Source organism: Thamnophis elegans, chromosome 8 (assembly GCF_009769535.1).
Source record: "Thamnophis elegans isolate rThaEle1 chromosome 8, rThaEle1.pri, whole genome shotgun sequence".
NCBI classification, from domain to species: domain Eukaryota; kingdom Metazoa; phylum Chordata; class Lepidosauria; order Squamata; family Colubridae; genus Thamnophis; species Thamnophis elegans.
In genome coordinates this window covers 6804753-6876841 of record NC_045548.1, presented here as the reverse complement: position 1 = coordinate 6876841, position 72089 = coordinate 6804753, and the positions used below count along the sequence as shown (strand labels likewise).

At 39.9% G+C, this 72089-nt stretch overlaps 1 protein-coding gene across 2 annotated transcripts; it reads left to right on the top strand.

Annotated features, from left to right (window-relative positions):
* Positions 1 to 21631: 21631 nt before the first annotated feature.
* Positions 21632 to 49690, top strand: SLC35B3 (solute carrier family 35 member B3). Of its 2 annotated transcripts, XM_032222924.1 has the most exons (10): positions 21632 to 21795; positions 29753 to 30003; positions 34012 to 34133; positions 35829 to 35983; positions 38301 to 38408; positions 39718 to 39815; positions 43291 to 43383; positions 43871 to 43982; positions 45572 to 45641; positions 48632 to 49690. In XM_032222924.1, exons 2-10 carry the CDS (start codon positions 29803 to 29805, stop codon positions 48780 to 48782), a joined length of 1110 nt encoding a protein of 369 aa, XP_032078815.1. In that variant the 5' UTR covers positions 21632 to 21795; positions 29753 to 29802; the 3' UTR covers positions 48783 to 49690. The 2 variants fall into 2 exon arrangements, with proteins under 2 accessions (XP_032078815.1, XP_032078817.1); XM_032222926.1 differs by lacking the exons at positions 45572 to 45641; positions 48632 to 49690 and adding an exon at positions 45494 to 45567.
* The last annotated feature ends 22399 nt before the right edge of the window (positions 49691 to 72089 follow it).

Genomic DNA, 72089 nt, shown 5'->3' with positions numbered 1-72089 from the left:
AGACTCATAGGAGATAATCAGTCCCAGGTGGTTGTGGTTTGGCTCCTCCCAAGAGAGTATATAAGAAGAGACTTTGGGAGGAGACCTTTTGCAGGACACAACCGTTTATGCCAAGCTGGAGAAGCTCTTGTGTGTATTGTATCGCTTATATGTGGAAGTCTGGGTTGTTGCCGACGTCTTGTCTGTGAGTAATTACTGTGAATAAAGCGTGGCTAACAGTAAGCTTGTGTCGGTGTTACTCACCGGACAGAAGGGGTGGGGGGTCAGAACAGATATGCATACTTTATACCAACGAAACACAGCTTAGAACAGTTTATTTATTTAGTGACTGTTCATTTACACAGTTACATCCATAAGGGAAAAAAATCAAACTGAAATCTCTTTCGTAATTGTTCCCCCTTGAGAAGGGTTACCTTAGTAGAAAATCAGAAGTCAATCAATTCCATCAGAATACAGTTGGAAGGGACCTTGGAGGTCTTCTAGTCCAACCCCCTGCTCAAGCAGGAGACCCTCTTCCATGAGTCTTTTCTTAAAAACCTCCAGTGATGAAGCACCTACAACCTCTGAAGGCAAGCTGTTCTACTGGTTAATTGTCCTCACTGTTAATTTCTCCCTAATTCCAGGCTGCTTCTCTCCTTGAATAGTTTCCATACGTTGTTCCTTGTCCTGCCCTCTGTGTGTTTTGGAAAATAAGTTCACCCGTCTCTTCTTTGTGGCAGCCCCTCAAATACTGCTATCATGTCATCCTTAGTCCTTCTTCTCTCTAGCCTGGCCATACCCAATTCCTGCAGTGGTTCTTCACATGTTTTTGTCTTCAAGCCCTTAATCATCTTAGTTGATCTTCTCTGCACTTTTTCCAAAAGTCTCAACATCTCTGCAAACATCTTCGCAAAGTCTGTGAGGTAACTTACCCCTAGGTGAGTTGTGAATGTACAAAGAAGTTAATAGTGAGCCACCTCCCCACTCACTGAATTGAAAGCTAGTGGAAAGATCTTAGGATCTTAGGCAGAGGTGGGTTCCTACCAGTTCGCACCTATTCGGTAGAACCAGTTCGTCAAATCTACCAAACTGGTTAGAAGAGGTTCCACCAGTGGACCCAGAATGCAGGCCACACCTACAGAAGAGGTTCTAAAAAATTTTGAAACCCACCACTGGTCCTTGGATATGATTATTCTACACTATCATGCTCCTATTTATAAAACTCAGTGGCTCTGTGAAAGGTAAGGATGACTACTGCGTTTGTGGTGCAATCAGGACATTGCGTGTGTTGAAGTTGTTTTAACGCAAACCAAAGATGCCTTTTAAAAAACAAGTTTACATCATATTCTCATGCATGCCAGTGCTGTGTGTGACGTAATTTAAGGTGGTTCTGACAAGGGTCGTCGGCATCTTCATATCCGGTCACATGGGCGGCAAGCCACTCCCATCCGGTCACATGGGTGGCAAGCCACTCCCACAAAGGAGGCCACACCCACAGAGTAGGTTCGAACAATTTTTGAAACCCACCACTGATCTTAGGTATGTTCTTAGAGAGAAAGTTGAATAAAGAACTAATGAAAAGCTGAACCACGTAGCCCTTTCTCCTTCATTTTCTCTTAGTTTTTGGTAAAACAATGTGGTCGACTCTGACAAGCAACTTCCAATTAATTAAGATTTGGACATTATTGCAGTTTAGTTTCATGGTTGGAAGGGAGATGCTAAAACAATTTTTTTCCCCCTGTTCTCAAGAACGTTGTTTTCAGATACTAGTCTGCTACAACTTCATCCATCAGAATAATCAGTTCGGTAATCAGTCACTGAATTTGTTTTCTCATTTCTCAGGTTCTTTCAGTCATTCTGTGCCAATCTTTGATACAATAATGTAAGTGTGGAATGGAATGCCTTTCTGTTCATTCTGGCATAACTTCTTTCATTAGTGTTGTGTGCAAATGAATGGATCATTTTAGCATGAGTTGGCATGGGTCATTAAGCTGACCATTACTCATTTAGTAGATAATCATTGAGTACATTCATAAAGGTTACATTTTGCTCAGACACAAATGGTCTTATGTTTGGTCACAGATCTTCCTTCAAAAAATGAGAGTTGGGGATCCCACAGAATACCTGCCATTCCCACCAAAGCAGTGGTGGGTTTCAAAAAAAATTTCGAACCTACTCTGTGGGTGTGGCCTCCTTTGTGGGAGTGGCTTGCCGGCCATGTGACCTGCTGGGAGTGGCTTGCTGGCCATGTGTTTTCTTTCTTTCTTTCTTTCTTTCTTTCTTTCTTTCTCTCTCTCTCTCTCTCTCTCTCTCTCTCTCTCTTTCCTTCCTTTTGTCTCTCTGTCTCTTTTTCTTTTTTTCTTTCATCTCTCTCTCACTTTTTCTTTCTTTTTTTATTTATTTCTTTTCTCCTTTCTTTCTCTTTCTCTTTTTCTCTCTGTGTGAGTCTCTGTGTGTGTGTGTGTATCAATGGTGGGTTTCAAAAATTTTTGGAACCTCTTCTGTAGGTGTGGCCTGCTTTCCGGGTCCACTGGTGGAACCTCTTCTAACCGGTTCGGTAGATTTGACGAACCGGTTCTACCGAACAGGTGCGAACTGGTAGGAACCCACCTCTGCACCAAAGTATTTAAAAGGCTGCCTCTTCTTAGCTAGAAGTAGGGTCTTTTAAGTGCCAGCACTCCAATTTCCCCTTGTGCACATACAATTAGTATGGATATCAGTAGAAAAAATGCTCCTTCCCTCAGGAGTTTCCAGTGTAAAAATGTGTAAAAAAACCCCTACCTGTCCAGAAACTTGATTATAAATAGGGTTTGGAAAAAGTGAATGTGAATTTTGCTACCTGAGGCAAACAATGAAATGGCATTTACTATATATCACACCTGTAGAAGCCAACTGTCCGGCAAGTACATTTTGATTTCAACTCTGAGGATGGGACAGTATGTCTCATTCAGGGGTGGGTTTCTCACCCCGTTCCAACCGGTTCAGCGGCGCAGTGCACGCATGCGTACTAGCGTCTGTGCGATGCTCCAGCTGCTCCTGGAGGATCGCGCAGGCGCTGTATGCGTCCTGCGCATGCGTGGAAGCGCAGAACTCATCAAAACCGGGTAAGAACCGCGGGCGGGCGGGTGGGCCCTTCGCCGTTCCCGGAAGTTACTTACTTCCGGGTTCGCCGACCAAGCAGTTCGCAGGGACCGCCGCGAACCGGTTGAAACCCACCCCTGGTCTCATTACACCTGATTGCATTCTAGTTTAGAGGTGCAGCAGTAAAAACCTCATTGTCCTATTTCCACACAGCCAAGGATCTCAGAATAATATTTTAGGACAATATTTTCTTCTTTTCCAGCTGAAATTTACTGGGGGGGTGGTGATTGCCTCACTAACAGCAAACACTTGTTTACAAAAATCAGAATGTATATTTGCAAGACGTTTGTCTTCCACAAGTAACAGAAAAAATTCCCAACTCTCTTATCCACTCAGCAGCCCTCCCAAAATGAGAGGGAGGTAAACCCCTGAAGATAAATCTTCCCATTTCCTTCTGGAAATATTGCAATTATCTGAGTTTATGGACCTTTGCTCTCCACAAAGAACATCAGAAGTTCATTGACTTCTTTTGTTTAAGGAAATGTACTATAAATCATAATGTTTCTGCTTTGAATAAAGCCTGATTCCAAATTTGAAGGTCCCTTGACTCTGGCAGCAGTTAAGACAAATGTCCCTAACAGGAGTGGTTGCTGACTCACCATTTTAATTTCCCACAATGTCCCCAACATAGCAGTGTGAAGAATTAAAAATGCAAGAGACTGCCTAATGCTGATCAAAGCATGGAGCTCCAGATGGGAAACCTGTTTCAAGAACAGCTAAGAACAGGTCTCAGGGTGGATCCCGCTGGGCCTCAGCAGCTTCCCTGTGGATGAATGTTAAATTTGCTAGCAATACTCTGCTGCCATGAATACAAAAATTTGACCTAGATCAATCATTGCTTCTCAACCATTCCCAATATATTCTTGTGACTATATTAATGAGTTATTAGACTGATATTTGTAAGGATTGCATGCACTCACACAAAATGTGTGTACACATACCCATGCTGTATATATGCATAACTCATTGGCTTGAGACTATGAAGATACAAGAAAGCACACAAACACATACGCTGCTTTCAACTCTGAGAAGGTAAGTGTTCTGACCCCCCTCGTCCCACACCAACACACACTCCGAGCCAAAGATAAGTTACGGCATTTAATTAACAGACAGGTCCTTGGCAGAAAACCGGCACAGACAAGCTTGGGCAGCAATCCAGCACAGATAAGGCTTGGCAGCAATCCAGCCTGCCAAGCTCATAGTAACGTTCTCCGACATTAATTCCTGCATTGACTTCTGCAAGAGGGGCGTGTGCACAAGCAGTCTTTTTATAGTCTGGAGAGGAACCTAATAACCACCAGCTGAGTGCAATTATCTCCTGTAACTGCGCAACTGTTTCTGATGCCTATTAGCTCTTCGGTGCCGGGCATCCAGGAACAACTCACTGCTGGTGTCCGGCTCACTCTCTCTTGTCTCCTCCCCACTGGTCCAAGGCTCCTGGTGGCCAACAAGCCTCTCTGCGCCCTGCTCGGAGTTGGAACCCTGTCCAGAGTCCTCCACCTCCTCCAGAGCCGACTCATAGGGCCCCTCACTGTCGGAGTCTGGTGGCAGCTCCAATGGCTCCTGCTGGGCCACAACAGTAAGCTATTGCTATAAAATAAATAAATAAAATATTTGTAATAAACCCAAAGTTTGCTCTTATACAGACTGATCTGGAAGTATTCCTTGCACAACGTAGTGTTATGCAAGGCTAAGGGTATCACACTCAAGGCCCGTGGGCCGGATCCGGCCCCAGGGTGCTTAGATGTGGCCCATGGGTCTGCCCTGGAAACAGTGAAGGACCGGCCTACAGTGTCTCTGCCAGCGAAAACGGACTACCAATCCCCATTTTTGGCTGGGACGGCCTCTCACAACCCTCTTCCAGTGAAAACAGAGCTCAGGAGGGCCGCATGCTCCATTTTCCCAGCTCCATTTTCGCTGGCAGAGGGTTGCAGGAAGCCATCCCCGCTGACAACAGACATTGGGAGCCCTTTTTCACTGGCAAAGAAACTCAGGCCACCACAGGCACCACTGACATAGCAATAGCAGTTAGACTTATATACCGCTTCATAGGGCTTTCAGCCCTCTCTAAGCGGTTTACAGAGTCAGCATATCACCCCCACAGTCTGGGTCCTCATTTCACCCACCTCGGAAGGATGGAAGGCTGAGTCAACCTTGAGCCGGTGAGATTTGAACTGCTGAACTGCAGATAACAGTCAGCTGAAGTGGCCTGCAGTACTGCACCACCTCGGCTCTCTTTTGATCCTGTGGCAATGGGGATGTTGCAATGGTCATAAGTATCAATATACCGCTTCATAGGGCGTTCAGCGCTCTCTAAGCGGTTTACAAAGTCAGTATATTGCCCCCAACAATCTGGGTCCTCATTTTACCCACCTCGGAAGGATGGAAGGCTGAGTCAACCCTGAGCCGGTGAGATTTGAACAGCCGAACTGCAGAACTGCAGTCAGCTGAAGTAGCCTGCAGTGCTGCATTTAACCACTGCGCCACCTCGGCTCTTGAATGACGTCAAGCTGGCCACGCCCACCCTCACACTCACCCCGGGCCCCCAAGATTTTTTTTAAAAAAAAACTGATCCGGCCATCACTGAAATTGAGTTTGACGCTCCTGTGCTAAGCTAACTGTAACAATGTAATTTGATGGATGACTTCGACTTTACCTTGGAGTTTGGAGTTTAGAGTTTGGAGTTTATTCAATTTGTAGGCTGCCCTATTCCCCGAAGGGACTCAGGGTGGCTGAATAAAGCCAAGGGAGGGGAAATTACAAAAAGTAAGACAAAAACAATCAGACAATACGAACAATTTAAAAGCACAACAGACACAGCAAATTCGAGTGGGGGGGGGGGACTCAACCCCAGGCTTGCCTTAGATGCTTTAGTAAATTCTACTAAATTCTGGGAATTCCCACTTGCTTCTGCAGTATAGAAATGTAACAAAAAATAAATAAATCTCACCCCAAAATCTAAGTTAGACAACTTCATGAATGATATAACTTCCTATCGCATTTGTTCTGGTTATTTCTACCACTACAAAAGTGTTTGTTGAACATATCCAGAGAATGAAGAAAAGTTATATTAGCCCCTTGAGGTAGTCCAGACAGGTTTCTCCATTCATGTATGCTAGCCGTTTCCAGGTCTAAGGGCTGTGCTCAACTCCGTTTCTAAGCTGAAGAGCCAGCGCTGTCCTAAGACATCTCCGTGGTCATGTGGCTGGCATGACTAAATGCCGAAGGCGCATGGAATGCTGTTACCTTCCCCCCGAAGGTGGTTCCTATTTTTCTACTTGCATTTTTACGTGCTTTCAAACTGCTAGGTTGGCAGAAGCTGGGACAAGTAATGGGAGCTCACTCTGTTACACGGCGCTAGGGATTCGAACTGCTGAACTGCCGACCTTCCGATCAACAAACTCAGTGTCTTAGCCACTGAGCTACCACGTTCCTCATTCTATTCTAGTGCATTCTAGTCCAGACAAGAAGCATGACAAAGGACGCTAACTCTGTCATAATTCTAAGTTACCTTAACAGAATCTTTCAAGACTGAAAGCATTTTTCCTTTCTTTCTTTTTCTCTCCAGAAAACTAGAGTCTCTTCAGAAATGTTTCTCGAGACATCTTTTAAATGCCGTTTATTCCATCTACTGTGAGAACTGTCTCCTATGGTCATTACCACACCAGGTAGTCCTCAACTTACAACCAGCAATCATTCAAAATTACAATGGGTACTTATTACCTGATTCCAAAGTTTTGACAGCTAAAGCCCAATGACTTCATTTTGGGCGCTTGGCAACCAGCCAACATTTATAGCCATTTACAGCATCTGACAGCCACCTGACCACCACTAATGACATTTTTTCCCCTGAAATCCAGAAACTGATTTTCAGCAAAAAAAAATGCACCAGAGTGAACAATTGGTTTGTTTAACAAGGGGTATTTGCTTAACAACTGCAGATTCACTCTTGTGATTTGTTTAGAATAGAATAGAATTTTATTATTTGTATGCCGCCCTTCTCCAGGAGGACTCAGGGCGGCGAACAATTCAAAAGGGGAAAAGGGGAACATAAAAAACGAAATACAAATAATAAAAAATAAGCAACAGACGCACAACCATACATGTCGAGCAGGGAGGGAACTCATCACCCCCAGGCCTGCCGGCAAAGCCAGGTTTTGACGGCTTTTCGGAAGGCCTGGAGAGAGGTGAGGGTCCGAATCTCTGCGGGGAGTTCGTTCCAGAGGGCCGGAGCTGCCACAGAGAAGGCCCTCCCCCGGGTAGTAGCCAGGTGGCATTGGCTGGTAGATGGCACCCGGAGGAGGCCAACCCTGTGAGATCTAATGGGTCTGTGGGAGGTAATTGGCAGCAGGCGGTCTCTCAAGTACAGTTTAGTGACTGCTGCCAAAAAAAAAGGCTGTAAACTCAAATTGTTCACATGTCTGTCATCACTTACGATGTAACGGGCGTGCCCCATTATGGCTATTAGTCAAGGACTACCAGTACCATTACAGATGGTGGGCAGTCAAAGGAACTGCAATCTGAACAGTTCAACAACACTTTTTAAAAAAAAAATTGGTGCATGCAGCTCTTTGGAATGAATGCGAAGTAAGGTGCATAAAATCACATGGTACCTAAAGATAATGCAGATCCTTGTGGGGATTATACTTTTAAACCCAGTGTTATATCTAATCACATTACAATTCCCGTTCCCTTTTTTTTAAGTTCCTATGTCTTCAACTGAAGTGTGCACACAGGTGTTTGCAGCTGTGAAACTATAAAGATACAGTGAAGATGCTTCCCTCTTCTGGACAAAACTAAGAAAGACTTAAGGCGAAAGAGAAATTAAAAAACCAAGCATAAATCCAGTAGGTTTACTTTTCAGTACGGAAATGATCACAAATTCGCAGAGGTTAAGTGGGAACTCATAGCAGTTGTACATTGTCAAAGAGAAAAGTGCTATAACAAAAAAGTGAAAGAATGATACACAAATATATGCCATGTCATTATAACAATAAAGTTACACTTCTATATATACTGGTCAAGTGCAAGTATTATTCAAGATAATCCAAACATCAGACTTAAAAATATGCTTTTAGATCAGATTTACGCTTTAGTTGGCATTAATGGTGCTATAGATTTAGTCATTTTTTTTCTGTTATGATTTATTACCATTGTTTGTTTCATAAAAGAATCACCTGGAAGAAATTGTTAGAAATTGTTTAAAATAATCTGAGCAGCATTAGAACAATATCTGTAAAAACATTAAAGGTGGAAACAGACCTGACCAAAAAAAAAAAAAGTCTTCTAAAATATCTTTGTACTCAGGAGGTATTCCTGCCACAAATTCCAGATGTGCCACAGGATGTCAATGAACAGCTAGTGATTGATTCGAAGAAAATCAAACAGACAGAAGCAGTATTCTGAAATGGTGCAAAGATGTCAACATTCAAGATTCCTTGGAATCTTTGTGCCATGTGTGTGACTATACAGTATGTCCTTTTTCACAGTGGACCATTGTCAATTGAATATTTACTTATTTAAATTATTTTCCCAAGGATACTCATTGATGTCCTAAACTTAAAGGAAAGTTTAGTGCAAATCTAATTTAAAGATCAAGAAATCCCAAAGGTGATCAGTGCCCTTCGTGTAGCCAATCAAGAGATAGCAAGCTAGTAAGCTTATAGGAAAGCCATAAATCATAGCCTGGAAGCAGGGGTGGGTTCCTGCCAGTTCTATAGAAGAGGTTCCACAAATCTACAGTGCCGTTTAGAACCAGTTCCAGCTCCCTCCCCACACCCATCCGCACATCATCAAGATGAAGAGCGAGAGGAGGAATTCTGGGAGTTGAAGTCCACAAGTCTTAAAGCTCTCAAGTTTGAACACCCCTGGGTTTTTTTTTTAAAGGGTTAGGGGTGCAAGAATCTTGTAACTTGACAGCTTTAAGACTTGCGTGCTTCAAATGCCAGAGTTTCTGAACCAACATTTTGGTTGTTAAGCAAGAACGTTGTTAAGTGAGTTTCACCACATTTTACAAGTTGGCCACACCCACCCAGTCACATGGCTGGCAAGCCACTCCCCCCTGGCCACATGGCTGGCAAGCCACACCCACCCAGTCACATGGCTGGCAAGCCACTCCCACAAAGCAGGCCACACTTACAGAAGCGGTTCTAAAAAAATTTGAAACCCACCACTGCCTGGAAGTCATGGGCAACTGTTCTTTTCTTGTTGGTTTGAAATGTTTTGCTGCTTATCCAAGTAGCTTCTTCCAGTTGCTATGACTCAACTTCCAGACAACTTTACCTGAGTGACTGACAATCTTCACTGACACATAAATCATAGTCCCCATACAGCAATATGGTGTACATTTCTATCTATATATTTTAACAAGGGTATATCATCTTATTTTATGGTGCTTCTGCCTTTCTTTAGGAGACAACTAAGCACACATAGAAACTGACATGTTTTAAGAAACGTGAAAATAGCCTATGGAGTTTTGAAGTGCATCTTACAAATAAAAAAAAAGTCTGGTTTCTCAGCTTCTGAATCAGGAAAAAGCTAATTAAAACAGAATAGAATAGAATAGAATAGAATAGAATAGAATAGAATAGAATAGAATAGAATAGAATAGAATAGAATAGAATAGAATAGAATAGAATAGAATAAGTTTATTTATAGGCCGCCCTTTTCCCTGAGGGGACTCAGGGCGGCTTACAACTTATGTAGGAAGGGGAAACATACAATGACATATAGGACAATACATAATTAAAAGAATAGAGCAACATTCATCATTCGGGCGGGGATGGATTATAATCTTTAACCCCAGGCCTGACGGGCTAGCCAGGTCTTGAGGGCTGTGCGGAAGATCTGGAGCATTCTCCATATCCTCCGGAATCATTCTATTATCGTATTTCCTAGAAAATTCTACTCCATCCACTTTTTAAACTTTATCAGATGTTAGAAGATATGTGTAGAGCAGTGTTGTGTCTGTGTGTGTGTGTGTGAGTGAGTTTGTGTGTGTGTGTGTGTCAGTGGTGGGTTTCAAAAATTGTTCGAACCTACTCTGTGGGTGTGGCCTCCTTTGTGGGAGTGGCTTGCCGCCCATGTGACTGGATATGAAATTATGAATTAGTACTTAGGTCGGTCCAAGTAGCTATTCAGAAACTCTGGCATTGAAGCGTGCAAGTTTTAAAGCTGTCAAGTTACAAGACCCTTGCACCCCTAACCCTTTAGAAAAAAAATTAGGGGTCTTCAAACCTGACAGCTTTAAGACTTGTGGACTTCAACTCCCAGAATTCCTCCTCCAGTCACGTTGGCTCAGGAACTCTGGCATTGAAGCATGCAAGTCTTAAAGCTGTCAAGTTACAAGATCCTTGCACCTCTAACCCTTTAGCGGTGGTGTGTTTCAAAAAATTTTGGAACCTCTTCTGTAGGTGTGGCTTGCTTTCCGGGTCCACTGGTGGAACCTCTTCTAACCGGTCCGGTAGATTTGACGAACCGGTTCTACCGAATAGGTGCGAACTGGTAGGAAGCCACCTCTGGTGTGTGTGTGTGTGTGTGTGTGTGTGTGTGTGTGTGTGTGTGTGAGAGAGAGAGAGAGAGAGAGAGAGAGAGAGAGAGAGAGAGAGAGAGAGAGAGATTTATCCAGATCAGAGGCACTTACAGAAAACTGCACTGTACTTTTATGAACCTTCAAAATCAATTGTATCAATGACTTGTGTATCCACAAAATTACAACTCATGAAAAATGATGTAAGATATAAATAGTTATAGACAACTCAGGTGACTGCTTGAAGAGAGGAGATCTCATAAGAGAATGTTATGCACCCCAAAAGATTGATAGTCTGGTTGGGTATTTTTAAATATCCTAAGATTTTGTTAGTTAAACTGTGTACATAATTAACTTATTTCCTTGCACATATTTTTTGTGGCAGTGAAGCTGAATTCAAACATTGCTCTGAAGACTTATTTTAGTTTGGATCACTAAGCATAATGGAGCTTGTAATCTTAAGGACTCTACAAACCCATCATTTCTTCATCTGCATAATACTGAGATTAGTGAACTGTAAAAATTGCAGAAATATGGTCACAATCCGATTTGGTCATAAGCCGAACCTTTGGAAATTTGGTATTTACAAAAAAAAATGGCATTTTTGGTCCTGGTCAGAAGTGTTCGTGACCAGAGGTTCTACTGTATTATGCTCTTCTTTACATATGGACTTGCTGAGAGCTTCTTGGCATCAGAAATTTTTTTAATAGTTGAGTCATATCAAATTGACGTGTTGATATTCAGGTTCCTACTTCCCACTGGTGCTCTTATTGAATGCTGATCTTCAACAGGTTTAAATGTTGCTCAAGATAGTTTTGAAAGATAATTTTCAAATGTTGCCTTTTTCTTGCATTATTGGTTTTTGCTTTTTAATCGTGCATTGTTTTTAATGGGTAACAGCTATAAGCAATTAGTTTAGATACGATTATAATTGATTGTGAAAGGCATTAATACACTAAGAAAATCTGAATGAGAAACCACCAATGGGTCAAAGCACATTGCACCACCGTACTTATGAGTTGCAGCAAAGAATGTCATCATTTCTTCCAAGTAATTCCAGGCTGAATGACAGCTCTACCTGTTGCTGGAAAAGAGTTTGGGGTAAAAAATTGAGGAAGATGGATCGCTTGCCTTCCCAAAAGGAGAAAAATATGCTAATTTTTTATAGACACCTGTTGTGGCCCAGCAGGAGCCATTGGAGCTGCCACCAGACTCCGACAGCGAGGGGCCCTATGAGTCGGCTCTGGAGGATGTGGAGGACCCTGGACAGGGTTCCAACTCCGAGCAGGGCGCAGAGAGGCTGGTTGGCCACCAGGAGGCACCTGAGCCTTGGACCAGTGGGGAGGAGACAAGGGAGTGTGAGCCTGAGGTCAGCAGTGAGTTGTTCCTGGATGCCCGGCATCGAAGAGCTAATAGACGTCAGGAGCAGTTGCGCAAGTACAGGAGGTAATTGCACTCAGCTGGTGGCCATTAGGCTCCTCTCCAGACTATAAAAGGACTGCTTGTGCACACGCCCCTCTTGCAGAATTCAACGCAGGAATTAATGTTGGAGAACATTATTGTGAGCTTGGCAGGCTGGATTGCTGCCATGGCTTATCTGTGCCGGTTTGCTGCCAAGGACCTGTCTGTCTGTTAATTAAATGACGTAACTTATCTTTGGCTCGGAATGTGTGTTGGTGTGGGACGAGTGGGGTCGGAACAGATACCCAACTGAGCATGTGAAGGCAGAAGACATGAAATGAAAATTATGAAAAGATGGATTCCAAAATAGCATAATCTCCAAGAATTCCAGTAAACCCAGTGTATTTACAATGTTTGAAGGGAACACCACATAGTAGCAGCTCCTGAATTGAATTCTACTTTTCTGATTTTGAAGAGTAGATCGATGACTGGCCAACTATATTATTTAACTGTATTGCCAACATTCCACTTCAAGTGAGGGTTGCACGGCTGCTGATAAAAGTTTATTTGCATCACTCTATCCAGAACTATCTCCAAAACACTTCCATGACTGAGAACAATAACCGGAACATCCTGTGAAATACTCTTTTACTCTCTTAAGTATCACATTGCTCCCTTCTCCTACCTACAGAATGCCAAGAGCTTTAAAAAAAAAACCACATTACCATGCAAATATCTTGGGTCCCTTTACTACACATTTATATTGCAGGGTAATCAATAAATTATTATTTCAATATTTATTGGAATCCCAGAATAAGAAAGAAGACAGATTACACAAATCCATCTTGGTTGATTAATGGTTCCTTTAGCAACAGGCATATGCTGCCAGTATGCAGACTATATTACTGAATATTTCAGCCGGGTTGTAAATATAGTATCTGTTTCTCTTAGGGACTGTCACACTGAGTGCAGTATAAAAGGCTATAAATTCCAACAGATTAATTAACTCTTTGGTTACTGGGGCTGTGTGTCACCTACCCTGGCACCTAATAAAAAATCCTTTAATGCCACGACATAAAGAAGGGCCTTTTTGGAAATGAGTTATTAACAGCATTTTGTGAATAGATGGGAGAAATTGTAGCCCAGCCATTTAAGTGTCATAAAGTGCAGCAAAGGCTTCTGGAGGCCTCAGAGGGATGCCCAGCAATACCATAACAATCAAATCTGAGATGGAAGAGGGATTGAGCTGTCCACTCAGAATTTTTATATTGTCAAAGAGCCGCGAAGAAATAATGTGATCAAGAAGTGAATTTAACCTTGTGTGTGGAAAGAAAGGGGGATGATGGGATGGAAAAGGCACTAAAGTAAAAATCACTCCATAACATCGACACTGCACGCCGGCCATGAGAGGCTTCTAATGTCTGCAGGCTGTCAGAGAAGAGATCCAGTCCTCCCAAGTACCATAAAACCATTACCTCCATCAGGGGACAACTGGCATCCATTCATTCATGCTTTATAAAATGCTTAGGGGATCCTGCTGTTGTACACCAATCACAGATTAATTTCCACAAGCGGTTTGTCTTCCAAGCCCACGAAAGATGGTAGGAGGGCATTCTATGCATGGCAATTAATTTTCTATGACGAATGAAAGAGCTATGTGCCATCCATAAGGCCCTCACACCACAGTCTTAATCTAATGCTCTGGCCTTCATTGTTTATCGCCTCCCAACTCATGTGCAATGGTGCCCATGACACCTGAAGGGCCGTGGAATATGATTACTTTGATAAATTTGCATGTAAGAGTTGGACGGATGCAATAGATGTTCATCCTCAACCCCATAAAGTAGCTTTCATCTGGGGGCTTCTGTAAAACAGCCACAGCAAAGTCATTACATTGCATTACAACAACTGTAATGTACATAAGCAAATAAGAATAATGAAAAATTTATCAGTCTAAATCAGAAGGTTCCACCACAATACCGCGAAGCCCTTATCCGCGGAGACATAAGCGTGAGTGCTAATCCGCGCCGTCCGAATCGCTAAAGCAAATGCGACCTTACCGCGCTGACATAAGGGCAGAGGGCAAATCTGCACCTTCCGAAACACTCATCACCCTAAACCTAACCCTAAACCTAACCCTAAACCTAACCCTAAACCTAACCCTAAACCTAACCCCTAAACCTAATCCTAACCCTTACCTTAATTTAAATCGGCTTTCTGCCGCCACGCTGTTTTAAAGCACCCTTCTGTCGCCGCGCTGTTGTCGCGGCGGTAATGACGCACGGTGATGATGTCGCGGCTTTAGTGACGTGGTTTTATCACCGCTATTTTGACGAGCGCGGTTTTGTCGTGCCACAAAATCGGAATAATCGTATGTATGTATGTTTAGAAGTATTGCTTCATATTGTTGCTTTCATCTTTTTGTACTATCAATCAATAAAGCACTTTCTCTACACACACACACACACACACAATTTGTTACAATTATGACTCAATCAGTGAACTGTTCAACCCTTTGTTGTTATTATTATTATTAAAAATGCATTTGTTCCAGAGGTTGATTCCTACCAGTTTGCACCTATTCGGTAGAACCGGTTCGTCAAATCTACCGAACAGGTTAGAAGAGGTTCCACCAGTGGACCCGGAAAGCAGCCCACACCTTCAGAAGAGGTCCCAAGATTTTTTGAAACCCACCACTGGTCCTTGGATATGATTATTCTACACTATCATGCTCATATTTATAAAACTCAGTGCCTCTGTGAAAGGCAAGGATGACTACTGCATTTGTGGTGTAGAGAGTGCCAACGGAGAGATAAACGTGGATTAAGACAGCAAAAATGTATACGTCAGCAATATGTATGAGTTATAGAATTTTAAAAAACGAAAATACAGTGAAACTGGACTTTGAAGAATACAGCATGATGAACTTGCAGAAAAGTCAATGAAATAGAAAAGTTTTATTAAAAGTAACATCTGCATTAGTTGAAGGCGTTTGTAATTTACAATTGCTTTTTTTTTTTTTTAATTTGCAGGCTTTCCTTTGGTAAAGTCAAATTTCTTCCATTCTTCCCTGCAGGTCACTAGAATAGATTTAAAAAAAAACAAAAACCCCCAACCAGGGCTTTGTGTCTATTGAGTCTGGTTATTTATGATTCAAAAATAGTCGTTGCCATCTTGACCTTTTTGATCCCTCCTGGACACTCCTGCTCTGTACAACCAGTAATTGCTGGACTTAAAGGACCCTTGTGTATTCTAATTAAGAGAAAAATGAAGACATTTGGGGGGGGGGGTGCTTAGGCCTATGTTCAGACCTCCCTCGTCCTACATCAAAGCACGCCGAGACAAAGATACTTCAAGGATTTATTAACAAACAGACAAGACCTTGGCAGCAATCCAGCCTGCCAAGAGAGCCACGAGAGTTCTCCAGCTCTAGTGAATTTCGTTGACTTCTGCAAAAGGGGCTTGTGCACAATCATTCCTTTTATAGTCTTGAGAGGAGCCTAATTACCACCAGCTGAGTGCAATTATCTCCTGTAACTGCGTAACTGTTCCTTATGCCTATTAGCTCTCTGTTGCCGGACATCCAGGACCAACTCCCTTGGCTCCTCCCCACTGCTCCAATGCATGATGTCCAGATCACACTCCCTTGTCTCCTCCCCACGGTCCAAGGCTCAGGCGCCTCCTGGTGGCCAACCAGCCTCTCTGCGCCCTTCTCAGAGTTGGAACCCTGTCCAGGGTCCTCCACATCAGAGGTGGGTTCCTACCAGTTCGCACCTATTGGGTAGAACCGGTTCGTCAAATCTACAGAACTAGTTAGAAGAGGTTCCACCAGTGGACCTGGAAAGCAGGCCACACCTACAGAAGAGGTTCCAAAAATGTTTGAAACCCACCACTGCTCCACATCCTCCAGAGCCGACTCATAGGGCCCTTTGCTGTTGGAGTCTGGTGGCAGCTCCAACGGCTCCTGCTGGGCCACAACAAGCCTATATCCCAGGGGTGGTTGGGAGAGGTGATAGCAGTGAATACTAGCAAAAATAAACATGTCATGTAGGGAAGACACTGTGGTATGGTAAGCAGTATCTGGCTGACCTTAACTGCTATACAGGAACAGATCTGATTAATATTTGGATAGAAATCTATTGGAGAATTCTATGATTGTAAGTTAAAGAAAGGTTTTTTAAAAAAAAATATATCCAAAAGGAAGTAGCAACTTCAATTATATATTTGCCGAGGAAACTGCGTCGATGTGGCTGTGTAATCACAGAGTCAATACTCTACTTTATTGTTTTAAAAACAGGTTTTTCCTGTCACAAAATATTAGCGAGGTTATAAAAGCTTATTTAATGTGCTATTTTTTTCTAACTAAACACAAACACTGTATAAATTAAGATGTTATTTTTGCTTGTTTAGTCATAAATATAATGCACTGCTTTTGAATGCAATTTTGAATGACTTAATTCCCACCAGTAAAACCTGTTTTCAAGCATTAACAGAGGTGAATAGAATGCATTGACCCAAAATATTGACTAATTCAGCAAGAAGGAACCACTGAAATGTAAAAACAACATCATTTCTTTAAGACAAAGTAAAGGAGGGAGGTGAGTTGTAAAAATCTAAAAATCATATCCTTTACAAGCAATTGTAAACTCATTCTTACACAAACTAATTCCCCCCCCACACACACAAATCAAGATAGCGATCTTGCTTATTTGTTCTTCTTTGCCAATATGGGATTCCCTTTTCCTGTTTACAAATAATAATTTTCTATTTTGTTCTGCAGCGTCTTCTAATTAAAACGGCAATTGGAACCCTACCTAGTCAGTGGGGAAGCTGGAATGAAGTTGCAAATCTCAACTTGGCAGGCAGGTGATTGGCTGTTGCCAAGTGGGACAGAGAACAAGCAATAGAGGAAAGGTCAGGAAGGGTATGTGAGTATTCAAGGGAGTGGTGAGAAATGGGTTAAAAAGGATTGACGGAATGCATGAGGGTGCAATGGGTTTAGGGAGGATGCACAAAAAGCCTCACCCAGATCAGAAAATATGCACAGGTGGCTGGTACAGGCAGAGTCAGGTTGCGCCAGAGGTGGGGGTCCCTACCAGTTTGCACCTATTTGGTAGAACCGGTTCGTCAAATCTACCGAACCAGTTAGAATAGGTTCCACCAGTGGACCAGGAAAGCAGGCCACACCTACGAAGAGGTTCCAAAAAATTTTGAAACCCACCACTGGTGGGTGTGTAATGTCCCGCAGTTATCTACGCATTAATAATGATCTAGTAATATTTCCTTATACATTTTAGGGACCTTTCCTTACATAATTGGTGTTTTCTTTCATACTTTTGGATTTCTAATTTCTGTTTCCGTTAGTTGGCAATTGCTAAAACCAATCCCAAGTGAAAAAGTATTCAAAGCCTTCTTGATTTTAATTGTCAATTTATTTATTCCTGCACATTGTAATATTTATTCATTTACATATCTCTGTTTTTCCACTATTGTGCAAACACAATTCCAGCAGCTGCTAACATGTGTAAAATTAAATATATATTATACTCCCTTTCAAATCAACAAAATATTTCTGGTTTTAATTCCATATCTTGCTTTATGATTGCTTCTAACCACTAACTTCTGAATAGCTACTTGGACCAACCTAAGTACTAATTCATAATTTCATATCCGGTAACATGGGCGGCAAGCAGAGGTGGGTTCCTACCAGTTCGCACCTATTCGGTAGAACCGGTTCATCAAATCTACCGAACCGAAGAGGTTCCACCAGTGGACCCGGAAAGCAGGCCACACCTACAGAAGAGGTTCCAAACTTTTTTGAAACCCACCACTGGTCCATGGATATGATTATTCTACACTATCATGCTCCTATTTATAAAACTCAGTGCCTCTGTGAAAGGTAAGGATGACTCCTGCGTTTGTGGTGCAATCAGAACATTGTGTGTGTGGAAGTTGTTTTAACGCAAACCAAAGATGCCTTTTAAGAAACAAGTTTGCATCCTATTCTTATGCAGGCCAGTGCTGTGTGTGAGGTAATTTAAGGTGGTTCTGACAAGTGTCGTCAGCATCTTCATATCCGGTCACATGGACAGCAAACCACTCCCATCCGGTCACATGGGTGGCAAGCCACTCCCACAAAGGAGGCCACACCCACAGAGTAGGTTCGAACAAGTTTTGAAACCCACCACTGGCGGCAAGCCACTCCCATCTTCTCAAATGGGCAGCAAGCCACTCCCATCCGGTCACATGGGTGGCAAACCACTCCCACAAAGGAGGCCACACCCACAGAGTAGGTTCCAACAATTTTTGAAACCCACCACTGGGTTGCGCAGATGGGGGAGACTTATCCCAGCAACTTGCCACTTTTCTTGCTGACTTCCCCACTGACTTCCTGGGGAAGCTAGCAAGGAAGTTTGCAAAGAGTGATCATGTGATCACAGGAAGTATAATCGGTCGTAAGTGTGAATCAATTGCCAAAGGCCCAGATCATAATCATATTACTACAGGGGTGGTGGGACGGGTGGAATTCCACAGACTGGTTGTAACTACTTTCATTTAGTTGTGTCATAACATTGAATGCTCACTGAATGAATGATTGTAGGTTAAGGACCACCTGTATCCCTAATTTGTAAAGGAGAAAATTTGGAAATTTAAGCTTTCCAAATTTAGCTTTTGGGAAGATGATGCAAGAAACCTTCCATTGGAAACAGCTTTACTGTCTAAATCAGCTTTTTTTTTTAAGTAGCTGTAGATTATTATTTTTTTAGCTGAATGTTAAAAGCTTGCAGCAAATTTTTTAATAATCTTCCTCCCTGTACTCCCTACTATGTTATTTTATGCAAGTGATATTTTATTTTATTTTGATAGTTGTTGGAAAACTGACACCATTTGAAAGCTCTAGAGTGACAGGTGCTTACTAACATGTGTGGAGGGATTTATTTCCAGTGGGATAGCACAATCTCTATTACTCTATTCTGAACAAAGAACCAATAGTGGAATCTTACTGCCTTGAGTTGGAGGAATACAATTCTTATGAATAATACTTTTAGGAAAAGGTATGAATGAAATTATAATTTTATTCCAGGCTTGTATAATTGTTTTAGGACTAACATATTGGATTATTGTGCATTGCTCCTTTTGTTACTGTTATCTCTAGAGGGATAGTTGTGTTTAGTTTTAATTAATTGTTTTCTGTATAGTGATGTTCTGATTTTATTTTTCACAACATTCTGGGAATTTCTAAGAACAAATGCTAGAATAAATATTTGAATAAATGCAAACAAAAATATTTGACTTGCTCTATCCCCAAATGTATATCTCAAAGTTTTGGAGTTTGAAATGAGAAACAATCCTCTTTGTCCTCCACTTATTAGTTCATTACACCATATACTATTTTGAAAGAAGATATATTTTAGTATTACAAGTTTTACTAAAATGGCAATGTTAATTTTTTGGTGTTTGTTACCTGCTATGGCTTCTATATATGAAACCCCTTTTTTCTCTTATTCAGCAACCAAAAAAATAAATTGGCAGCCTTAGTGGATAAACTGTTAAAAATTAGGACATTTAAAAATATTAAAGCTGACAACCTATGGATGAAAGAAGAAAAATAAATGAGATAGATGAAGTCTCTATTTTACCATGAAGACATCATGGAAATGTTATGAATAACTAGGGATGTCCAATTAAATCTTAGCCAATTGATCATGTAGAGTTAAGTCAATCAAATGATTAAAATAACATTAATTATTGTTTCCCATGAGTCAATTTGCACGCTTAATGAGGGTTTTTTTTTCCCTTCCCCATTTACCTGCTCTAATCAATGGGATTTCCTCATTGTCTCTCATCCATATACTGTCCAAGTCAAAAACTACTTAGTTGAAGTTTCATTTCTTTTTATTTTAAGTTTTTTAAAATGCAATCATGGTTTTCTGCTTAATTTCCCATATTTATAATTTTGGAGTCATAATTTCATAAATTGGGCAGCTGTATAAAACTTTTAAATAAGCTTGGCCAGATCTGCCAAGGTGGTGGCATGGATCAGCATACACTCAACAGGAAAAAAAGAAATTAGTTCTATTTAAAGATGACTGACAATGCATGAATATGCAACAACGGGGTTGGGGGGGGGAGAGAATCTCCTTACGCAGAAGGACATAAAAATTAGATTAATCCAATTTTTCGGCTACAAATGCCTAGCCTTACAAACATTACTGAAAAGCTGATTCCTCTTCATTATCCAAATGATGGATGGATGGATGGATGGATGGATGGATGGATGGATGGATGGAGTGTGTGTATGCGAAGATCAGCAGAAGACTATCAACCCTATTTTGAGTTTCCTATCTCAGTGGTCTCCAACCTTGGCAGCTTTAAGACTTGTGGACTTCAACTCCCAGAGTTCCTCAGCCACCTTGGCAACTCTAAGACTTGTGGACTTCAACTCCCAGAGTTCCTCAGCCACCTTGGCAACTTTAAGACTTGTGGACTTCAACTCCCAGAGTTCCTCAGCCACCTTGGCAGCTTTAAGACTTGTGGACTTCAACTCCCAGAGTTCCTCAGCCACCTTGGCAGCTTTAAGACTTGTGGACTTCAACTCCCAGAGTTCCTCAGCCACCTTGGCAGCTTTAAGACTTGTGGACTTCAACTCCCAGAGTTCCTCAGCCACCTTGGCAGCTTTAAGACTTGTGGACTTCAACTCCCAGAGTTCCTCAGCCACCTTGGCAGCTTTAAGACTTGTGGACTTCAACTCCCAGAGTTCCTCAGCCACCTTGGCAGCTTTAAGACTTGTGGACTTCAACTCCCAGAGTTCCTCAGCCACCTTGGCAGCTTTAAGACTTGTGGACTTCAACTCCCAGAGTTCCTCAGCCACCTTGGCAACTTTAAGACTTGTGGACTTCAACTCCCAGAGTTCCTCAGCCACCTTGGCAACTTTAAGACTTGTGGACTTCAACTCCCAGAGTTCCTCAGCCACCTTGGCAACTTTAAGACTTGTGGACTTCAACTCCCAGAGTTCCTCAGCCACCTTGGCAGCTTTAACACTTGTGGACTTCAACTCCCAGAGTTCCTCAGCCACCTTGGCAACTCTAAAACTTGTGGACTTCAACTCCCAGAGTTCCTGAGCCACCTTGGAAACTTTAAGACTTGTGGACTTCAATTCCCAGAGGCCCTCAGCCAGCAAAGCTGGCTGAGGAACTCTGGGAGTTGAAGTCCACAGGTCTTAAAGTTGCCAAGGCTGGAGACCTATCTGACATCTATAGGCGAAGATCAACGCAGTACAACTGGTGAAAACCCGCATATATTATCTATACTAAATACAGGCACTGGCGAAAAGTTGCACAAGCATTATGCATGGATGGGAGAACCCCTGGAAGGGCCGCAGGGCCGGCTGCTCCTTTCCCCCCACCCCTCCCGAAAGGTAAGATCGCGGGCATCGCAAGATCGGCCGCCCAGAAGGAGGAAGCGAACCAGCGAAACGGCACAGCTGCGTTTCCCAGAGCGTCCAGGCCAAGCCGAGCGAGCGCCGAGTCACAGATGCCGGAGGTGGGTAGTTCGATGAGCTCTGCGCTCCCCGCCATTTTGGCCGCCTGAGGGAGGGAGCGAAGCGGTGGCGGCGGCCGGAGAGCTCCACCTCGGCCCGGCTGTCTCCTCTTCCTCTTCCTCCTCCTCCTCTTCCTCTTCCTCCTCCTTTTCCTCCTCTTCTTCCCCCTTTCCTGATTGTGGCCCAACCGTCTCTCCGGACTCAGGTACTAACGCCTCCTTTCCCCTGCTTGATCCTAGGGAGGGGTATGGTGTCTATATAGGGCGGGGCTGGGCGACGCCCCACAAGGGGGCTTCTTGCAACTTGGTCCTAAGCCGGTCCGTGTTTGACAGACCCTTCCCTTGACCCGTGGTGGATTTTCCTTCTGCTTTTCTTCCGGCTTTTCTCAAGTTCAAGCTCAACTTCAGTCATACGATAGAGTAGAAATAGAATAGAATTCCTTATTGGCCAAGTGTGATTGGAGACACAAGGGATTTGTCTTTGGTGCATAGGCTCTCAGTGTACATAAGAGAATAAAGTACATTCATCAAGAAGAAAAGAATAGAAAAGAATAGAATAGAATAGGGAATGGGAATAGAATAGAAATGGAATTGAATTCTTTATTGGCCAAGTGTGATTGGAGACACAAGGGATTTGTCTTTGGTGCATAGGCTCTCAGTGTACATAAGAGAATAAAGTACATTCATCAAGAATAAAAGAATAGAATAGAAAAGAATATAATATAATAGAAAAGAATATAATAGAGAAGGGGAATAGAATAGAAATAGAATTGAATTCTTTATTGGCCAAGTGTGATTGGAGACACAAGGGATTTGTCTTTGGTGCATAGGCTCTCAGTGTACATAAGAGAATAAAGTACATTCATCAAGAAGAAAAGAATAGAATAGAAAAGAATATAATATAATAGAAAAGAATATAATAGAGAAGGGGAATAGAATAGAAATAGAATTGAATTCTTTATTGGCCAAGTGTGATTGGAGACACAAGGGATTTGTCTTTGGTGCATAGGCTCTCAGTGTACATAAGAGAATAAAGTACATTCATCAAGAATAAAAGAATAGAATAGAAAAGAATATAATATAATAGAAAAGAATATAATAGAGAAGGGGAATAGAATAGAAATAGAATTGAATTCTTTATTGGCCAAGTGTGATTGGAGACACAAGGGATTTGTCTTTGGTGCATAGGCTCTCAGTGTACATAAGAGAATAAAGTACATTCATCAAGAATAAAAGAATAGAATAGAAAAGAATATAATATAATAGAAAAGAATATAATAGAGAAGGGGAATAGAATAGAAATAGAATTGAATTCTTTATTGGCCAAGTGTGATTGGAGACACAAGGGATTTGTCTTTGGTGCATAGGCTCTCAGTGTACATAAGAGAATAAAGTACATTCATCAAGAAGAAAAGAATAGAATAGAAAAGAATATAATATAATAGAAAAGAATATAATAGAGAAGGGGAATAGAATAGAAATAGAATTGAATTCTTTATTGGCCAAGTGTGATTGGAGACACAAGGGATTTGTCTTTGGTGCATAGGCTCTCAGTGTACATAAGAGAATAAAGTACATTCATCAAGAATAAAAGAATAGAATAGAAAAGAATATAATATAATATAATAGAAAAGAATATAATAGAGAAGGGGAATAGAATAGAAATAGAATAGAATTCCTTATTGGCCAAGTGTGATTGGAGACACAAGGGATTTGTCTTTGGTGCATAGGCTCTCAGTGTACATAAGAGAATAAAGTACATTCATCAAGAATAAAAGAATAGAATAGAAAAGAATATAATATAATATAATAGAAAAGAATATAATAGAGAAGGGGAATAGAATAGAAATAGAATTGAATTCTTTATTGGCCAAGTGTGATTGGAGACACAAGGGATTTGTCTTTGGTGCATAGGCTCTCAGTGTACATAAGAGAATAAAGTACATTCATCAAGAATAAAAGAATAGAATAGAAAAGAATATAATATAATATAATAGAAAAGAATATAATAGAGAAGGGGAATAGAATAGAAATAGAATAGAATTCCTTATTGGCCAAGTGTGATTGGAGACACAAGGGATTTGTCTTTGGTGCATAGGCTCTCAGTGTACATAAGAGAATAAAGTACATTCATCAAGAATAAAAGAATAGAATAGAAAAGAATATAATATAATAGAAAAGAATATAATAGAGAAGGGGAATAGAATAGAAATAGAATTGAATTCTTTATTGGCCAAGTGTGATTGGAGACACAAGGGATTTGTCTTTGGTGCATAGGCTCTCAGTGTACATAAGAGAATAAAGTACATTCATCAAGAATAAAAGAATAGAATAGAAAAGAATATAATATAATAGAAAAGAATATAATAGAGAAGGGGAATAGAATAGAAATAGAATTGAATTCTTTATTGGCCAAGTGTGATTGGAGACACAAGGGATTTGTCTTTGGTGCATAGGCTCTCAGTGTACATAAGAGAATAAAGTACATTCATCAAGAATAAAAGAATAGAATAGAAAAGAATATAATATAATAGAAAAGAATATAATAGAGAAGGGGAATAGAATAGAAATAGAATTGAATTCTTTATTGGCCAAGTGTGATTGGAGACACAAGGGATTTGTCTTTGGTGCATAGGCTCTCAGTGTACATAAGAGAATAAAGTACATTCATCAAGAATAAAAGAATAGAATAGAAAAGAATATAATATAATAGAAAAGAATATAATAGAGAAGGGGAATAGAATAGAAATAGAATTGAATTCTTTATTGGCCAAGTGTGATTGGAGACACAAGGGATTTGTCTTTGGTGCATAGGCTCTCAGTGTACATAAGAGAATAAAGTACATTCATCAAGAATAAAAGAATAGAATAGAAAAGAATATAATATAATAGAAAAGAATATAATAGAGAAGGGGAATAGAATAGAAATAGAATTGAATTCTTTATTGGCCAAGTGTGATTGGAGACACAAGGGATTTGTCTTTGGTGCATAGGCTCTCAGTGTACATAAGAGAATAAAGTACATTCATCAAGAATAAAAGAATAGAATAGAAAAGAATATAATATAATAGAAAAGAATAGAATAGCGAATGGGAATAGAATAGAAATAGAATTGAATTCCTTATTGGCCAAGTGTGATTGGACACACAAGGGATTTGTCTTTGGTGCATAGGCTCTCAATGTACATAAGAGAATAAAGTACATTCATCAAGAAGAAAAGAATAGAAAAGAATAGAATAGAATAGGGAATGGGAATAGAATAGAAATGGAATTGAATTCTTTATTGGCTAAGTGTGATTGGACACACAAGGGATTTGTCTTTGGTGCATAGGCTCTCAGTGTACATAAGGGAATAAAATACATTCATCAAGTATAAAAGAATAGAATAGAAAAGAATATAATAGATTATAATAGAAAAGAATAGAATAGCGAATGGGAATAGAATAGAAATAGAATTGAATTCCTTATTGGCCAAGTGTGATTGGACACACAAGGGATTTGTCTTTGGTGCATAGGCTCTCAATGTACATAAGAGAATAAAGTACATTCATCAAGAAGAAAAGAATAGAAAAGAATAGAATAGAATAGGGAATGGGAATAGAATAGAAATGGAATTGAATTCTTTATTGGCTAAGTGTGATTGGACACACAAGGGATTTGTCTTTGGTGCATAAGCTCTCAGTGTACGTAAAAAGACAAGATACATTCTTCAAGAATCATAAGGCACCACACTTAACGATAGTCATAGGGTACAAATAAGCAATCAATATCAATATCAATCGTAAGGATACAAGCAACAAAGTTACAGTCCTGCAGTCATAAGTGGGAGGAGGTGGGCGATAGGAACGATGAGAAGACTAATAGTAACAGTAATGCAGCCTTAGTGAACGGTTAGACTAGTGGTGAGGGAATTATTTGTTTAGCAGAGTGATGGCGTTCGGGGAAAAACTGTTCTTGTGTCTAGTTGTCTTGGTGTGCAGTGCTCTATAGCGTCATTTTGAAGGTAGGAGTTGAAACAATATATGTCCAGGATGCGAGGGGTCTGTAAATATTTTCACGGCCCTCTTTTTGACTCGTGCAGTGTACAGGTCCTCAATGGGAAGCAGGTTGGTAGTAATTGTTTTTTTTCTGCAGTTCTGATTCTCCTCTGAAGTCTGTGTCTGTCTTGTTGGGTTGCAGAACCAAACCAGACAGTTATATAGATACAGATGACAGACTCAATAATTCCTCTGTAGAACTAGCTCCTTCATTTTCCCTCTTGTTCTGTCTGTATTGATGCATTCCAAGTCCTGCGTCCCATTGCAGCAACCCATTATAGAGCCGAGGTGGTGCAGTGGTTAGAATGCAGTACTGCAGGCTACTTCAGCTGACTGCAGTTCAGCAGTTCGGCTGTTCAAATCTCACTAGCTCAAGGTTGACTCAGCCTTCCATCCTTCCGAGGTGGGTAAAATGAGGACCCAGATTGTTGGGGGCGATATGCTGACTCTGTAAACCGCTTAGAGAGGGCTGAAAGCCCTATGAAGCGGTATATAAGTCTAACTGCTATTGCTATTGCTATTACAGAATAACAGAAGAGTTGGAAGGGTCCTTGTAGGTCATTTATTCCAAACCACCACCACCCACATCCAAGCAGGAGACCCTGCCTTCACTGTTGTGAAAGTGCTCCCATCCTTTCAATGGATAGAGGATGGAAGGGTTATCAAATGCAGCTTTCACACTTAGTAAGAATGCAACACATTGTCCAGCTTTTCATAACTGATGCTGCTCTTACCAGGTCAAAGAGTTCCCCCCCCACAAAAAAAATTGCTGCATCTGGAAAGTGAGGGAAGGAAGAAGACTGCTATGGGCTAAGGGCTGTTTTAAACCACCTGTGGCAAGGTGGGTGATTGGGCAAACAGTGCTAAGTGTTGCTTATTGGCAGCTCTTACAACTGAACTCCTAAAATACAAGTCGTCCTCGGCTTAGGACCACAATTGAGCCCAACGTTTATGGTGTTAAGTGAGAACGTTGCTACGTGAGTTCTGCCCCATTTTTATGATTTTTCTTGTGACGTTTGTTAAGTGAATCACTGTGGTTGTTAAGTTAGTACCACGGTTGTTAAATGAATCCGGCTTCCCTATGGACTTGGCTTGTCAGAAGGTTGCAAAAGGAGATCACAGGACTCCGGGACACTGCAACCGTCATAGATATGAACCAATTGTCAAGTATCCGAATGTAAACCACACGACCATCAGGATGCTGCAACAGTCATCAGCCGCTTTTTTCAGTGCCATTGTAACTGTCAACGGTAACTAAAGGAACTGTTGTAAGTCGAGAACCATCTGTAACTAGTAAACTGGAAAAATTAAGATAGGCCATTAGAGGTTAGTTGGAGAGGACCACTTCTCCAAAATTACCTCCGGACCGGACAATGCCGGCTGGCGGCCCCTCGGAGGAGGGCCTTCTCTGTAGCTGCTCCGCCCCTGTGGAACGATCTACCCGTAGAGATCCGGACCCTTCCCACTCTCTCGGCCTTCCGAAAAGCCACTAAAACCTGGCTATTCCGGCAGGCCTGGGGCTGTTGACTTCACGAACAAGGTCCAGCCCCACCTAGACGGAATGTATGGTGTGTTGTTTTTAAATTTGTTTCTCTTTTATTTTTAACTTTTATCTTGTTTCTGTAAGCTGCCCGGAGTCCTACGGGATTGGGCGGCATATAATTTTATTAAATTACTAATTACCTCCAAATGAACAGAACTTGCCATTTTGCGATGAGAAACATTCAGAGATTGTAAGGAAGATCCTAAAGCAGGCTTAACATATTCTTTATTTATTTATCAAATTTATAAGGTTATGAACAGCCTTACTCCATAAACTCTATACCAGGGGTGTCAAACTGAGAGCCCGGGGGCTGGATCCAGCCTATGGGGTGCTTAGATCTGGCCTGCAGGGCCGCCCTGGAAACTGCAAAGGACTGGCCTGTGATGCCTGTGCCAGCGAAAATGGCCCTCCTGAGCTCCGTTTTTGCTGGCAGAAGGTTGCGGGAGGCCATCATAGCTGAAAACGTAGCTTGGGAGTCCATTTTCGCTGGCAGAGCACTCAGCCCCCCCCCCACGCGCTTCTGATACCAGTGACATTGAGCTGGCCACGCCCCCACGCCCCCCAGGTGAAATGCAACTCTGATACGGCCCTCAATGAAAATTGAGTTTGACACCCCTGCGCTAGACAGTGCACAAAATAAGTTAGAATTAGAGCAGCAATATTGTTAATAAAATAAATGAAACAATAAACAGTACCAGAATTGTATTTTCATGTTAGTGCAGTTCTTCCTGTAAGTGCCTAATCTTCAAAGAAATGTTCCATTGTCATCACCACCGTACCCTTTTGCAGACATATGTGACACATAAGAAATTTTAAAACATTCTCATGTTTGTCTTTTCTATATTGGTAAACTTTTAGGACAGTGGTAAGTAACATATATTCTCTCCAAAAACAATCTGTAAGTTGATAAGATACAAATATTCCAAGAAATTTAAATGTAATATATATTCATTAGTTTTTATTTAAAATTTCCAATTTAGTTTGCATTTTAGTTTTGTTTACTGTTAAGTTTTTGTAGACAAAAGATGGGAAATAAAAGTGATGAGTAAAATAGGCTAATCTAGAATTATCATTTATCTTTTAATTTTATGGCCCAAGGAAACAATTCTGTTTTACATAACATTGTTCAGAAAAAGCTCACTTCATAAGTGTTGGAGAGAGGAATGTCAAATAATATCACCACTTATATACTTGGGTCAAATATCATGATGCAGTTATGCAATTATTTTTTTGACATCATGACACTTGACATTTTTTTACATCACCTGACTTGTTATAGATGCTGACACATCTGTTCAATTGTTTCTCCCGTGCTTTTTAAAGACAAGAAATCCATATATTATTAGTACAAAAAAAATATGCTTGAAACAGTATTTTGAAAAACAATTTAAGTACCTTTCAGTGGTATTTGTTTCAATCCTTGCTGCATTTGTTAGGAAGTAAACTTCATCGAGTTATGTAAGAAGTTTTCCCAAGACATTAAATTTAGGAGTACAATTTGCTGACTTAAAAAAAAAATCTGTTAAGTGAATATTCAACTGTAGATACTCATATACAAGTATATGTTTATGCACAAATAGAGGATAGAGGGAATTGAATTAATACATTTGAAGTTGTAGTTAGGCTTAGTGCATTCTATTTTTATTTGTGGTTTAGAATGTTTGCATTTTGAATTTACTAACAATCGAGTAGATATAAAGCTAGCGACAAGATTTTTACATTCCATCTGTCACATTAAGAAAAAGCTGGTTACGTGCTTGTCCTTCTGTGTGTCCAGTAGCAAGTCTGCATCTCAATGTTGGTAGCTATGATGTGAACTCGGGTTTGATTAAAGGTATTTTTACTAGCATAGCAATTGAAGGCACAAAGTAATCCATAACAAGAGAAAAGAATATTTGTAGCTCAGGATTGAATTGTGGGTCCTTGGTGCTTTCCAAGTTTGGTTGTTTTTTTTGCAGATGTTTAATTGCCAAACTAGGTAACATCATCAGTGCTAGAAGAGAGGGGTTGCTCTCTATATAACCCACATCCTTCTAGTGCTGCTAACCAATTTCGTAATGAAATGGCTGCAAGAAAAAGCTCAGAGAATGCCAAGGACCCCACAGACTAATTGTGTTAAACCAGATGCATTTCACATTACTATTATGTAGTTAGATATTCTAGTAATTGTTGTTGTTTTGTTTCTCTTGCATAGTATATCCTATTTATCTGTTCTGCCTTGAGAGCAATCAAACACTTGCAAATCAGTTTTCTAGAAGCATAAAATACAGTAATACTTAAATATCTCTTGGTAAATTAGATTATGCATTCAATTATGTTCTTTGTGTGCTTTTCTTATTTTCCTTTTCTCTTTTTTATTTCTTTTTTCACCTTCATCCTGCATTAGTTTGTGTTAGTTTTTTTTATTTTCTCCGTAACATTTTTAATAAAATGTACACAAAAAAATTATTTACAGAACTAATGAAATTTTTAAAATCGCCTTAGAGAGTCTAAGTGAAACAAATTACAACTAAGTGTCATAATGAATACATAAGGCGCTCCTTTAACTGTTGCTATGATTAAATTTAACCTTATTTGTTTCAGCTTGCAATCAAACAGGACGTTTAACTACCGAATGCAGAAGATTAGGAATTATGGATATGAAATTCAATTCCTCTCGGAAATACGTTTCTATCAGCATACCATCAAAATCCCAAGCTATGTCGCCACACATCAAATCTGTAGATGATATAATTGTCCTCGGAATTAATCTCAGCAAATTTAACAAACCTACACAGTTTTTTATTTGTGTTTTGGGAGTCTTCCTGTTTTATCTTATTTATGGATATTTGCAGGTATGCACTATCGTTCCTTGTATGTGGTTGTGAAAAAAATTGCCAGAAAACAATTTTCGTCGCTTATAGCAATTTTGATGCAGCTGTAAGCTTTTTAAAATAAGAGAAAATTCTATTCTTATCAAGATAAACAGACATTTGATGAAAAGTGGGAATGTCCACTTATTAATGAGCTTTCTTAAAAGTTTTGCAAGGTTCAGCATCCATTGAAAAAGTTCAGATAGAAATTAGTATTAGAAAGTTTTATTCAACTGAGCATTAAGGTAATTAAATTATAAATTTGGGAATTAGCAAGAATTTAAATTTTTATAGATTAAAGAATTACTACATGTTTAATAATATACTTGAATATTTAAAATATAAACCTGGAAAATACATGTTTTGCAAATAGAAATTTTCATTAGTTGTAATATTTTCTGAAATGTAATTTATTATATGACCCATCTGGCACCTTGAAAATTGTTGAGAAGAGCAACGTAAGTTAAATAGCTAATAGTTATCATAAAGCAAACATTTAGCTTTAGTAAAAGTGGTTTTAAGCATTATTTGTTCTAAGATGAAACAGCTGTGCATTTATGGATCCTATAAACATGCAATGAAAAAGGTTTTTTTTTACAAAAACAAAACTCGATGTCAAGTAAAAAGAGCTTTACGTTTTTTCCCTACATGGCTAGGACCTAGCTGCTGGGATATTTTTTTCTTTTTTATGAAATAAAGAATTCAAGGGAGTTGTCATCTTGAATCAGAAGTGTCAGTTTGAAGTGTACATGTAATCATAATGTATGTTCACTTCATAAGGTACGTAGTCATAATGTACGTTTTGAATGGTATTTTGAGGTTATCAAAATACCATTCATATAATTTTTCACATAAGAGAAAAGACAGATTCTCCATGTATAAGTGCAAAATAGGGCAAACCCTAATATTATACATACATACATACATACATACATACATACATACATACATACATTATATAAATATCTGAATAATGGGCAGATAGGAGAAGCAACAGATATAAGTTGTAGTTTCTGCCAGGGAATTTCTTCAGGATCAGTGGGTAAAAGTAGTGTGAAATACCATATAAAGACCCAAATGAAAGAATATATGATTCAAGAACTCGGCTGAGTGACTAAATGATCCCTGAGAGGTCACACTTACAGTTCCCATTTGAAAACTACCACCAAAGAGTACTACTACTATCAGTGGTGGGTTTTGTTTCAACCTACTCTGTGGGTGTGGCCTCCTTTGTGGGAGTGGCTTGCCGTCCGTGTGACCGGATGGGAGTGGCTTGCCGCCCATGTGACCGGATATGAAGGTGCCGACGACACTTGTCAGAACCGCCTTAAATTACCTCACAGACAGCACTGGCATGCATAAGAATAGGATGTAAACTTGTTTTTTAAAAGGCATCTTTGGTTTGCGTTAAAACAACTTCAACACACGCAATGTTCTGATTGCACCACAAACGCAGCAGTCATCCTTACCTTTCACAGAGGCACTGAGTTTTATAAATATGAGCATGATAGGGTAGAATAATCATATCCAAGGACCAGTGGTGGGTTTCAAAAAATTTTGGAACCTCTTCTGTAGGTGTGGCCTGCTTTCCGGGTCCACTGGTGGAACCTCTTCTAACTGGTTCGGTAGATTTGACGAACCGGTTCTACCGAATAGGTGCAAACTGGTAGGAACCCACCTCTGACTATTATTCTGAGAATACTGTTCCATTGGTGAGCACATATTCCTGTCAGGAAGTCCTTCTAAACTTCAATCTAAATGATTTTTCATTTCAACCATTAGTCCTCTTCCTGCCCTCGTTTTCTGCCCACTCTTGCGCATTTTAGAGATGCCATGTCTATTTCAGCCTTAACTTTTGTAAACTATAATATGCCCCCAAATCTTTAACCATTCTTTATACAGCTTGGTTTCTGGACTCTTGTTCTGGTGGCTTTCCTTTCAATGAAATCCAGACTCACCATGTCTTTATCTAGAACTGGAGGCAGTTTTCTAAGTGCTGTCTTAACTAGTGCAGAGAACAGTGGGATTTTATCTCCTGTTATCTGAATGCAAGGTTTTTGTGGTATAACCCACGATTCCTTTGATCTGTTCAGCTGCTGCAGAACCATGCCTACTCACACAAAGTAACCCTATGCGGTAGTAATTAACATCGGTTAGTTACCAGTTAGGCCCCCAGATCCTTCCTGCATATACTGCATCTAAGCCAGGTATCCCAATATTGTAGAGCCGAGGTGGCGCAGTGGTTAGAGTGCAGCACTGCAGGCTACTTCAGCTGACTGCAGTTCTGCAGTTCGGCTGTTCAAATCTCACCGGCTCAGGGTTGACTCAGCCTTCCATCCTTCCGAGGAGGGTAAAATGAGGACCCGGATTGTTGGGGGCAATATGCTGACTCTGTAAACCGCTTAGAGAGGGCTGAAAGTCCTATGAAGCGGTATATAAGTCTAACTGCTATTGCTATCTAGGCATTTGATTTTTCTTACTCAGAATCATATTCGTCAAAGAAGAAACACATAATTTTAAGGCTTCAGTCTTGATGAACATAACAGTGACTAAATTCCATATTGCCAGCAGCAATATTGAGGCAAGAGAAGGCCTTTCAATCTCCATTCTAGGGATTAATTTCCAACTTCTGCACTAAAAAAAAAATTCGCATCAATTCGAATTTAAATTTCAACAGAAATGACTTTGTATTTGGGTGAACCAGCAACAAAATGCATATTGAGCATTTTATGAAAGGTGCATAGTGCACATTGGAACACTTTATACGTCATTGACGAAATTTGAACTAGATGTGAGCCACTCAGTGAAAACAAGAAATGAATGTGCAGCTGCAGCAAATATTATGCAAAAGTTTGAAAATAAAATAGCAATAAAATGCAGCTGTTCTGAATAATACTAAAGCAGGGTTCTTTAATTTTTTTTTATTGGATATGCAACAATGGCTTGCTTTCTATGCTATGCTAAATCATGATGAGCGAGTTTGTATGTCGTACTGAACAAAAATAGCACAGTGTACAAACTCGGCTACAATCAACCCTTAATGTAAGCCTCATTCACATGTTTTCCTTGCTTTCGGAGTTGTTTGTGTCTTGTGCTTGTAGCTGGCTCAGGGCTTGTATGGGAAGCAAGTCAAGTGACTACTAACTGCAACTGGGGTTGAGCATAATATGCAATCATTGACTGACGAAATACGGGTTTATTTCTCTAAAATAAACCACGATTCATTCACTGATTCATTTGCAGATCATCCTAAATCAGAGATAAACAAACCACTTCATTATAATGTAAGAAGGCATATGGTTTCAAAAGATAATTGGTTGATATATAACAGCTAAATGGGACATTTGGGGGGGGGTATATTTCTATTGGTTCACTGACAAAGGGGCGAACGACAAAACCGCGCCCCACTAAACCGCGTCGCTGACGTCATCAACAGGACGACAACAGCGCAGAGACAGAAGCATGCTGTAAACCCTAAACCTAAACTTAACCCCTAAACCTAACCCTTAACCTAACCCTAAACTTCACCCTAACCCTTAACCTAACCCTAACCCTTAACCTAACCCCAAACCTAACCCTAAAGCTAACCCTAAACCTCACTCTTACCTTAAGTTGAATCGGCTTTCTTTCAACGCGCTATTTAAAGCGCCCTTCTTTCTCCGCGCTGGCTGTTGTCTCCGCGTTGATGACATCAGCGACGCAGTTTAATTGGGTGCGGTTTTGTCGTTCACCCTTTTGACGGGTCACGATTTCTATTTATATGAATATATTTGTGTTACACATATTGGTGATGTTCAACTATTTAGTATATTAATTAATCCCAAATTCGTTTGAAAGTTAATCAGTTCTATGTAGCTATTGATATAGCAATGTCATTGATAAAACAAACAATATAAACATTTCTTATCTAAAATTAAATTGAGAGTTGATATTACAACTCATGTAGTATGATTACATACCATATTTTGCAATATGTTTCTGTCTCTCCAGGAACTGATATTTTCAGTGGAAGGTTTTAAATCCTTTGGCTGGTATCTTACGTTAGTACAATTTGGGTTTTATTCCATTTTTGGACTTATAGAACTACAGCTTATTCAAGACAAGAGGAGAAGGTATGATATTTATTTTTATAGTCTTAAAATTAGATTCTTCAAAGCTTGATTCTTATATGTAGTTTTTACTGAGTGGACATAATTTATACAAAAATTTAGCTCCAGTTTGTAAAATAAAGAAACTAGAGACAAACAATATTCTTCAGAAAAACTACATATCAACTTTATGAAACTGTCTGAAACCGATGAGTTTTCAGAACGTGAGTGACTTTTAAATATACATTTTCCTCTTTCTCCTATTCCATTTTAAAATGGACAATGTTTCTATATATAAATGTACTTTTAGGATCCCCATATCAGTTAGTGCAAAAGTAAAATTAATAAAATATTTTTCAGCAGCATGCATAACTTTCACATTTAATCTACAATTAAAAGGAAACCTATATTTTGTTAGTTCATATAGAGCGTTTCTACACATAAAACATATGAAATAAGAGTCATTTAAAACGTTCAAAATATTTTTTTTAATTGGCTTAACACACAGTGAAATGCTTCTTAAAATCTGGAACCCAAGTGACCTGTGTGGCTTCCGTGCATAAAGTATTTAGTAGAGCAATCCCTTTTCTAGATTGTAGCATATAGGTAATCCTTGCTAAATAACTGTTTTATAATTGTTCCACACCCTGGCCATCCTAAGTGGTGCCTCCCTCCCACGTAATAAGCTTTACGACCTATCACAGTGTACTTCAGTCATGTGATTGCGAATCACAATGGGTTTTTGCCAGTTTTCAGCAAAAGATGTCAGTTCAGTTGAGTGGTTGTACTTAACAACCACATCATTTGCTTAACAATAGTGATGATTACTCAATGACTGCCACAATAGCAGTTAGACTTATATAGCAGTTAGACTTATATACCGCTTCATAGGGCTTTCAGCCCTCTCTAAGCGGTTTACAGAGTCAGCATATCGCCCCCACAGTCTGGGTCCTCATTTCTCCCACCTCAGAAGGATGGAAGGCTGAGTCAACCTTGAGCCGGTGAGATTAGAACCGCTGAACTGCAGATAACAGTCAGCTGAAGTGGCCTGCAGTACTGCACCCTAACCACTGCGCCACCTTGGCTCTTTTAATAAAAGAGAAAAAATGACCAGAATATTATTTCCAGTCGTGTATGTCTCAGTTTATGACTGTTACAACTTACGACTGTAATTCTGTGGCTACAAGTCAAGGACTCCCTGTATTCATTCTATATGTGAATGTGAAAGAACTGCAAGAGAAAACACGTCTGTTCAGCCATTGGACTTTTATTCCGTATTTCTACCAATGAAATGCACTCAAAGCAGCTGTGGAATTCATGGGACGGATTTTCTATTGGTCATTTTTATTGGAAATCAAAGGGTGAAATTGTCAGCCACAGCTGTTTAAGAATTACCCTATTGATTGTTGTAGAAATGAGACAATCACTGCTATTCACATTCTTTTCTTTCACTATGTTAGTGTGGGACAAAGCATAAAGGCTAAACAAGTTTTGTTACTAAAACAAAAAAAATGATTGAAATTGTAATAATAAAACAGGCTTTACCTTGAGTAGTTAAACATATTCTGACTTACGTTTAATAAAATTCACATTTCGGCATTTATATATAACATGCTTTGCCACCAACTTCAATAATAATTTTTACTGACCAAAATAATTAAACCTCTCTATAGTGTTGCCGTGTGTTCCCAACATTAGAGCTTCATTTATATTTTCCAGGATCCCCGGCAAAACCTACATGATAATAGCTTTTCTAACAGTGGGGACTATGGGTTTATCAAATACCTCCTTAGGATATCTGAATTATCCTACACAAGTAATCTTCAAGTGCTGTAAACTGATCCCAGTTATGATAGGAGGAGTCTTTATACAAGGTATGGCTTATTTTTGATATTGATTGCTATTCATTTCAGAAAAAATAACCTTGTAAAGACCCAGTATTGGTTTATCCTGCTGCCACCCCACTCCCACCCCCATCCTCCATTAAAAAAAAAATCTATAGGGCTTAAATTTAGGTCAATAGGAAACGTGCATGAAAACAAAATCAAAAACAAGGCCTCAAATCCACTTACATTCTCCAAGGAACGTTTTATATACCTTGCGCACTGCTACTAGCAACAATTGCAAACTATTTTCTGCTATCTTAGGCTGTTGAGATAAATTTAAGATAAGTTTGGCAAACTATTTGAAACTGCCTTGTTATGAGAATATCTTATCTGCTTTTGGTTTTAGCCTGCCTAAAATGTAGAGAGAATATGCATAAAGTGCAAATAATTTGTTAAGTGCTTTGGATTAATTTAAAATCCTATCACACCTACATATATGAACATCCAAAGTATGTTGCGAAATACAAGAAAAGAATGTTCTTTCTCTTCTTCAGTAATCTCAGAACACATCACTAAGTTCCTAGCCGTTTTGTGTACTTGTTGATCATGAGCCACTTCAGTGATAATACATACTTAATTAACTGATTGTAACTATAAGGAGGACAAAGTAGAATGTTTATGAATCATTTGAGAACTCTTGCACAGGGGAGACAAGGACAAAAAAAATAATATCCTATTCTGTTTCCCTGGATAATAAGCCCAATCGTGATTTGAGTGCATGCGCTAAAATAAGCCCTCCCCGAAAATATTTTAAACGCATGCAGATTCGTTCCTTGCTTGCCACGCAAACAACACGAGGTGAGGTGAGGCTGGAGGGAGGGAAAGGGAGGAGTGCCCCATGCACTCCACACGCCCTTACCTAATGGTCGCTCCTGCAACCCTAGCCACCACGCCCCTTCTGTCATGCTATTGGCTGCCGCAAAAAGAATGGCAGGCCCAGCGACGCGCCTTGCTGCCGCAGCAGCGCAACACAACAGCAGCCAGGAGGTGAACACACTCGCTATCTCCTGCACCTCAAAAATAATAAGACCTCCCTGAAAATAAGGCCAAGCGCTTATTTCGGGGGTCAAAAGAAAATAAGACCCTGTCTTATTTTCAGGAAAACATGATATTGGTAAAAACCATCAAGTCTAGCGGGTGTTTTCCCTTTTTGCTTCACTATAATAGCCTTTGGAGAGATCCTGGTGTATTTTTGTGGAAATTATCCTTTGAACTCCTCTAAGAACTCCAATCTTAGAATGTTTTTAAGCAGCCAGTTCTGCTTCTGAAATTTGCAGTAACGTTATTTAGCTGGATTAACCACGGAACAGTAATAGGTGGATTAAGTGACAACAATTAAATTTGAAGTCAAATGTTAAAATGATTTCAAGGCTGAAATCCTCTTTGCTACTTAAATTTCAGACTTAATGTCTTTTTGAGATACCTAAACCAACTCAAAAACATGATGAAGTGTACCATTTAACCACGCTTATGATAGAAGGGTTTAGACGGCGTGCAAATGGCAATATAAGCCAGGCAGAGAATGGACATAAGCTCTCTGTTGTGATTTTGTGTCAGGATGTTGACACAGTATCGGTAAATATATGTAATAACAAAACAGTGTTGAAAGTAAAAGTAACAGTAAGCTTTCAGAAGAGAGTTGCACCAGTTTGCAAAAAAACAGTGTTTCGCCTGTTGTCATTATATATAAATATACCACATTACTGCAAAAGATTTTTGAAAATGTATATGGTAATGAATGGGTTTTTAAATGCCACAAAGTTCACTGTTCGTTTTAATGTGCAAGTATAATATATGGTTCCACCACAAATGCGCGAACCACAAAAGCGCGCCTGACTAAACCGCGACGACAAAACCGCGCGACGAAGGAGCGACGAATGAGCCCTGAAGCGCGCCGACAACAGCGCGACGACAGAAGCGCACTGTAACCTAAACCTAACCCTAAACCTTACCTTAACTTAAATCGCGCTTCTGTCGGCGCGCTGTTGTCGACGCGCTTTTGACATCGCGGTTTTAGCGCCGCGGTTTTGTCGGCGCGCTTATGACGTTCGCGCTTTTGTCGGGTCACGTAATATATGGCTACCTCACTGATAACTACTGCACTGTAGGTATGAATTTTTGTATGCAGGAATGTATGTAGAGGCAAGGAGCAAGCGAGAGAGAATATTGTGCAGTGTGGAAATAATCCACATAAAAAGAATATTGATAATGTAGCATCATATGAATGGGCTAAAAGTAGTCTGACTGAGACAGTATCAACATTGCTTTTTCTCCCCCCCCCCACCCCTTTTTTTTAACAATACAGGGAAACGTTATAATATTGTAGATGTTTCTGCTGCAGTATGTATGAGCTTGGGCTTAATATGGTTTACGCTAGCCGATAGCACAGTTGCACCAAATTTCAACTTAACAGGTAACTTTTATGTTTTGGAATTTTATTCTTTTTTAAACTTGGAAATACACATTGTTTACATAAGTGAACATATAGATAAAGTGAAACTATTGCCTGGTTGAATTCGGATTCTTCTGCTTGAATTCCTGTAGGGAGATGGGAAGTTACACAAAATAGAATTATCGAGGTCTAATTATCTTGATATTGACCCAGGAAATATTCCAGGTGCCACATACACACACATCACACATACACCTTGTATCACATGACAGTATCACCTTAAAGTTTGAGTTTGAGTTTCATTTTATTTATATGCCGCCCTATTCCCTACGGGACTCAGGGCGGCGCACAAACCCGAAGGAAGGGAAGGGAAAAACACAAAAGCTACAAAAGTAGAGGGCATTTAAAAAACAACCAACAGCCACACGATTCGAGAGGGGAAGGGAAACTCATCGACCCCAGGCCTGCCGACACAGCCAGGTTTTAACGGCTTTTCGGAAGGCCTGGAGAGAGGTGAGGGTCCGAATCTCTGCGGGGAGTTCGTTCCAAAGGGCCGGAGCTGCCACAGAGAAGGCCCTCCCCCGGGTAGTGGCCAGATGATATTGGCTGGTAGACGGAACCCGGAGGAGGCCGACCCTGTGTGATCTAATGGGTCTTTGGGAGGTAATTGGCAGCAGGCGGTCTCTCAAGTAGGCATAATTGAAGGCATAATTGAAAAGCCTGAAGTACACACAATTTAAATATTACATTTTGGATATCATATTACTCCCTTTTTCATTAACTTGGTATTTGAATTTAAACATTTACAGTGCATTTGGAAAGTATTCAGACCCCCCTTCACTTTTGTTAATTTTGTTACGTTGCAGCCTGATTCTACAGTTGTGGGATTTTTTTTTTCACATTAATCTACACTCAGTACCCCAGAATGACAAAGTGAAGGCAGAATTTTAGCAATGTCTATACATTTATTACAAAGAAAAAAACTGAAATATCATCATTTCATGCTAAACAGACAATCTTAAATTTCCTATTTTTCCTCGAAGTTTTTGCTAGTTCTCCGATCAATTCATAACCGACTACTTTGAAATCTTTAAGTATTAGCTTAATTTTCTTCTCCCCGCAACCGAAAATAAATTCTATATATTTCTAAAAAGTGAATATTGATCTCTGTTATTGGACTGTTAAGATTTTCTTACTATTACAAAGTTGTTATATTCTAGACATTTTCATAAATATGTATATTTTTTAAAATTTCAGTTGTTGGCTATGTATGTCTGTTCTTTAAATATATTCTCATTATACCTGTTTTTATTTTTCTGATTATTTGAAGGAGTGGTCCTTATATCCCTTGCCCTCTGCGCAGACGCAGTTATAGGAAACGTGCAGGAGAAAGCAATGAAGTTGCACAGTGGCTCAAATTCTGAAATGGTAAAACCTCATATATATATTTTTCTAATGTCATTTAATTGATTGAAAAATATAGAGTTGAACTGTAGGTCTCTTATTTGAAATCATGTCCTTAAAAATTCAGGTGAAAAATGTTAGGGGAGATATTACTAGCTATATGATTTATATTCTGTTGCTCTGATCTAAAAGAATGATTTAAAAAAATCTTTTCTTAGAAGTTTTTAAAATCTTTTTCATAAAAATGGATCAAGCAGCTTTTCAAACATTCAGCTATTCTACATGGATTATGTATATTGATAGTATGTTATGCATTCATTAGCCTCTTTTTATTATCCTTCAGTTAGAAAGAAGGCCGCCGCTACAGAGTTGTTTACATTTTTACTACATTAACTGTAGCAATAGCTCTCAATAGCTGACATAGATTAATATATTGGAGTTCTGCAGTAGTGGGTTTCAAAAATTGTTCGAACCTACTCTGTGGGTGTGGCCTCCTTTGTGGGAGTGGCTTGCCACCCATGTGACCGGATGGGAGTGGCTTGCCGCCCATGTGACCGGATATGAAGATGCCGACGACACTTGTCAGAACCCCCTTAAATTACCTCACACACAGCACTGGCATGCATAAGAATAGGATGTAAACTTGTTTTTTAAAAGGCATCTTTGGTTTGCGTTAAAACAACTTCAACACACGCAATGTTCTGATTGCACCACAAACGCAGTAGTCATCCTTGCCTTTCACAGAGGTTCACTGAGTTTTATAAATATGAGCATGATAGTGTAGAATAATCATATCCAAGGACCAGTGGTGAGTTTCAAAAAAAATTTGGAACCTCTTCTGTAGGTGTGGCCTGCTTTCCGGGTCAGTTGGTGGAACCTCTTCTAACCGGTTCGGTAGATTTGACGAACCAGTTTTACCGAATAGGTGCGAACTGGTAGGAACCCACATCTGGAGTGCTGTTTTTAAATCTGTTTTCTTTATTTTTAAATCTGGTGAACAGAAAAAAGGAAGAACCTGTTTTAAACATTCGAGATGTTGCAAGATGTTTGATCATTGACTACTGTCACTTATAATTAGCCAGATTGTAGTTTTAAATTTATAAATAGTATTGAAGGATAGTGGTCACATTAGCACAGCTCAGTTTCAGTACCTTTTATTGGACATTTTGATCCCTGATAAATCCATATTCTGAAACTAGATCTGTCTATTCAAAATATGGTCAGGCTAGTTAAAAATAACTTTCGTACATAATTCTAATTCAGTTTCTCAATCATTGATGTCTAATCACTAAGTTCACATTAACATTAATCTTCCATATAAAGTGTTTGAATTTAATATTTTAATATATATTAGATATTCAGTAATGTCAGATTTTCCTTTCAATGTATTTAGTCAGGCACCTATCAGTTTTCTGACGTTCTGTCTCTGGACTGAAAAGAATGTGTCCTTTAATATTGTGAATCTAGTGATACAGCTCTTTTTTTTTTAAATGAAAATGGCATATTTTGTAAGAGTTTGAACAGGAGATAAAACACATTTTATTAATGTACTACCGAAACCAGTAAGTATTGAGTAAGGTAATAAGTAAAGATTTAAGCATCCATTGGTTTTGATGGAGATTTAAGAATGAGTTTCACTGAAATCAATGGTCTTAAGCATATCTGTTCTGACCCCCCTCGTCGTACACCAACACACACTCCGAGCCAAAAATAAGTTACAGCATTTAATTAACAGACAGACAGGTCCTTGACAGCAAACTGGCACAGACAAGCTTGGGCAGCAATAAACACAGGTAAGGCTTGGCAGCAATCCAGCCTGCCAAGCTCATAACAATGTTCTCCAACATTCATTCCTGCGTAGACTTCTGCAAGAGGGGCGTGTGCACAAGCAGTCTTTTTATAGTCTGGAGAGGAGCCTAATGACCACCAGCTAAGTGCAATTACCTCCTATAACTGCGCAACTGTTCCTGACGCCTATTAGCTCTTCGTTGCCGTGCATCCAGGAACAACTCATTGCTGGCGTCCGGCTCACTCTCCCTTGTCTCCTCCCCACTGGTCCAAGGCTCAGGCGCCTCCTGGTGGCCAGCTAGCCTCTCTGCATCCTGCTCGGAGTCGGAACCCTGTCCAGGGTCCTCCACATCCTCCAGAGACGACTCATAGGGCCCCTTGCTGTCGGAGTCTGGTGGCAGCTCCAACGGCTCCTGCTGGGCCACAACACATATCTAACTTTTATTTCTCATAATGTGCTGTGTATAGCAAGGATTACAGATTACCGTTTTTCACCAGTTTACTGTACTGAAAGCCAAATTTTATTATCCATGGAATGTCCATAGTTCAAACTTTTGCTCCTAGACTTCTTGCCCAATTCAGATAACACATGTTCAAAAATTAGCTGTCTCGGGAGAAAAATGGCAGCCAATGAACCTGAATATAATATAATAATATAATAATATAATAATATAATATAATATAATATAATATAATATAATATAATAATATAATATAATATAATATAATATAATATAATATAATATAATATAATAATATAATATAATATAATATAATATAATATAATATAATATAATATAATATAATATAATATAATATAATATAATATAATATAATATAATATAATATAATATAATATAATTAATATACCAGTAAAGGATGAAATGCCTCAATGCTACTTTTTGCATTTAGCATTTTGGAATATCGCAAGTCTTCTGGTGTAGTGAAAATGTTGGGATAAAATGTAAGTCCTTTGAAAATAAGAGTTCAATATTTTTCAGAACCAAACCAGAAAATCTCTAGTACCAAAACATACATTTATTTATTTATTTATTTATTTATTTATTTATTTATTTATTTATTTATTTATTTATATAATAATATAATATATATCATATATATATCATATATATATAATTTATATATTTATATATATAATATAATACATATCTTTTTTTTCCCCTAGCATTTTCCCCAGAAGTTCAGGGCCCACTTTTTTCAGATCAACTAAATATTGATCCATTGCGACAGGGGTTTAGTGACAAGCGTGTCACTCAAGCCTGATTTTGTGGGCTGAGAGAAAGTGAATAGCCCCAAGTCAGTCATCTGGCTTTCACACTTAAAGCTACACATCACAATCTCCTGGTTTCTAGCCTGTAGAACTGGCTCTTTGGGGCAATGTATGACACCCATTGGATAATTTTCCCAAGGCTGATCTTATTTATCTCATTTGCTAACTGCCAAAGTATATCCTAGTTATGTGAAATGCAGATCACTTAAAATACTGTGTGCTAATTGCGTGAGCAAGTTTAAATTATTCAGAAACATCCAGCGTAATTGTGCCAGAACTTTGCTTTCATCTAGTTTGAAAAATGGGTAAAAAAAAATATTGTACTACCTAAAGAGATTGTCTGAAAATCCACAGAGCAAATGTGTGGCATATTTAAAACAACAGAAGTTTAAATAATTTGTTTTTTTGTAATTATTCCAGGTTTTGTATTCCTATTCAATAGGTTTCGTGTACATTTTATTGGGACTGACATGCACTGCTGGCCTTACTCCTGCAGTCACATTTTGTTCGAAGGTAAATGTGTTGATCCTATTAAAATTTTCATTATTGGTAAACGTAAACTTTGCATTTATGTGTCGTTGGAGTACTTATTGGATGAACTGTTGAATTTTTTTTTTCCCATTTGTGTGGTTTATATATAAAAAATAAGAAAAATAAATTGTATTATTCATTAAGGCTGAAAGATAATTCCCTTCAACCCAACTGGGAATTATTTCTCAGTAGGCACATTTGGCATTGTACAGTAATACAACAAAGCTTGAAAACTCTTTACATGTAATCACCCTCATCAAAATTACTTTGTATTCTTTGAAATGTCAGGGAATGTTTATAATTTAATTATTGCTTTATCCATTATTCATCAAAAATTAAATACAAACTTTGAAAGCTTTAAGCACTTTTACTTTAGTTCAGGCAGCATATTAAAGACATTTATTTCATTTTCAATACCTCAGGGTTTGTTTAGCATTTTACTAATAATGTTATTATTGTTTTTTTGCAGCGCCCAGTTCAAACTTACGGCTATGCATTCTTATTCTCCTTGACTGGCTATTTTGGAATCTCTTTTGTCTTGGCTTTGATTAAAATCTTCGGAGCTCTTTTAGCTGTAACAGGTATTACTGAGTTTATACATTTACGGGAGAATTGAATCAGACTCCATGTTTGGATGAAATCTGTAAACACTGCAATTTCTAGATGTTTAAAGTAGGTTGTAAAAGGTCTTCTACTACAGATGCAGAGCACTCTACGTATGCTCTGATGCCTATTCCTTTATTCTGGAATTTTTTAAAATTCAGGTGGTGAGAGTGCAGATTAAAAGCATGCAATGTTTTCGTTTTGTTATTTTTTTTCCTGATAATTTTTTTTTAATTTTAAACACATAAGCACATCAACAAAAACAAACACATAACTTAAAAACAACATAGGAACAATAAGTTCCATCGTATATCATACAGCAGTTCCGAATCGGTTTCTTTGCAGTTAGTGTTTTCCCTACTATACATTTCTATCTTTCATTCATAATCTCCTTATTCGTTATCCATTTGTATGTACATTTCTTTATTTAAACTTAGCTACTTATGACCAGATATTATTTACCTATATTATGCTATATATTTTTACTGTCATTTTTTCTCTTACATACAGATTATAGATATACATTCACATAATTATTCTTTTTCTTTGCCATTCTTATATTATTATTATCCCATTTGGAAGGTTATAAGGTATAGTTTAGAATGCTTTGTTTACCATCCTTCGCACTTGTTAAGACACCACCTTGTTTTCTCTTTCTTTTCCTTTCTCCCTCCCTTCCTTCTCTACTTCCTTCCTTCCTTGTCTCCATCCCCTTCTTCTTTCCCTTATCTCTTAAATTCAGGTGGTGAGAGTGCAGATTAAAATGTAATGTTTTCATTTTGATATAGAGGTTAATGGGGAAAAATCAATGTAAATTCAAATTCATGTAAGAGATTCATGAAATTCCATAATGAGCTGTAGAAAAGAATTATCTATATATGTGTGTGTGTGTGTGCGTGCGTGTGTGCGTGCGCGTGCGTGCATGCATGCATACATACATACATACACATACAGACTAACCTTGGCAGCAATCCAGCCTGCCAAGCTAGCCTCTCCAGCTCTAGTAAATACGTTGATTCCTGCAACGAGTGTGTTCACAATCATTCCTTTTATAGTCTTGAGAGGAGCCTAATTGCCACCAACTGAGTGCAATTATTTCCTGTAACTGAGTAACTGTTCCTTACGCCTATTAGCTCTCCATTGCCGCACATCCAGGACCAACTCCCTTGTCTGATCCCCACTGGTCCAATGCATTATCTTCTACCAATTAATGAAATTGGTTGTTGCCATAAATAAGTTTCATTCTGAGATGAAAGCTTTCACTTTAATAACCAGTTATAATCACTTACTTTCAAGACACTGCCCTTCAGTATTTGTAATTACTTTACATTCCCTTCCTTGATCTAATGCCTTCTAATTGCATCAAGCTTGAACACTAGAGCAATTTTCAGTAAGAATGTTCGTTGGACAGACTGTTTAGAAGAGCATATTGGTAATTGAAAAGAAGCAATGCAAGATTTAAGAAGCTTCATGTTTATATTTTCTACAGTGTTTCTTTAAGAAGTTGTATTTTAGTTGGATTGGAATGAATGTATAACGTCCTCCTGTGGTTTTTCTTCCCCTCCAGTTACAACTGGAAGAAAAGCAATGACAATTGTCCTTTCTTTTTTGTTTTTTGCAAAGCCATTCACATTCCAGTAAGTATTTCTCTTCTACCACATTTTTTGTGAAAATTTAATATGTTTTATTCCAACGCCGTCACGAAAACCATAGAGTTAAATAACATAAATGAGAGATTTGCACTAGATCATCCTAAACATGTGGACCCACAGACCTTCACCTGTTTTCATACATTTGCTAAGAAATAGAGCAGAAATGGAAAGTACTGAAAAACAGCGAGGCAACTGAACAAATGGCTGTAGACATTTCTGCTGAAAAGCACAGAAGATTAGTTTAATGAAAGAGTAGCCTGGAAGGAGCTCCTTCTCCAGTGAACATTAACCATTTGTAGAACACCTAAATAAGACTTCTCTTTTTTTCCCCTTTAATCAATTTCTCCCACTTCCATCTTCAGCTTATTTCTCCTTTTCATTTCTGTTTCTCATGAAACAAAACAAGGGGCTGTGTGTGTATCTTTCTTTATGCATGTAGGATGGGTTTTGTGTTTGTGAGAGAGAAGGAATACTTGATAGATGCAGGTTAAGGATTCACTAACTGTTTAATTTAAATCAGTATTTATTGGTTCAATTAATGCTGATTTATTTTTGTGATTTTTTTTCCCCCCTTTTTCGGAATCTACATTGAGTCATGTATTTGTTAGGTGAAAGGGATCTCCACAGTGGTGGGTTTCAAAAATTGTTCGAACCTACTCTGTGGGTGTGGCCTCCTTTGTGGGAGTGGCTTGTCACCCATGTGACCAGATGGGAGTGGCTTGCCGCTCATGTGACCAGATATGAAGATGCCGACGACACTTGTCAGAACCACCTTAAATTACCTCACACACAGCACTGGCATGCATAAGAATATGATGTAAACTTGTTTTTTAAAAGGCATCTTTGGTTTGCGTTCAAACAACTTCAACACACGCAATGTTCTGATTGCACCACAAACGCAGTAGTCATCCTTACCTTTCAGAGAGGCACTGAGTTTTATAAATATGAGCATGATAGTGTAGAATAATCATATCCAAGGACCAGTGGTGGGTTTCAAAAAACTTTGGAACCTCTTCTGTAGGTGTGGCCTGCTTTCTGGGTCCACTGGTGGAACCTCTTCTAACCAGTTCGGTAGATTTGACGAACCAGTTCTACCGAATAGGTGCGAACGGGTAGGAACCCACCTCTGGATCTCCAGGATTGATTTAGGCTAGAATTGATAAGCCATAGTAGTTCAGGTGAGGAAGATGGTTTGTGTTTATCTGCTTTTTTTCCCCCGTCTGTTTTTATCTTGTGGTTGGGATAACTCAACATCCAATTCGGGGTTGTCTTCCTTGAGGTGAATGCCATATGTCTCTCTTTTCTTTACATGCGGATGCACTTGTAAGTTCATTGGTAAATATACATTGTTACACTAGAGACCTTTATGATGGTGATGTTGGAATTATTTAACAGAACAATAAAGATAAGGTTTAGTTAGATCTTCTGATGGTCATTCTCAAACTATGGCCAACAACAAGTATCTATTACTACATCTTCATTATTATCATCGGACCTGCTTCTGTAATCAGTCTCAGTAATTCAGGAAGTAATTCTGCCCTACATTATCATTCTATTTATTGGTGTTATGATTAATTTATGATAGAACATTCAAGCCCAAAGAAAATGCTTTTACTTTCAGGAAAAGAGAAATTTTCTGGCCCAAGTTATTTTTGAGAGAGGAGAGGAGAGGAGACAGACAGACATAAAAGCAACCTATTACATTTCATTATATTGAAAATAAAATTATTGGATAATCCCTTTAGCATGTCATTCTGCCCTACATTATCATCTGGTTAAGTTCCAAAGTCAGTCTGCGTTCTGAATGTAGAGAAGTAGAACAACTAGTCGTAAAAGCTTATCTGTTTTTATGAGAATCTCAGCTTTGATAACCTGGATTTATCAAGATAATTTTAGACCACAACACCAATTATCTCTGTCATGGGGTCATATGAACAGATAGGCGATATAAACATCAGTGTTAAGTTGGGGCAGAGACCACACTACACTGCCCTCCTCCTGATGAAACTCGTCCATAAGGTTAGCAATTGAGCTATTGTGATAACAAAGTTTTCCCATTCCCCTAAAAATAAATATCAGAATCAAATGTTCTCTCACTTATAAATTGGGGGGGGGGAGTAAGTTTGAGAAACCTTGGTTTCATTATAAAAATAATCTTATTTGAAGCAGTAGAAATAATTTTTGTTATAAAGAAGCAAAGGGAAAAAAAATGAAAGCATATAAGCTATTATTTTTATAATACATAAAATAAATGCAAGTAGTCCTCAACTTACTATCACAACTGAGCCCAGTATTTCTGTTGTTGAGCGAGACATTAAGTGAATTTTGCTCCAGTTTACATTTCCTGCCACAGTTGTTAAGTGAAACATTGAAGTTGTTAAGTTAGTGACATGTTTGTGAAGTGAATCTGGCTTCCTCATTGGTTATCAGAAGGCCGCAAAAGAGAATCATGTGACCCGGGGACACTGCCGCCATCATAATAGCAATAGCAATAGCAGTTAGACTTATATACCGCTTCATAGGGCTTTCAGCCCTCTCTAAGCGATTTACAGAGTCAGCATATCGCCCCCACAGTCCAGGTCCTCATTTCACCCACCTCGGAAGGATGGAAGGCTGAGTCAACCTTGAGCCGGTGAGATTAGAACCGCCGAACTGCAGATAACAGTCAGCTGAAGTGGCCTGCAGTACTGCACCCTAACCACTGTGCCACCTCGGCTCTTAGGAGTCAGTTTGCCAAGCTTCTGCATTTTGATCACGCGCCCCCCAGGGATGGTCATAAGTCACTTTTTTTTCAGTGCCGTTGTAACTTTGAACGGTTACTAAATGAATTATGGTAAGTCGAGAACTGTTTATTCTATAACTCATTTCAACTCTACAGCGTCTGCTTTGCTTCCTGTATGAATTTTAACATAACTGGACTATTACGTGTACAGTTGCTAATGTGATTATTTTTTTCTTTCACCCACCCCTCTTAGATACGTGTGGTCAGGTTTATTAGTTATCCTTGGCATATTTCTCAATGTTTACAGCAAGAATATGGATAAAATCAGATTGCCTTCACTGTGCCGTCTCTGGAATAAATCTCTGGAAGACAGAAAAACAAGGACGTTATCCCAAACAGTATAGAACTGGCTTGTGCCATATGTTGGCATTAGACTTTTTGCTTCTCTTCTTTCCTTGCAATAGTCTGCAGCCGAATCATTTTCCAAAGTGAAGGATGTTTAAAAAAAAAACACAACCAAAGGCATTGAAGGCTCTTTTGTCTACTAGCAGAAGACTGATGTCAGCTTGTCTGCAAAACTTCGTTTAAGCACTTGGATTCCCTTCCTGGAAGGGATTGGTTGAATGAGGTCATTGGGACACGGAACATGGCAAAATAATAATTCTTGGGGAAGCTGCTATCGAAATTGTCTCTCCCTGAACGGAACACTTGGGAGAGTGAGTTACGTGGTTAATTTGGGCATTTTAATTGTATAAAAGGTGCTTTGGCGGTGGCTGAAATCAATGGACCTTGTTTTATTGTTTGGAATGTGTTTATTTAAATGTAATGTCTTAATTGATGCAAATCAAAACTTGATCGATAAAAAGTGAAAATTTAAACCTCCAAAGTTGAGATCATTATGCCGTTTTTTTTTTCTCCTTTTTTAAAAATAATAAAATCTATCCCAGATTGTTTTTAAAACCTTTGTTCTCATTGTTTTAGCACTCTGGATTTCTGAGAAAAAACTAGAACTCCCCATAAGGGCTTTTTATGAGAGAGCAATTTTCTGTCTATGCATTTCCTATCACATAACTGATTCTTTTATGAAATTATCTTTCAACTAATGTTAACAATTTGGTCTGCACAAATGTTCTGAGCTGAAAACAGCCATTTAAGTGTTCCAAGCTTGAAATAAAACTGAAGCATGCTGAGACGTCTCTTTCAAGATTAAGACAATGCAAAATTGATCCAGCCTTAGAACAAAAAACTTGGCTACTTTGAATTGTCATATGACAAATATTCTGATCATAAAATAAAACCTTGCACAACCTTCTAACAAATTGTTCTGACTTCAAAATAGACAATATCGAACATTCTGAGCTCAAAGCAAAATTTAAATATTTCGGTTTTGTTCTGATTGAACATTGTAATGGAATGTTTTAAGGAGGATTATTCGGTTCTGAGCTTGGAAAAAAAAATACATTTCTCATTTTATTCACATCCCCACTTAATGAACAAGTATTCAGAAAAGTTTTGATTAGCCAGCAAACGTACGTCATTCCACACAACGCTGTTGCTTGCTACTTCTGCGTATTGAAATGAAAGAAAAGAAAGCTGGGAAAATAGTTGGAGAGTGGCAGATGAATTATTTTGTACATTTTTGATATTGTAATTAAGTTATAAATTTGATCATTCTGTGGAGTTTCCTGTAGTGTGTATTTTTTTAAAGCAAATGCTAAAATACCGTGCCACACTTAACTTTATAGCTAAATAAATCATGCACACGAGTGTATACTTGCATATCTTACATACATTATTTTGTTTTTGTAAATCATGAAGATCCAAGACATTTTGTGCAGGGTACTGAAGTCCATCCTTGCAAAGGAATTAGTCTGTCTGGAGAGATGATCAGAAGCTCTCAAGCGAAATCTTCTATGCTAACCAGCTGAATATTCCATTTAGGGAATGAAGCGTACCTTTTGAAGAACATGACATTGTACTTCCTATCAAAGTTTAATGAATTTATATGCCGCCCAATCCCGAAGGACTCCGGGCGGCTTACATAAAAACAACACTAAAAGAATACAAAAAATTTAAAATAGAGACAAAAAGCAGGTGAAAAAGACACATCACGCACTCAATCTTAATGGGGGCTGGACCTCATTCATGAGGTCAACAGCCCCAGGCCTGCCGGAATAGCCAGGTCTTAGTAGACTTTTGGAAGGCCGCGAGAGTGGGGAGGTCCGGATCTCTGGGGGTAGATCGTTCCATAATCAGTTGTTCTTAGGTTTTGTAGGAGATTGCAATAGCACTTAAACTTATATACCACTTCACAGTGCTTTATAGCCCTCTCTAAGTGGTTTACAAAATAAGCATATTGCTCCCAACAATCTGGGTCTTCATTTTACCAACATCGAAAGAATAGAAGCCAGGTTGGGCTTCAAAAATTTTAGCAAGGGGTTCTATGCCCGGTTGCTTGGTGGGCGTGGTCTAATCAGCCTCCTACACCATGGTGGCAAGGTGTTCTCCCCAGGCTCCAGAGTCTTTCCTCGAGCCTCTGGGAGGCGAAAACGCCACCACCACCCCCAGGCTCTAGAGGTTGAAAATCAGCCTGTTTCTGGCCTTCCTGAACTACTGGTAGGCCTGTTTTTCACCCTCCCCAAGCCTCCACGCGCGCCCTTACCTGCTGTGTGGGGACTCCTGGGAGGATTGGGTGGGCGGGGTCAGCCAGAAGTAGATTTGGGAGTTCTCCAAACTGCACAGAATCTGAGCTAGAGATTCTTCTAAACCCACAGCAGCCCACCCCTGGATAGAAGGCTGAGTCAACCTTCAGCCAGTCAGGATCGAACCCCTGGCAGTCAGTTTAATTAGCCTGCAATATTGCATTCTAACCCCTGCGCCACCCACAGATAGGTAGGTAGTTTGTAGCATTTCATCATAATTTGTCAAAGGATTATTTTATTTTATACAGAGATACAAATATATATATATATATATATATATATATATATATATATATATATATATATATATATATTGTTATATTGTTATATCTATGCTGATAAATAAATAAAGGGAGACTAGTATAGATCTATTTCAAGCTATTTAGCTCTCATCAGCTAGCCATACCCAAGTTTGGGAATCGAACCTGTGCTCCATTGCTTCCCAGGCAGGGAGTTAACCATTTGAGCTACAGAGAACGACTCCTTATCAGCCAGCCAGGGTGGGAGGTATATACTTAAAGTCACAACCCCTGGTATGCCCAAGTATGGGAGGAAGGTCACACTTCCACTATATATATATGATCTTCCTCCCATATTTGGGCATACCAGGGGTTGTGACTTTAAATATATACCTTTCACCCTGGCTTGGCTGATAAGGAGTCGAGCTCTGTAGCTCAGTGGTTAACACATCTGCCTAAGAGGCAATACAGCCCAGGTTCGATTCCCAGCAAGGGTATGGCTAGCTGATGAGAGCTAAATAGCTTGAAATAGATCTATACTAGTCTCCCTTTATTTATTTATCAGCACAAATATAATATTATATATATATATATATATATATATATATATATATATATATATATATATGTGTGTGTGTGTGTGTGTGTGTGGTGTGTGTGTGTGTGTGTGTGTGTACACATATATACATACATACATACATACATACATATATATTTATGTTGATTTTTTTTTCCTTTCTTGGCTAACCAACTCGTTCTTATGCATTTCATATGCAACAAACATTTGCTAACTTTTGGCTGGCAGCATGAGCTCAGTACCCATTTTACATTTCAAAAGCGGAATGAAAGCAACTGACATTTTCTACTCTTTCATTAAAAAAAGATAACCAGCATTGGCATCCAACTTAATTTCCCGGTTTCCTGGCTGAAGTCGTGAGAAAAGAGCTCACTTCGGGGAAACAAAATCTATAGCACGGCACTGGTTTATTTAAAGTTCTCAGCTGTCCTACTCTCAAAAGCTGAAGAGGAGATTAGAAAGAACGCTGCATCAAAAAGGATTAATTAAAGAAAAAGATTTTCTTTTTTCCCCCTTCTTCTTTATAATCTTTTTTTTTTTCCCCTCCTTCTTTAAGCATAGAGTATTTTGTGCCTCACGCTGCCTTTGCCCAGTTCATAGCTGGCCTCTGCTATTTCCTGAGCCCTGTGCAATAAATAATGGGGGATGTCTAAAGCTCATCACAACTGCAAATAGGGTGATGCGGAACCATCATCCCCTCAAAATTGCCACAGCAGGAATAGTTGGCAGCTCATCTATTACATCCATTACTCCAACACAACCCCATCCCTATTTGTCCTTGGCTATTGTAAGGCAGACTGCTAAGGCAGAGATCCTTGAGTCTTGCTTGGATTTTATAAGGCTTTTTTTCCCCTTCAAGGAGCAAAACAGTCTTATGCACCTAGGTAACACATAGCTCATAATTTGCCACTATATATGTGTTGTGGCCCAGCAGGAGCCGTTGGAGCTGCCACAAGACTCCGACAGCGAGGGGCCCTATGAGTCGGTTCTGGAGGATGTGGAGGACCCTGGACAGGGTTCCAACTCTGAGCAGGGCGCAGAGAGGCTGGTTGGCCACCACGAGGCGTCTGAGCCTTGGACCAGTGGGGAGGAGACAAGGGAGTGTGATCTGGATGTCAGCAGTGGGGAGGAGCCAAGGGAATTGTTCCTAGATGCCCGGCACTGGAGAGCTAATAGGCGTAAGGAACAGTTACGCAGTTACAGGAGGTAATTGCACTCAGCTGGTGGTCATTAGGCTCCTCTCCAGACTATAAAAGGACTGCTTGTGCACACGCCCCTTTTGCAGAAGTCAACGCAGGAACTAATGTCGGAGAACATTATTGTGAGCTTGGCAGGCTGGATTGCTGCCACGGCTTATCTGTGCTGGATTGCTGCCCAAGCTTTTCTGTGCTGGTTTGCTGCCAAGGACCTGTCTGTCTGTTAATTAAATGCCGTAACTTATCTTTGGCTCGGAGTGTGTGTTGGTGTCCACCTTCCCCATCTCTGCTCCCCAGTTCTAAACGATACTAGTCAAAAATGCAGATGTTACATTGTTCTATTTTCACAAAAGGCCAATTAGAGAATGGCAGTCATGACCATATGTTTACGTCCTGCCTAAAGAGAAACCCTGTAAAAAGGAAAAGGTTGGAAACCAAAGATGCCTTCCTGTGATTTCTTTGCTATTACACCTTCCAAATATCTGAGTTCCCTCCAGAGCAAAATAAAAGATGACGCCAATGTTTCTGTTCTCCTTTTGAAATATGTTCCAACTGTTCCTCCTCTTTGCTCTTTGTCCTCTCTAAATATTTGTCTTGATTTGTTCTTCTGTTAACTGTTTGTTTAGGGCGGTGATGGCAAACTTTTTAGACACCGAGTGCTGAAAGAAAGAAAGAAAGAAAAGAAAGAAAGAAAGAAAGAAAAAAAGAAATAAAGAGGAAGGAGGAATGGAAGAAAAGAAAGAAAGAAAAGGGAAGGAGGGAGGAATGGAAAGAAAGAAAGAAGAAAAGGAAGGGAGAATGGAAAGAAAGAAAGAAAGAGGAAGGAGGAATGGAAGGAAAGAAATAAATAAAGGAAGGAGGGAGGAATGGAAAGATAGAAAGAAGAAAAGGAAGAGAGGAATGGAAGGAAAGAAAGAAAAAGAAAGAAAAGGGAAGGAGGGAGGAATGGAAAGAAAGAAAAAAGAAAAGGGAGGGAGAATGGAAAGAAAGAAAGAAAGAAAAGGGAGAGCAGAATGGGAAGAAAGAAATAAGAAAAGGGAGGGAGGAATGGAAAGAAAAAGAAAAAAAGGGAGAGCAGAAATGGAAAGAAAGAAAGGAGGGAGGAATGGAAAGAGAAAGAAAGAAAGAGAGAAGAAAAGGGAGGGAGGAATGGAAAGAAAGAAAGAAAACTGGGTGGGTGGGTGAGGAGAACAGAATGTAAAAAAAGTAAACTTAATAAAGTGAAGCTCATGTAAACCACAAACTGCTACTGGAGGAGGCAGGGAGGTCGTTTTATCCTGGAAAATCCCAACCCGGCTGATCTTCTCCCAAACCAAGATTGGCAGATTAATCACTATGCTTTAATTATGTTCAATCTGTAATAATGAAAATACACCCTGCACATCAGATATTTACATTACGATTCATAACACTAGCAAAAATACAGTTATGAAGTAGCAACGAAACTAATTTTATGGTTGGGGGTCACCACAACACAAGGAACTGTATTAAAGGGTCGCGGCATTGGGAAGGTGGAGAACCACTGCTCTAAAAGGATGCAAATGACCAGCTATTTGCAAGGTATATAAAACCTTCCCTTCCCTACCATCCTGTCAAAGCTGAAGAAGCTTCTTGGATGAGAAGTGAAATGTCTTTAAAAGAAAAAAAACAAGAAAGTCCAGTAGCCTCCTAAAAAAGCATGTTTGGGACATGACCTGGAAGACTGAGAATCTTCACAGACGTGTGTAGGCAGTTAAACACCATGAAGAGATCCAGTGGTGGGATTCAAATAATTTACCAACCAGTTCTCTGCCCTAATGACCAGCTGGGTAGGCAGGGTTCAGTGGTCATGTGATCATGTGGGCGTGGCCAAGTCAATGTCACTCAAGTCGATGGGCGCTTCGCCTTAGTTGTTACAATGGTAATAAGGGTTAACTGGAGAGGCAGTTTCTGTAAGCAGGGCAATAAAGATTAGGCTAGAAACAACACCAGAATGTTTCCTTCCTGCCTTCCTTACAGGATTAGCCCTATAAATTGGGGAAAAAAACAAAATATTTCTTCCAACAACCGGTTCTCCGAACTATTCCGCTGGTTTCAAAGTTAACAACTGGTTCTCCCGAATAGGTGCGAACTGGCTGAATCCCACCACTGATGGGGGCCTAAAAGGTTTAAGATCTTGACTAAGATCTAAACTCAGAAAAGAAAGCAGGGTTACACCAGTGGTGGGTTTCCCACCACTGAAGAGATTCCAGAGATCGTAAATATGACCATATTTTTTAAAAAAATCCAAAGCAAATTCAAAATATATACCTCATCCTTACCTGCAGTGTTGTATCATATAGTTCCATATAATGAATCTGTCAATTTGCCCTACATTACAAATAAATCAACAGAAAATAGATATTCTAAATCTGGTAGGAACCCACCTCTGAGGTGGAGGAATGAGAAACATACCTGAATATAATAGCCAGCATTATGAGAACAATAAGAAACTAAGATTAGGAATAGGAATCAAATCTGTCACGATAGATAATTGTAATAACGAACCAGGAGTGTCTGAACTATGGGAAGGGAAAGAAAAAAATGACCCACTCTTCCTTTTCTCCAGTTACCAGTGAAAACATAGAAGAGATTTTCCCCCTCTGTTGAATATAAGAGTATATGTATGATACAAAAAAAAGCTACCTGCAGCCAAGTTCAAAAAAGGTAAATCTTGTTTCTGGACTTTCAAATTGTTACTGTACGTATTCATTTTTTGCAGAAATACAAATGCCCTTTTGCATTATTTAAATGGCATGTAATTAAGTAGCAAGGTTCTCGGTTGCTACAGAGGGAAATCCGGCGTGCGCTAGGATTCCAAGCCCAGAGGGCTAGAAAGAAGCGCACTAAGGCTAAGAGAAAGGGGTGGGTGGGGGGAGAATGAGGGTGGGTGGGGGGAGGAGTGAGGAGAGAGAACGGGAGTGTTTAACATTCAGAATTTGTCCACAGCCGATAATTTATTGGAACTCATCTGTAACAAGGCCTGGCACTGATTTATAAGTTGATTTGAAAAATAAATAAAAGTGATAGAAACCTGCATTCGGTTTTAATGATAGACTGTTGCAGCGTGAAAAGTAAGGATATGAGACATTGCAAGGAAATTAGATATTATGCCCTCAAGACAACTGCAGCTACCAGCCCATTAATTGTTAGATATTTATTATTAAAAATTTCTTTTCGTGACTGACTGCAGAATATTTGTGCTGTTAAAGTTGTTGAGTACTGACATGAATGAAGTGCATGGAAGTCGTTCCCTCTTTCTCCCCTCCTCCTCCTCCTCCTCCTCCTCCTCCTCCTCCTCCTACGCCTCCTCCTCCTCCCTTTGTCTGTGTGCTTGACAAGGAGACGGATCTGAAAGAGATGGCGAATCTCTACTGTGCAAGTATGAAAAACAGCCTGGGTTGCTTTCCAGGGCACTTGCTAATCCATGAAATCTAAGGGCACAAGCCACCTAGAAATTATTCTGTGTAGTTTCAATTTATTCTCACTGAGGTGGTTGATTAATGTCTAAAGCACCCACATACTACTTGTACACTTGGAAGCATGTTTTAGCAAATACCCACATTTAAAATAAGAGTCCCTTTTGTAGTTGACAGGAAAAAGGAGACACCAGTTTTTTCAGTCAAAATGCCTTGATGATTCTAATCTGAGCTGTTCAACTTGACCTTTTGTAAATTAAAAAAACAGAAACACAACCCGCTCTCCCTTTTTATGACCCTGTACTTAATTAGGGGTAGAGTTGGGGCGACTGGATGGAGCTGAGCATTTATGTGCCGGATACCCTCCCTGATGCCTATGTGGAGTTCACAGCAGATATTTTTTTTTCTTTGTGCCCTTGGAGAGAAACATCTGTTGCTACCTAGCATTGAATTCTCAAACTTCTGAGTGGGAGGCGAGTGTTTTTATCAAAACAGGAAGGAGAGATGGAGAATTTTATAACAGCATTTCTACAAATTGCCTGGGTCTTTGACTGAAGTATAAAATTGGCGTTCTGCTTTATTTGCTTGAAATATCGTAGGAAAGCCATCATAATCTAAGTTGGCCAAAATTTAGAAGGAATCTCTAGCACTTTTTTTTGTTTTGGCTAATGAATTTTATTAAAAGGCATAAGGCCCTCTATGCATCGGGTGAAGTGATCTGCAGCTCACAAAGATATGTTGCTCTTTAGTTGCCTGAATATTTTTAATTGTGCATTTTTGCATTTCCCTTGTTTTAGAATCTGTTTAGTACAAGCAGCGGCTGTAATGCTGTGGCATGTAGCAGAGCCTTAGGCTTGCAAAAGCCACCTGGAACTCATGTTTCATTGCCCCGTAGATACAGTCAGTTAGTTCTGATTTTTGCTAGAAGGTAAATGATATCAGTATTTTGCCATGTTTCTTCATGTCTAATATCTTCCACCTCTCAAAATGGAAGCTTCAGAAATAATTCATAGATTTACAAAAAAGAACCTCTATGTGATAACAACTTTGTCTTTAAGGTGTTGTGGCCATCCTCACTCTTTGTCCTTCAGCTTACAGTTTTAAGAATCTGATTTAATTTAGACTATGGTATCAAAGCAAGCTGGACTTCAGTTCCCTGGTGGAGAAAATACCTGGTTGTTTGTTGTTGTTGTTGTTGTTCTGTTTAGTTTGCCTCTTTCTGTATCCAGAATACAATAGAATATGCCAAAGTAATTTGATATTTGGGGACTATCAGCTGAAATTCTAAGATGCTATGTCAAAAGCAATAGAGAGAAAGAGAAAATTTGGATATTTCAAGCAAGAGCTGTCAAAATAACTTTATGGTGTTTCTAAACACAAATTGTGCAGCACATTTCTCATGCCCTAAATTTGCTGAAATCCAATTTGTCCCCACTTAAACATTTGGAAGATCATTAGTTTGTCCCCCCCTCCCCGCCATTCATTATACTTCAAGTGGATCCCCAAACCATCTAAACAGCATTGGGCTATGGAGGCAAGGCAATTCCATGATGCACTGTTATAGCCAAAGCACTGACCCCTTTAAGGTGCTGTTAGTACAAGGAAAGCAATATTACGCAAAGTGCAGTGAACCTGATTTCTAGTTGCCATTTTCGACAAGCAAAATCCTCCCATCTCTTTTACAGAATGGAGAATTGGTTAAGCAGAAGATTTCAGAGAAAATATATTACCAAGTCAACTCTTTATTGTTAATCCCCAGAAATTCTACACATCTAGACTCATCCACACTTCTTGTGCCCTGGGTTAGGTCAGCATACAAGAGTCTTGGTGTGTGGGGACGTATTAACATACAGAGGGGCAATCACACTGTTATTATTAGAGCAGAACTCTTTTGCATGTAAATGGCAAAACCCCACACCAGTGGCCCCCTTTTGTTCTCAGAAGTAATATAGAATTTGGATAGCAATAGCAATAGCAGTTAGACTTATATACCACTTTATAGGGCTTTCAGCCCTCTCAAAGCGGTTTACAGAGTCAGCATATTGCCCTCAACAACAATCCGGGTCCTCATTTTACCCACCTCGGAAGGATGGAAGGCTGAGTCAACCCTGAGCCGGTGAGATTTGAACTGCCGAACTGCAGTCAGCTGAAGTAGCCTGCAGTGCTGCATTTAACCACTGCGCCACCTCGGCTAGCATTTAGTGAGAAGGAAAATGCCAATGCAAAAGTCTGTGTTTTAAATATTAGATTAATATTGGCACAAGGGATAGAGTCAGGCACGTGCAGTCAGGGGAGGCAGAGAAGGCAGAGCCTCACCACTGTCATCATGAAAAGAAAAAATATGTAAAAGGAAAAATGCAATAGCTGAGGTCAGGCTGAGCTAGTTGCTGCCAGAGTCACAGTAGATGACTCTGCTTAGTGCTTAACTGTTTAAAAAAGCCTCTGAAAAAGTGCCCCCTACAGGAGGCAGCAGGAGAACGACGTGCCTCATCTAGTCTGACTTTTTATGATCACTCAAGCAGAGTTAAGCAAGGGTTAAAAGCCGAAAAATTCCTGACTTGGATGAGGCATGTCGTTCTCCTGCCTCCTCCTGTAGAGGGTGCTTTTTTAGAGGCTTTTTTAAACAGTTAAGCAGAGTCATCCACGTTGACTCTGGCAGCAATTTTGTGTGCATGCGTGCGTGCGTGCATTTGTGCGTGTGTTGTGTGTGTGTTTGAGAGAGAGGGGAGGGAGAGAGGGAGGAAGGAGAGGAAAGGAGAAGAAAAAGAAAAAGAAAGAAGGAAACTTATTTAGCAAAGGAGAAAAACAAATGCTGTTTCTTTAAATCGGAACTGAGTATGCCTGGCTGTGGAATTCTGGGAGTTGAAGTCCACAAGTCTAAAAAAATTGCTGCTTTACCAGCCATAAACCTCACCGCACATCACTGGATAGAGTTAAAAGAAAATGTACATGAGTTCATCTTATCATTGGTACCGGTTAATGAAGGATGTTCAGTCTCTTCTTAAAAGCCTCCTGTGATGGGGCATCCACAACTTCTGAAGGCAAGCCATTCCTTAACCAGTGGAACTGTTTGCCTTCAGAAATTGTTGGTATTCCACTTGTCTGGAATAGTATAGAGCAATGGTAGGATTCAAATAATTTAACAACGGTTCTCTGCCCTGATGACCAGCTGGGTAGGCGGGGATCAGTGGTCATGTGACTGGGTGGGCGTGGCCAACTCAACATCACTCACGTTGATGGGCGCTTCGTCTTAGCTGTTAGAATGTAATAAGCGTTAACCTGAGAGGCAGTTTCTGCAAGCAGGGCAATAAAGATTAGGCTAGAAACAACACCAGAATGTTTCCTTCCTGCCTTCCTTACAGGATTAGCCCTGTAAAGTGGAAAAAACAAAATGAGATTTCTTCCAACAACCGGTTCTCCAAACTGCTTAGAAAGTTACCAACCGGTTCTCCTGAATAGGTGCAAACCGGCTGAATCCCACCACTGGTATAGAGTCTCCTGCTCGAGCAGGGGTTTGGTCTAGAAGACCTTCAATGTCCATTCCAACCAGGGGTGAAATGCTACTGGTTTGGACTGGTTCCCCCAAAGCGGTAGTAAAAAAATGCTACCGGTTCAGGCGAATTGGTATTTCTGACGATCAGCTGTGACGTGCAATTTATATTAGCTAGAATCATCTGATTTCCCGCTTTCTAGCTAATCTAAATCATGTGGCGATTTCCCACACAGATTCCCCCTTCGCTGTTCTATTTATCTTTGCAGGCACGCTTGGTATCAGGCTCCGCCCACGCGCCCAGATGTCATCACATCCCATTTTTGCGCTCACATTTGTGAACTGGTAGCAAAAGTAACAATATTACCCCTGCTTCCAACTCTGTTATTCTATAAAGAATCTGTAAAGGATAGTTATTTGTTACAAAGGTGGCATGGTATTTCTTGGAACTTGATTCTTATCTTTTTAATTTAATTTAATTTACTACTAAGTAATACTTACAAACAGCTTGCTAAGGAAAAAGAAGCATTCCCAACAGAATTTACAATCAAAAGCGAGATTTTTTTTTAATATAATAATATGAATACTATCTTAATTTTGCTGCATGTAATGCTGCCGGTGAAGACATTTCAAGAATATCTCAATATCAAAACTGTTCAGTTTAGAACAAACAGGAAGAAGAGAATCTATTATTTTATTCTCTCCCTCTCTGAAGTCATCAAGTAAAATTTAGGAGTGTGCATACGGAAATGCTGTAAAGTTTGAACTAAATTGCCAATATAATTCATTGATCTTTAATAGCACGTGGTTATAATAAGAATGAGTTCACATTTGCACAGTATGAATGACAGTGTGAGATGACATCAGCCCTAGGCAGGAGGATATTTATGTGTTACTGTACGTCTAAAAACCTTTAATATAAAAGCCTATAAAGAATTGTCTGAAATCAGCCCTTATTCTACTCTACTAAGTCAGGTGTTTTTAGCTATTATGTATAAAATGAAGAATGGGATATGAGCAAAATGCAAATGAAATTTAAATACTTGTCAAATCAATGGGTAGTAATAATTAAATGTAATCTAGACCTTTCATAGTGTCAACTAATCAGAAAATGACAAATGATGCTGGATCCTGGAGTTGATCCACAAACTTCCAGGGTTGGTAATGTTAGCCACAGCATCTTTTCTAGAGTACATCTAGCTGAGCACATAGAGAAAAAAAACCTATAAATTCTTGAGCTATTATTCTTATTACTGTAATATTGTAGTACAGTACTTATTTCTGTGATAAAATGTCGCAAAGAAGAAATCACTACCAGTTCCAGGCTGCAAACCTTTGGAGACACACTAGATCAGTGGTTCTCAACCTGTGGGTTGGGACCCCTTTGGGGGTCGAACTGTGGGAAGTTATCATCCAGCCCTCGCCCAGAAAAATGAAATATCCTAGGAAATATTGAAAAGGCAGAATATTTCTCTGGATATGAAAAGAAGAAAACATGTTTTAAAAGACAGAATAGTTGCCTGTAGCTTCCTGCCCATCCCCACTTTGTCAATGGGCCATTAAGAAGGCCAAGCTAGTCCCTTTTACATAATAAAGACTTCTCCACTGCAGCCCCAGGGGGGGATGGGAGTAAAGGCATGATAATATTGACCCTTTACTCAACTGACCACATGGATTCAAAACACAGCCTAGAGAGTAGCCCCTGCATGGCCCCATGGGAGTCTGACAACCAATCAGAATACATTTCTTACACAGGAACAGGAAACAGAGAGGTGGGACTGAACAGGTTATAAAAAACCTAGCAAGCCCCTCCCTCGGCCCTTCTCTTCTTCTCCACCAACATTGAAGCATGTGATCACCTTTTCTGTTCAGGACTCAAGCCACGTGGTCCTGTCCACCAATAAACCATCTTTCCAAGCAGCCTCCGTGCCTCCAGTGTCTTTTTCCCCACTTGGAGCCGAACCCAGAAGGACATTTCTTTCATCAGAACGACCCTTTCACAGGGGTCACTTAAGACCATCGGAAAACACATATTTTCGATCGTCTTAGGAACCGAGACACCAATTTTATGGTTGGGGGTCACCACAACATGTATTAAAGGGTCATGGCATTGGGAATGTTGAGAACCACTGCACTGTATAGTAGAAAAGAAAGCTAATTTTTAGCTGCCTGCTAGCTGTTCCCTGCAATTTTGTGGCTTAAGTCTGACAGCATTATTGTTATAATATTGTGATATCCAAAATCCATTCCCAAATTTGTACTTCTCTGAGTAGGAATTTCTTGAGTTCTTCTCCAGGGAATAGCCAGAATCTGAGTGAAAAAAAATGTTTCTTCCTATCCAACTTTGGCAACTTTAAGATTTGTGGACTTCAACTCCCAGAATTCCCGAGCCAGCATGGGACTTCAACTTCTGGAAGTCCACAGGTCTTAAGGTTGCCAAGGTTGGACATCCCTGTTTTACATGAACCTAGGTCTGAAGATGAATCTTACACCCCTCCCCCACTGGGCAGAGGTGGGTTCCTACCGGTTCGGACCAGTTCAGCCAAGTAGGTAGTAACTCAGCCTGCCACGCCCCTGAACCGATTCTCTCGGCAGAGCCTCTTGTTTTTTGCTTTTGTGCATGTGCAGAAGCACTTTTTAAAAACTGTGCATGCATGTGCAGCACATCCCTGAGTGAACCGGCAGTAGCAGCAGCCAGAACCCACCCCTGCTACTAGGATAGGAAATAGTGTTGCTGAAGTGTACTGTATTTCAACTCCAATGTATTTCTCTTTACTACCGTATTTTTCAGAGTATAAGACGCACTGGAGTATAAGACGCATCAAGGTTTTGAAGAGGCATTTTTTTTTAAAGTAGGTAGGTAGATAGAGGGAGAGAGAGGGAGAGAGAAATACAGTAGGTAGGTAGGGGGGAGAGAGGGTAGGTAGGTAGGTAGGTAGGTAGGTAGGTAGGTAGGTAGGTAGGTAGGTAGATAAAGGGGGGAGAGAGAGTGAAATAGAGATAAATAGATGATAGATGATAGATAATAGCTAGATAGCTAGATAGCTAGATAGCTAGATAGCTAGATAGCTAGCTAGCTAGCTAGCTAGATAGATAGATAGATAGATAGATAGATAGATAGATAGATAGATAGATAGATAGATATACAGTAAGTAGGTAGGGAGAGAGTGTAGGTAGGTAGGTAGGTACAGTAGGTAGAGGGATAGAGAGGGGGGAGAAATACAGTAGATAGGTAGGGAGAGAGTGTGTGTGTGTAGGTAGGTAGGTAGGTAGATGTTTCCAGGCGTATTTATCCATGTGCTGGAGAAGGAAATCAGTGACAATCTGCAGCACCTAAGACTTTGTTTCTGCTGGCACAGCACTTGATCAATGTAATTCTCATCAATCAGTTAAAGAGCTTTCCAAAAGGGAAAACAAAAAGTTTTTGCACTCTGCAAAACTTCCCAAAATGGCCCGTTTTTCATGAAAGCGCCCCCGTTTTTTTAAATGCATGAATAGCATTGGAGGGGGGCTTGCAGAGTGCTCCTGGGGGGAGGGCCAAAAACGAGCAAAAAACGGCCAGTTTTCCGCAAAAACATGCATAGTCTTATGGAGGCTTATAGAGTGCTGCTGGGGGCTGGAGGGGGGGTGGCAAAAAACGTTCTGTTTTTTGCTTATTTCTGCCCTCCCGATCCCCCAGGAGTTCTCTGAAAGCCTCCATAAGGGTATGCACGGCCATTTTGGTGAAGGGGGCGGAGCTTCAGGAGGCAAAAATGCTGTATTCGATGTATAAGACGCACCCAGATTTTCAGCCTCTTTTTTGAGGAAAAAAGATGCGTCTTATACTCCGAAAAATACAGTATGTGGAAACCATTTTGAAATCTTTCAGAGGTGTGATCTGATCAAAACAGATACATTACAAGCAGAAGGGGACTTGAATATTTTCCCCTTCTGTATGTGTGCACCCACATGTATGTGTTTGATACTTAAAATTGTACTTGGACATACCAAGTCATGCCAACTCTTGAATACAAAGCCAGATTTAAAACAAAAATCTATCACTCTTGTTTCAGCCTTAGGCAACCCTGATTTCCAGAAATAAAATTCTGTAATCCTTCCTTTATGGACTGAGTCTTCCTTTAATTGAAAACACATGCTAAAAGCATACATATGTTTTTGGATCATGCTCACTGCCTAAACAAACGGAGGCTTTCAACAGGAGAAAGTTATCTTCTCCTTGTCCCCCCCCCCCAAAAAAAAAGCAATTTAATGCACTAGCGGCATTCGCCTATTATTCAAAGAAAAGAATCTAGGAGGATTTAAAAGCAAAAAGATGGTACTATATTTACAGCTTGCAACCAAACCAGCAACATTGATGAAGTCCTGTTTTAATCACAAGGCCTCTTTCATAAACTTTAACATTAATACAGAAAAGGCAAATCATAGAAATTTAATTAATAAAAACCACTTCAACAATAACAACTATATGTGTACATGCTAAAGAATGATTAATGACAAGAACGTGTAGGGCTTTTTAGAAGTGTCAAGCCCTCTTTCATAGATGCTGCTGGCAATATTGAGCACGAACTTCACTGATATAAAGGAATATCATTAACATCAATTTTGCAATCTGACACTAATCCATATTACCTGTGTTTCCCCGAAAATAAAGTCTTACTTTTGGGGGGGGGGGCTCCAAAATAAGCACATGGGTGGCAAGCCACTCCCACAAAGGAGGCCACACCCACAGAGTAGGTTTGGACAATTTTTGAAACCCACCACTGCAATATACATAATGGTACGCTATATGATAGAGAGATACTTTGCAATATTGCAGCCTAAGATTCCAATATTCTGATTCTAGCCACAATTGGCTGAAATTGCAGGGGCTGTTGTCAAGTAGTCAGCCAATAAATAATGAGAGCTGTTTGATTCTCTCCTCCCCCTCCAGTCCAATTTTCAGCAGTAAGTAGAACTGCGATGTGGTTCGTTCCTTTGTCGTAATACAGAGTGGTGTCAACATGAGTAAAGCTGAAGTGGCTACTGGCAAAACGTCCTGTCATGTAACGTTCTTTCATGACGCGGTTAAAATGCAAATCCTGCTTTTTTACTCATCAGAATTTCTCACTCAGATTATTGTAGTACCTTGCAGTGCTCTGAATATATCACCAGAGTTTCCCAGTGGTGCTACTCCTGCGAATCTTAACTAGCCTGCTTCCATTAGTTAAAGATTAACGGTACCCCCTGTTATGTCATTCTATTATTGTGTCAATCTTACATTAAACAATCGTAAGAAGCTGCATTTAACCGTGCAATGAGGTTCAGATCTTTTGAGCAGTTAGAATTGGCATTGTATGCATTGTATAAGTAGCTATTCTTAACCTGATGACCAGGGGTGGGTTTCTCGCCCCGTTCCAACCGGTTTGGTTGGAACGGGGCCAGCGGCGTCCTCGTGCACGCGCGCAGTGCACGCATGCGTACTGGCATCTGCGCGACGCTCCAGCTGCTTCTGGAGGATCGCGCAGGCGCTGTATGCGCCCTGCGCATGCTTGGAAGCGCAGAACTCGTCAAAACCGGGTAAGGAGTGCGGGCGGGTGGGCCCTTCGCCGTTCCCGGAAATTACTTACTTCCGGGTTCGCCAACCAACCGGTTGAAACCCACCCCGGCTGGTGACTCTTGACTGTACAGAACTAGAAGTCTGTAATGACAGCAATAGGAATTAAACACAGTTATTTAAAACTATCAGGTTAGAAGGTTGTGCAATCAAGAATCGACTAGATGACCTACAACACCGCTATCAAACTCATTATGTTGCCATCACGTGACATATTGCGCCGTTTTCTCCCTTTGCGCAGCTGGTGTGGGTGTGGGCTGCACAGTTTGACACCGCTGACCTACAGGGTCCTTTCCAACTCTGTTCATCTGATAATCATTTCCTATTTATTTCTAGGGGGGCCAGTGGTGGGTTTCAAAAATTTTTGGAACCTACTCTGTGGGTGTGGCCTGCTTTGTGGGAGTGGCTTGTTGGCCATGTGACCGGGTGGGGGTGGCTTGCCGGCCATGTGACTGGGTGGGAGTGGCTTGCCGGCTATGTGACTGGGTGGAAGTGGCTCAGTGATGGGATTCAAATAATTTAACAACCGGTCCTCTGCCCTAATGACCAGCTGGGTAGGTGTGGCTTGGTGGTCTTGTGACTGGGTGGTTGTGGCCAACTCAATGTCATTCAGGCATTCAGGTCAACGGGTGCTTTCCCTTAGCTGCTTACAATGTACTAAGGGTTAACCGGAGAGGCAGTTTCTGTAAGCAGGGCAATAAAGATTAGGCTAGAAACAACACCAGAATGTTTCCTTCCTGCCTTCTTTACAGGATTAGCCCTGTAAAGTGGGAAAAAACAAAAGGAGATTTCTTCCAACAACCGGTTCTCCGAACTGTTTAGAAAGTTACCAACCGGTTCTCCTGAATAGGTGCGAACTGGCTGAATCCCACCACTGATGGGGGCCTAAAAGATTTAAGATCTTGACTAAGATCTAAACTCAGAAAAGAAAGCTGGGTTACACCAGTGGTGGGTTTCAAAAATTGTTTGAACCTACTCTGTGGGTGTGGCCTCCTTTGTGGGAGTGGCTTGCCGCCCATGTGACCGGATGGGAGTGGCTTGCCACCCATGTGACCGGATATGAAGATGCCGACGACACTTGTCAGAACCACCTTAAATTACCTCACACACAGCACTGGCATGCATAAGAATATAATGTAAACTTGTTTTTTTTAAGGCATCTTTGGTTTGTGTTAAAACAACTTCAACACACGCAATGTTCAGATTGCACCACAAACGCAGTAGTCACCCTTACTTTTCACAGAGGCCCTGAGTTTTATAAATATGAGCATGATAGTGTAGAATAATCATATCCAAGGACCAGTGGTGGGTTTCAAAAAATTTTGGAAGCTCTTCTGTAGGTGTGGCCTGCTTTCCGGGTCCACTGGTGGAACCTCTTCTAACCGGTTCGGTAGATTTGACGAACCGGTTCTACCGAATAGGTGCGAACTGGTAGGAACCCACCTCTGAGTTACACCTAGTAAATACTTAGATGGACATTCACTAGGAACCCTAGAAGTACAGACAAAGAACACTAAAACATTTCCTAGAAGAGAGAAATGGCAAACAACTTCTGCTGAGAAAAGCATACGAAACTGTTTATGCAGTCACTTAAAGCAAAACACAACTCAGATGAGGCTTTGCTCATTCAGTTGATCAATTATTTGCAGAGCTAGATGGAGGAAAACATCATCCATTGTTTCCAAAACGTATTGATGTGGCCACAAGATATTTTGTGCTATACTGGACATGTGTTCACTGATTAATTACAGAATATTAATACTACGGAACTATTTTTTACTCCACTTTACTAACTGTATTATAGTGCCTTTCATTAACTAACTTGAAGGGATTCAGTACAAGCTTTCCCCAGGCCCTACGGAACAATTTCAACGGTTTTAAATATAGATTGAGAAAGTGGGCCAGAAGTCATTTTTCCCGTGGTAAAGGCCATGATCCTTCAGCAAATAAAATTTTAATAGGAAATCAGATGAAGGAGGTTTTATTCAAAACCTGATAAGGTTCAAAGGGTGGGCTCAGGAGCAGACCCAATCATGGGATTTTTTTAACAGCTTTCTTTTTTTCCACCATCAGCCCCAGTATCATATTGTGATCAGCATCGTGGGCCAGTCTGCTCTGCCTAACCAGAATATACCTTAGATACTTTGCACTTAACTGCTGACATAATCCCCTACAGCTCAAAACCAATTCATATATGGTTATTAAACTGAGATTGCCATGCTCAATCAACTTCATAAATACCATATTGCGGGATTTTTTATTTTTGCCGTCACTGCCTTTCAGGATTAGATTTTTTTATTGAGTGTGATTTGCAACAGAAAACCATCCAGTATAATTTAAATCAGGAACAGGGAAACAAGGAAGCGGTAAATCTCTTGTCACATGTGGAACATAATCGAGAGACACGGAGCTCTGAAGCTGGGAAATGGGGAAAGTAGGTTATTTGGGGGCAGTATTTGATAATGGCTGTTCAACTGTATGAAGCCTGCTTTAAATTCTGCCACTGAAATGAGGAGAATTCTGATGTATTGAAATTCATGATTTGTTATCAATATAGAACAATGGCAATAGCACTTAGACTTATATACCACTCCACAGTGCTTTTACAGCCCTCTCCAAGCAGTTTATAGAGTCAGCATATTGCCCCCAACAGTCTGGCTCCTCATTTTACCGATCTCGGAAGGATGGAAGGCCGAGTCAACCTTGAGCCCATGAGTATCAAACTCCTGGCAGTCGGCAGAATTAGCCTGTAATACTGCATCCTAACTACTGCACCACCATGGCCCTCTATATGGTGAAGTATCCTTCCCAAAATAATAATTAAAAAAAGATTGTACATTTAATAATCTATAATATGTGTGCTCGCTAATATTCATTAAAAGGTAAAGGTTCCCCTTGCACATATGTGCTAGTCGTTCCAGACTCTAGGGGGCGATGCTCATCTCTGTTTCAAAGCCAAAGAGCCAGCACTGTCCAAAGACGTCTCTGTGGTCATGTGGCCAGCATGACTAAACACTAAAGATGCACGGAATGCTGTTACCTTCCTGTTCTGACCCCCTCCTCCGTCCAGTAACAAATGCCGAGACAAGCTTAACTGGAATGTACTTTAATAGCAAGACACCAAAACCTCAGTGGCTGAAAGCCAAGCAGAACAAATAGATAAGGACCTTGGCAGCAACTCAGATAAACTCAGGCAGCAATAAACACAGATAAGGCTTGGCAGCAATCCAGCCTGCCAAGCTCACAGAACTGTCCTCCGACATTCAATCCTGCGTTGACTTCTGCAAAGAGGGCCGTGTGCACAAGTAGCTTTTTATAGTCTGGAGAGGAGCCTAATGATCACCAGCTGAGTACAATCACCTCCTGTAATTGCGTACTTGTTCCTGACGCCTAGTAGGTCTTCGATGGCGTGCATCCAGGAACAACTCACTACTGTCTCCGGCTCACTCTCCCTTGTCTCCTCCCCACTGCTCCAAGGCTCAGGTGCCTCCTGGTAGCCAGCCAACCTCTCTGCGCCCTGCTCAGAGTCCGAACCCTGTCCAGGGTCCTCCACATCCTCCAGAGCCGACTCATAGGGGCCCCTCACTGTCGGAGTCTGGTGGCAGCTCCAACGGCACCTGCTGGGCCACAACACTTTCCCACCAAAGGTAGTCCCTATCTTTCTACTTGAATTTTTACATGCTTTTGAACTGCTAGGTTGGCAGAAGCTGGGACAAGTAACGGGAGCTCACTCCTATACGGCACTAGGGATTCAAACCATCAAACTGCTGACCTTTCTTATCGACAAGCTCAGCATCTTAGCCACGGAGCCACTGTGTCCTTATATCATGGTTATTTTTTTAAAAAAAAAGTTTTACTGGTTTTACTGCATTTGTTTATTTGTTTGATGAGTTAGATTCCTGATATCAACATAATCAATGTTGATAATCAAACAAAGCTGGTCCTCTGTTGATAAGATACAGGCTCCCCCTTAAGCACCTTCCCAAATTTAGTTGCCACACTGTTGATGCCAAGTGTGACTTCACACATGTTATGGTGCCTGGGGGGGAAAGGCAGAACAGATTTAGCATTCAACCAACGAAGATCCATGAGCATCAGGCAGTCGGAGTTAAATGTGAGCTTCCAACCCCTTGAACATCTGCGAGTTTTGCTAGCCCCCGCCTTCACACAAACAGTAACAAAAAACCACCATTTGGTTTCCAGGGCAAGGAAGAAATGCAGCAACATTAATATAAGAAATCCCCTGTGACATAATAATTAGGTTGCCTGGAGGCTCTTAAACGGTTATGATGATTCAGGATAAAAAAACAGGCAATTAAACACAATTTGGGGTGCTGAGTTGTGTTCTCTCATTCCCGTTTGTCATTCTCACTGAATTGATGGAAAGCTTAGCATAAAAGGAATCTGCTGAGGGTTCAGGTTTTTCCTCTGGAACAAAATACAATGGTGAAACAAAGAACACATACAACCCCATTTGAAGTCTCGCTCACTTTTATTTGGTGGAATTTATTTATTTATTTGGAAGTTTGTGGAACTCATTTCTTGCTTGCTTAAAAATGGATTACGTTCAGGGGGTGGGCTGGTGAGGGTTTTCAGGGGTTCAGGAGAACCTCTAGCTAAGATTCTGTGCAGTTTGGAGAACCCCCCAAATCCCACTCCTGGCTCACTCCGCCCTGCCCGCCCCTTCCCTCCCAGGAGTCCCCATGCAACTCGTTTCGGATGCAAGTAAGTGCAGGGCATACATGGAGGCTCGGAGAGGGTGCAAAATGGGCATACCGGAAGCCAGAGATGGGCCCATTTCTGGCCTCCAGAGGGCCTCCGGAGCCTGAGAAGGCCATTTTTACCCTTTTGGAGGCTCAAGGAAAGCCTCCAGAGCTCAGGGAGGGCAAAAGTGTCCCCCACTTGCTATGATGCAGGAGGCCAACTACGCCACACCTACCATGGGCGCACCCACCCTGCAACCGGGCAGAGAGCCCCTTGCTAAAAATTTTGAAGCCCAACCCTGATTACATCTCCCTGGTCATTTGTATCTCAAGTAAGAACCCTTTGGGTTGATTTGTTGTTTTCTTTGCTAAACTATTATTTGAAAACCACAATTTTTCATGTACTATACTAAGACACAAATTAACAAATGGTTTAATGTGATACACAAATCTGGTCTCTCTGGGCTTGTTGTACCCCTAGAAAAACATGATTTTCTGTTTCTAAAGTACACCACAATTGTTCACGCCATGTGAACAACCATGGGACACCATGATGGACATATAAACAATCAACCCAAATGTAAGGTCTTGTAAGGCTCATGGATCCATAAGTATTCAACAGACATAATTTCTTCTTAAAATCAGTATATTTGCTGTTGTTAATTGAACTCTATATCTATATCTATATCTATCTATATCTATATCTATATCTATATCTATATCTATATCTATATCTATATCTATATCTATATCTATATCTATATCTATATCCATATCCATATCCATATCCATATCCATATCCATATCCATATCCATATCCATATCCATATCCATATCCATATCCATATCTATATCTATATATCTATCTATCTATCTATCTATCTCTCTCTCTATCTATCTATCTCTATCTCTATCTCTATCTCTATCTCTATCTATATCTATATCTATATCTATATCTATATCTATATCCATATCCATATCCATATCCATATCCATATCCATATCCATATCCATATCTATATCTATATCTATATCTATATCTATCTATCTATCTATCTATCTCTCTCTCTATCTATCTATCTCTATCTCTATCTCTATCTCTATCTATATCTATATCTATATCTATATCTATATCTATATCCATATCCATATCCATATCCATATCCATATCCATATCCATATCCATATCTATATCTATATATCTATCTATCTATCTATCTATCTCTCTCTCTATCTATCTATCTCTATCTCTATCTCTATCTCTATCTATATCTATATCTATATCTATATCTATATCTATATCTATATCCATATCCATATCCATATCCATATCCATATCCATATCTATATCTATATCTATATATCTATCTATCTATCTATCTATCTATCTCTCTCTCTATCTATCTATCTCTATCTCTATCTCTATCTCTATCTCTATCTATATCTATATCTATATCTATATCTATATCTATATCTATATCTATATCTATATCTATATCTATATCTATATATCTCTATCTCTATCTCTATCTCTCTCTCTCTCTCTCTCTATATATCTATATCTATATCTATATCTATATCTATATCTATATCCATATCCATATCCATATCCATATCCATATCCATATCCATATCCATATCCATATCCATATCCATATCTATATCTATATCTATATATCTATCTATCTATCTATCTATCTCTCTCTCTATCTATCTATCTCTATCTCTATCTCTATCTCTATCTCTATCTCTATCTATATCTATATCTATATCT

Coding starts and splice junctions, on each gene's coding strand:
- SLC35B3 (XM_032222924.1), top strand. CDS start 29,803: ATGGATATGAAATTCAATTCCTCTCGGAAATACGTTTCTATCAGCATA. Junction 34,134..35,828: donor ATTCAAGACAAGAGGAGAAG/GTATGATATTTA, acceptor TATATTTTCCAG/GATCCCCGGCAAAACCTACA. Junction 38,409..39,717: donor ACCAAATTTCAACTTAACAG/GTAACTTTTATG, acceptor GATTATTTGAAG/GAGTGGTCCTTATATCCCTT.